The sequence below is a fragment of the Hemitrygon akajei genome, chromosome 8 (assembly GCF_048418815.1).
Source record: "Hemitrygon akajei chromosome 8, sHemAka1.3, whole genome shotgun sequence".
Taxonomy (NCBI): domain Eukaryota; kingdom Metazoa; phylum Chordata; class Chondrichthyes; order Myliobatiformes; family Dasyatidae; genus Hemitrygon; species Hemitrygon akajei.
Genome location: NC_133131.1, coordinates 87,979,364 through 88,051,452, shown reverse-complemented (window position 1 = coordinate 88,051,452; position 72,089 = coordinate 87,979,364).

Here is a 72,089-nt window from a genome sequence, read left to right as displayed (position 1 = left end):
GCCAAGTGAGACAACTTTCCTCCAGACTAAGACGCACAACACAGTACATATAACTCACACACAATACATAAATTAATATTATCACAAGTAAATTACCAAATAATAAAATATATCCCAGAAGACTGACATTTAGCATAAGGTGCATTTATGACACAACTTCAAAAATAAACAATATAACTCCACTGGTACTTTGTAGGTGATGAGACCTGGGAGGTGGCAGGGAGTTCAGTAGTGTCATGGCCTGGGGGGAAGAAGCTGTTTCCCAGCCTAACAGTTCTTGTTCTAATGCTATGGTACCTCCTGCCTGATGGTAGAATATCAATGAGATTGTGGGACAGATGGGAGGGATTGTTGACAATGTTAGGGATCCTGCGTATGTACCGCTCTTAATAAAATTCTCAGATGGGTGGAATAGAGGGCCCAATGAGAATTTCAGCTGTCCTCACAATCCTTTGTAGGGTCATGTGGTCAGATCCCTTGAAGTTCCTGCTTCAGATGGCGATGCAGTTGGTCAGCAATCTCAAGCGTGCTCTTAGCAGGCATTTACTACAACTCAATACTTCATAGGATTTAAACATTTCTTTGCTAGTTGTCTTTCATTACTAACTTATCAACCAGATGACATTATCAAATGTTTATCACTACAACCACTGTGGCATCACTCCATCAGAGATAGTTCCCCATCGCACCCCCTATCATTTCCACCTCTTGATCTTAAAACTAGTTTGTTTTCTCTCTTTCCTAGTTCTAACAAAGGTTCTTGGACCTGAAATATTAACCATGTTTTGTTATCTTCAGATGTTGCCTCACCTGCTGTGCATTTCCTGCATTTTCTGTCTTTACTTCTGATTTTCAGCTTTTGCAGACTTTGTGATTTACATTTGATATTGCTTAGCCTAGAAAATGAACATTTCTCTGAGTTCAATCATCTACAATGATGTTAGATGGGGATTTCCATGATTTTGATTCACTTATAATGAAGGGTTATCATTCTTTCTCAATTGAAATTGTAATATGAAACTCTGGTATTATTACTTTTATCAGGTTGTAAGGTAAACAACCATAATAATTTTAATTATTTATCAATACACGCACAATGCTGGAGGAACTCAGCAGGCCAGGCAGCATCTATAGAAAAGAGTACAGACGACATTTCAGGCCAAGATCCTTCATGCTGCCTGGCCTGCTGTGTTCCTCCGGGGGGGGAGGGGTGTGTGTGTGTGTGTGTGTGTGTGTGTGTGTGTGTGTGTGTGTGTGTGTGTGTGTGTGTGTGTGTGTGTGTGTGTGTGTGTGTGTGTGTGTGTGTGTGTGTGTGTGTGTGTGTGTGTGATCCTTGAACTATTTAGCACTTTGTGAGTTGTTTACCACTCTACTTGGCCAAAAGCCGTGACAAGATGTCCAGAAGCCTTTTCTGTTTCCTTATGCTTACTGGATTTCTCAAGCATTGAGGAAAATAGCAACACAAATGCAATATTTAACTGACGAATGACTACCTTGCAAATTGAAATGGGCATGGCAGATCACTTCCTCTCCTACGTCTACCAGAAGATCAAACATTTCAACAGTATATAACTTATATTTTAATATCCATTTAATAACTTCTTGATACAGTTCTGCCATTGCCCAACTCAAGGGGATGAGTAGTCTACTAATGTCCCAATCAGTTTGCAAGACAAAAATAAATGGAAGCACACTTTAGGAGAAAGAAGGCACGAAGACCTTTCGGAGCAGGTGTGAAACAAAATGTTTTAATTTGAATATATTTTAATTTTTGTATGCTGGCTGAATGTACATACTTCAGATTGTGGACAACCACCTTCAAAACACTTCTGGAATGACAAGTTCAATATGATTTAAATGCAAGACAAACTCCAAAGAGGCTAATGGTCCAGTTAAGTGAAATTCTGAAAAATTAAAATCAATTACAGCCATTTGTGTTGTTGAATAAGCAATTTGGCTTTTGAAAAAAAAATTGTTGATTTCTTCTTGAATTCACTCTGAGACGCAGGAACTAAGAAAGCACTAGAAATGAAAGCCATACGCAGTCTGGGGTTGCTTCCCCTGGTTAATCCTGCAGTTCTGTGGTAAAGTACTTAGCTCATGGTTTTGCATTATTTCTCAAGTCAAGTCAAGTCAAGTCGATTTTATTGTCATTTCAAACATAACTGCTGGTACAGTACACAGTAAAAACAAAACAACATTCCTCCAGGACCATGGTGCTACATGAAACAACACAAAACTAGATTAGACTTCAGACCTACACAGAACTACATAAAGTGCACAAAACAGTGCAAGACAGTACAATAATTAATAAACAAAACAATAGGCACAGTAAAGGGCAAATTATAATATAATAATAAATGATGTAAATATAAATGTAAATGAGCAAAAATTGCAAAGGGAGTGTTCAGGTGTGTGTGTGTGTGTGTGTGTGTGTGTGTGTGTGTGTGTGTGTGTGTGTGTGTGTGTGTGTGTGTGTGTGTGTGTGTGTGTGTGTGTGTGTGTGTGTGTGTGTGTGTGTGTGTCAGACTATTCTCTGGGAATTGAGGAGTCTAATGGCTTGGGGATGGAACTGTTACACAGTCTGGTTGTGAGAGCCCGAATGCTTTGGTACCTTTTGCCAGACGGTAGGAGGGAGTAGAGATTGTACGAGGGGTGCGTGGGGTCCTTCACAATGTTGTTAGCTTTGCAGATGCAGCCCATGGTGTAAATGTCTGTAATGGTGGGAAGAGAGACCCCGATGATCCCTTCAGCTGACCTCACTATCTGCTGCAGGGTCTTTTGATCCGAGATGGTGCAATTTCTGAACCAGGCAGTGATGCAGCTGCTCAGGATACTCTCGAAACATCCTCTGTAGAATGTGGTGAGGATGGGGGGTAGGAGATGGACTTTTCTCAGCCTTCGGAGAAAGTAGAGATGCTGCTGGGCTTTCTTTGATATGGAGCTGGAGATTCTCTGCCAGGTGAACACCAAGAAATTTGGTGCTCTTAACGATCTCTACTAAGGAGCCGTTGATGTTCAGCAGAGAGTGGTCGCTCCGTGCCTTCCTGATGTCAACAACCATCTCTTTTGTTTTCTTCACATTCAGAGATAGGTTTTGGCTCTGCAGAAGTCTGTTAGCCACTGCACCTCTTCTCTGTATGCTGACTCGTCATTCTTGGTGATGAGACCCACCACGGTCATGTCATCAGCAAACTTGATGATGTAATTTGAGCTGTGTATTGCTGCACAGTCGTGGGTGAGCAAAGTGAACAGCACTGGCCTGAGCACACAGCCCTGGGGGCCCCCGTGCTCAGTGTGATGGTGTTGGAGATGCTGCTCCCAATCCGGATTGACTGAGGTCTCCCAGTCAGGAAGTCTAGGATCCAGTTGCAGAGGGAGGTGTTCAGGCCCAGCAGGCTCAGCTTTCCAATCAGGTGCTGAGGGATAATTGTGTTGAATGCTGAACTGAAATCTATGAACAGCATTCAAGCATACGTGTCTTTTTTGTCCAGGTGGGTGAGGGCCAGGTGGAGGGTGATGGCAATGGTTTTGTCTGTTGAGCAGTATTTCTGTATTCAAAGCAAAGTTCTGAAACTTGTCAAGCATAACATCTGAGAAATCAGTTATGCGACAAGAATTTTAGCAGACTTACATTTCCTTATAATTATTACATTTGACATATTTTTCCCTAGATCCTAATGTTAGTATATCAATGGCATGAATCAATGTGAATGTCTAGAACTTATTTTTAAGTTTGCATCAGAGTGCAGCTAGAAAGAACACCAAAAAGGTTAGCTACCTGAGGGTTGTGACACGGAGATGTGGAATTACAAACAAAAACAGGTATGTGCGGAGAATTAGTTACAGAGAGAAATGATTAGCAGAGGCAAAAGGCCTCTTTTCCCTCATCAGGACACAGAGAGGGTATTTGCATTGCTCCTACAAAAGCATTCAAATGTAAATTCCTGCTGAGAAAGGCTGATGAAATCATCCTGGGTTATATGTTAACACATAGTTTTCAAAACATGCTGTCTAGTGTGTTTCACACAAAAGGTAGTTATGATTTACAGAAGACTGTAAATGCTTGGAAAGCTAGATCTCTCCAGGATGATGAGAGGAGAGATATGCAAGGGAATGTTGAAGTACAAATTTGTCTTTATTTAATTGAATGGAAGATGGCCTGAATAGCTCACATCTCTTTTGACATTGCTGGCTTCACTTATCCGTCATTTTCTCCTCACCTGGATCCAATTATTGCTTGTCAGTTCCTTCCTTAACCTTTGCCCTCACCCTATTGTAGTCGCTATCTCCCCTTTACATTCTCAGTCCTGTCATACACAGAGGTACGATTGCTGCTTCATTCTGATTGATCAATTGCCAAATATAAAGGTTATAGACAGTTTCTGTGACATACACATTGACTTGCATTGAATCTACATATAGTGTTGATAAAATTCCTTTTAGTGCTTGTAACAGAAATGTTCTGTAAAATAAAATGTCTGCTGAACTTGAGCTCAGTACTCAACATATAGCAATGTAGCAGTTTTACATTTTAAAAATAGACATATTGGCTGTTTTACATGAATTTTCATTTGATGATAGAAACAAATGGAGAAAATAGATATTTTTTAAATGAATTCTTTGAGAAGACAGAAAGCAGTAACATAATAATAGACACCCAAGTTCAACATGGATCTTTGCTCCTGCAGAACAGGATGTGTCGTGTGTTTAATATTTCAGCAAATGTGAGTAATACTGTAAACATATTGTTTGGTTAAGCATTCTTTATACAAGTGATTCATTATGGGTTATATGTAAAAGTTATGTAGACATTGTAAAGGAAGAAGGGATTAGTTGAGTTAGGTGTTTAAGTGCAACATTAAGGGCTGCAGGGATTTTCCTATGCAGTTCTGTACTGTTCTATGTTCTAAAAGGACTGCAAGCTATGCATGACAATTATAGAAAATAATTCTGAACATTTGAAAAAGGACTTTGAGATGATCTCCTTAATTTCCAAAGCTTTGGAGAGAAACAATTTGTTCAAGTGAGCGAATTGATTCTGCTGTCAAGAGGTAAGTACTCTACCACGCAGGTCAAAAATTGTGGAGCACTAATACACTAAATGTAGATTGCCATTCTTGGATGGCACAGAAATGATTTCAGCCCTGCTGCTAAATGCCTCAACATGGTCAGCTTACCTGAGGCCTGCATCATATTTTGCACTGTGGTCATTCAGCATTAAAGATGTGCAAAATATAGCTCATCAGATGTGTAGGGTTTCTCTGAAAACTGCATCAGTCGAGATGTGACAATGCAGGTGAGGAATAGAATGAATCAATTGTAATAATGGGCCATTCAAATAACTGTATTTTAGTTAATTAAATAATGCTGCTAAATTTACACAATTCTGATAACAATCTTAAGTTGATTAAAGTTGCTCCTGAACCTTAATTTCATATCCAGCTTAACACTGCAAATTTTCAAGTTTTGTTTTTTTTTAAACTTTGAGTCACTTACAACACTTCCTAAAATTAAGCTGATCTGAATTGAGTCTTCAGATTGATTCAGAAAATACTTGAAATTTGGCTCAGATCAAATTCAACGGCACCTGTTCCTTTAAAGTGCAGTGTCACCTCATTGTGAAACGTTGGCTTGGCTCAGCTTTTGGAGCAGACCTTTATGCTATTTGCCAAGAAGAATCTACAGCAAAGCAATCTGATCTTTTTTAATGTGGAATTTATGTTTTTAATTATTAATGACAATATGGTTTCTTTGTAACAGGCATATTAAGTAATTCAGTAATATGGAATCATCATTAGATATACTGTGACTGGGCTCTTATTTGCCATGAGGGGCACTAGAACTTAACTATGCACTTTTAAATTTGTGTTGAAGCTGAAAACTGATTGTGCCACAGCAACAGAAATGGCACCTGTGACCTGAGTGAATAAGCTTGCAGTTATCTCCACAACCATTCACAATGCAGGTTTGAGTACTAAACAGAGCCACAATTGAGGAGGAGGAGAAATTAATGCAGGTGAATTTCACATCTCTTCTGGGACAGAAAGAAAAACAAAGAAAGAGAGAGAAATTTGGAGGCACCCTCTAAGTAGGACTTTATGGAGACACAAGAGACTGCAGATGCTGAAATCTGAAGGTTTCAAGTACTCAACGGGTCGAACAGCATCTGCGGGAGGAAAGTAACTGCCAACATTTTGGGTAAGCAAATATAATTCATTATGGTTAGTAATTTAAATTTATGTCTCACTAATCCTGAAAGACTTAGATTATTTTTAGGCAACGGAGCTCCATGTGTATGAAATTAATATTTTTGTCTCATTGTGGCTATATGGTACCTATAAAATGTATTCACCCCTTAGATGTTTTTATGTTTTATTGTTTTACAACATTGGATCATAGTGGATTTAATTTGGCTTTTTTGACACTGATCAATAGAAAAAGACACTTTCGTGTCAAAATGTGAAAACAGGTCTTTACAAAGTGATCTAAATTAATTACAAATATAAAACACAAAATAATTGTTTACATAAATATTCACCCCCTTCAAGTCAGTATTTAGTAGATGCACCTTGGGCAACAATTACAGCCTTGAGTCTGTGTGGACAGGTTTCTACCAGCTTTGCACACCTGGACTCTAAAATTTTTCCCCATTCTTCTTACAAAACTGCTTAAGCACCGTCAGATTGCATGGGGATCATGAGTGAACAGTCCCTTTTAAATCCAGCCACAAATTCTCAATTGGATTGAGGTCTGAACTCAGACAGTCACTCCAGGATATTAACTCTGTTGTTCTTAAGTCATTTCAGTGCAGCTTTGGCTTTAAGCTTGGGGTCATTGTCTTGCTGGAAAACAAATCTCTTAAATCACAGTCCTCTTGCAGACTGCATCAGGTTTTCTTCCAGGTTTCCCTGTATTTTGCTGCATTTACTTTTACCTTCTACCTTTACAAGCCTTCCAGGTCTGCTGTAGTGAAGCATCTCCACAGCATGTTGCAGCCACCACCATGCTTCACGGTACTGATGGTGTGTTTCTGATGATATGCGGTGTTTGGCTTAGGCCAAACATAGCATTTAGTCTAGTGGCCAAAAAGTTCAATTTTAGTTCCATCAGATCATAGAACCTTCTTCCAGCTTACTTCAGAGTCTCCCAAATGCCTTCTGGCCACTTCTAGTCAATAGTGGCTTTGTTTTTGCCACTCTTCCACAAAGCACCCGGGCAACAGTTATTGCATGTGCAGCCTTTCCCACCTCAGCCACAGAAGCTTCTAGCTCCTGCAGAGTTGTTATAGATCTTTTGGTGGCATTCTTCACTAGTCCCCTTCTTACATGGTCACCCAGTTTTTGAGGACCGCCTGCTCTCGGGAGATTTTCTGCTGTGACATATTCATTCCATTTTTTGATGATTGACTTAACTGTACTCCAAGGAATATTCAGTGACTTGGAGGTTTTCTTGTATTCATCTCCAAACTTGTGCTTTTTAATCATTGTTTCATGGAGTTGTTTGGGGTATTCTTTTGTCCTCATAGTGTAGTTTTAGCCAGGATGCTGACTCACCGGCTGTTGGACCTTTCAGATACAGGGTGTATTTTTACTACAATCAATTAAAACGCCTTGATTGCACACAGGTCTCCAAAAAGAGATCTTCATTTAAACAATTGTGACTTCTAAAAGCAATTGGCGGCACCAGTGCTGGTTTGGTGTGTCATATTAAAGGGGATGACCACATGTGCAATCAATTATTTTGTGCTTTATATTTGAAATATAAATCACTTTGTAGAGATCTGATTTCACTTTGACACAAAAGAGTCCTTTTCTGTTGATCAATGTCAAAAAAGCCAAATTAATTTCACTGTGATTCAATGTTGTCAAACAATAAAACATGAAAAGATTTAAGGGGTAAATACTTTTTATAGGTGCTCTATAAAGACTCAAAAAATTGTAAGTACATTTATTATCAAAGTATGTATGCAGTATATAACGCTGAATTTCATCTTCCCCACAGACAGCCATGAAATAAAGAAAACCACAGAACCTCTTCAAGGAAAAACATCAACCCCCTCATGCACAGAAAAAAATCACTCAAACAGCAAAAGATAAAGAGAAAAGAACACGGAATAAAAACAGTAAATCAAAAAAGTCCATATTTAGTTCAGCTCAGTTTGTTATCTGGCAGGATGCCCCAATCGAAATCACCAAAATAGCAGCAAAAAAAGGAGTGGACAGAAAACAGGAGTACATCTAACATGAATTGCAGAGACAAATCCACAAACCACATTAAGTAAACCTTGCCCTAAATCCAAAACTCTGATTCCATCTTTCCACTGTGTGGAAGGAGAGAGATAGAGGATTCAAACACAAGGATCTTCCTTTGGGAACAGCAAATGAGTAGGAGACCGTCACACACAGACACCTTCCTCCTGTGGCATCGAGTGAGAGGCTGGTAAACGGTGCTGAACACCTGCTTGCCTTCGTCTTGATGATTTTGATCTTCCTCAGCGTTTTAGTCGGAGAGATCAGCGAGAAATGAAATCAATCATCTCCAGGCTTCCTGGATTCAAGGGTCCTCAAATCCTCACGAAGAGAGCAAAGTGCCTGATCACTCAATTGGCCCAAAAACAAACCACCAAAATATATACCACAGGCTCCAACAGTAGCAGAACCACATTTGAAAGAAAAAGAAGACATTAAAAGACAATCAAATGAAGTTGATGGAAGTATATTCGTTTATCAGAAACAATAACTACCAAAACTAAACCCCCTGGGAAAATGTGCTTGGCATTTGTCTTCAGATACTTACTCTCTATATTCACTATTTTCTTCAACAGGGCTGTCCCATCTTGGTATCCACTGCAAGGAACTCAATTTCACATGTTCAGCTGTATAAAACTTTGGTCAGGACTCACTTGGACCCTTGTTTGCAGTCCTAGTCACAGCATTACAAGAAGGATGTGAAATAGACAATAGACAATAGACAATAGGTGCAGAAGTAGACCATTCGGCCCTTCAAGCCTGCACCGCCATCTTGAGATCATGGCTGATCAATTCCTTATCAATACCCGGTTCCTGCCTTGTCCCCATATCCCTTGATTCCCCTATCCATAAGATACCTATCTAGCTCCTTCTTGAAAGCATCCAGAGAATTGGCCTCCACTACCTTCCGAGGCAGTGCATTCCAGACCCCCACAACTCTCTGGGAGAAGTTTTTCCTTAACTCTGTCCTAAATGACCTCAGAATGCCCTTATTCTCAAACCATGCCCTCTGGTACTGGACTCTCTCAGCATCTGGAACATATTTCCTGCCTCTATCTTGTCCAATCCCTTAATAATCTTATATGTTGCCATCAGATCCCCTCTCAATCTCCTTAATTCCAGCGTGTACAAGCCCAGTCTCTCTAACCGCTCTGCGTAAGACAGTCCAGACATCCCAGGAATTAACCTTGTGAATCTACGCTGCACTTCCTCTACAGCCAGGATGTCCTTCCTTAACCCTGGAGACCAAAACTGTACACAATACTCCAGGTGTGGTCTCACCAGGGCTCTGTACAAATGCAAGAAGATTTCCTTGCTCTTATACTCAATTCCCTTTGTAATAAAGGCCAACATTCCATTAGCCTTCTTCACTGCCTGCTGCACTTGCTCATTCACCTTCAGTGACTGATGAGCAAGGACTCCTAGATCTCTTTGTATTACTCCCTTACCCAACTCTATACCATTCAGATAATAATCTGCCTTCCTGTTCTTACTCCCAAAGTGGATAACCTCACACTTATTCACATTAAACACCATCTGCCAAGTATCTGCCCACTCACCCAGCCTATCCAAGTCACCCTGAATTCTCCTAACATTCTCATTCCATGTCACACTGCCACCCAGCTTAGTATCATCAGCAAATTTGCTGATGTTATTTTCTATGCCTTCATCCAAATCGTTAACGTAAATGGTAAACAGCTGTGGTCCCAATACCGAGCCCTGTGGCACCCCACTAGTCACCACCTGCCATTCCGAGAAACACCCATTCACCGCTACCCTTTGCTTTCTATCTGCCAACCAGTTTTCTATCCATGTCAATGCCTTCCCCCCGATGCCCTGAGCTTTGATCTTACCCACCAATCTTCTATGTGGGACCTTATCAAATGCCTTCTGAAAATCGAGGTACACAACATCCACTGGATCTCCCCCATCTAACTTCCTGGTTACATCCTCGAAAAACACCAACAGATTAATCAAGCATGATTTACCCTTGGTAAATCCATGCTGGCTCGGCCCAATCCTATCACTGCTATCTAGATATGCCACTATTTCATCCTTAATAATGGACTCTAGCATCTTTCCCACCACCGATGTCAGGCTGACAGGTCGATAGTTCTCTGTTTTCTCCCTCCCTCCTTTCTTAAAAAGTGGGATAACATTAGCCATTCTCCAATCCTCAGGAACTGATCCTGAATCTAAGGAACATTGGAAAATGATTACCAATGCATCCGCAATTTCCAGAGCCACCTCCTTTAGTACCCTAGGGTGCAGACCATCTGGACCTGGGGATTTGTCAGCCTTCAGTCCCAACAGTCTTCTCATCACCGTTTCCTTCTGAATGTCAATCTGTTTCATTTCCTCTGTTACCCTATGTCCTTGGCCCATCCATACATCTGGGAGATTGCTTGTGTCTTCCTTAGTGAAAACAGATCTAAAGTACTCATTAAATTCTTCTGCCATTTCTCTGTTTCCCATAACAATTTCACCCAATTCATTCTTCAAGGGCCCAACATTGTTCTTAACTATCTTCTTTCTCTTCACATACCTAAAAAAACTTTTGCTATCTTCCTTTATATTCCTGGCTAGCTTGCGTTCGTACCTCATTTTTTCTCCCCTTATTGTCTTTTTAGTTAACTTCTGTTGTTCCTTAAAAACTTCCCAATCATCTGTCCTCCCACTCACCTTAGCTCTGTCATATTTCCTTTTTTTTAATGCTATACAGTCTATGACTTCCTTTGTCAACCACTGAGGCCCCTTTCCCCCCTTTGAATTCTTCCTTCTCTGGGGGATGAACTGATTTTGCACCTTGTGCATTATTCCCAAGAATACCTGCCATTGCTGTTCCACTGTCTTTTCTGCTAGGCTATCCGTCCAGTCAACTTTGGCCAGCTCCTCCCTCATGGCTCCATAGTCTCCCCTGTTCATCTGCCACACTGACACCTCCGAGCTGCCCTTATCCTTCTCAAATTGCAGATAAAAGCTTATCGTATTGTGATCACTACCTCCTAATGGCTCCTTTACTGTGAGATCGCTTATCAAATCCTGTTCATTACATAACACTAAATCCAGAATAGTCTTGTCCCTGATCGGCTCTCGTACAAGCTGTTCCAAGAATGCATCCCGTAGGCACTCTACAAACTCCCTATCCTGTGGTCCAGCACCAACCTGATTCTCCCAGTTCACCTGCATGTTGAAATCCCCCATAACTACTGAGACATTACCTTTGCCACATGCCAGTGTTAACTCCCTATTCAACTTGCACCCAATATCCATGCTACTGTTTGGTGGCCTGTAGACAACACCTATTTGGGTCCTTTTGCCCTTACTGTTCCTCAATTCTATCCACATAGACTCTACTTCTCCTGACCCTATGTCCCCCCTGGCAAAGGACTGAATCTCATTCCTCACCAACAGGGCCACCCCACCCCCTCTGCCCACATTTCTGTCCCTACGATAGCATGTATACCCTTGTACATTCATTTCCCAGGTCTGATCTCCCTGCAGCCATGTCTCCGTTATCCCAACAACATCATAGTTACCCATTCTCACCTGGGCTTCAAGCTCATCCGCCTTATTCCTGACACTTCGTGCATTCAGATATAGAATTTTTAACCCATTTCTCCTCTCTCTGTTTGAATCGCTGCCTATTGTGCTTAACCCAGCTCCCCGAACTCCCATCGGGCTATACGCCCCTAGAATTTTGTTGTCCTTCCTACATTTACTTATTCTTGCAACACATTTAACTCCATGTTCCGTCAGACCATCCCTCTGTACATGAGTCCTCCTTATCACTTGTTCCGCCCCACCTTCCTCTACTACACACTTAATATTCCGGAACCGTGTAGTCCCCACCTGTCCTTTATTCATCCTCTCGCTATCCTCTCTCACATTCTGGATCCCCGCCCCCTGCAAATTTAGTTTAAACCCCCCCAAGAAGCTCTAGCAAACTTCCCTGCAAGAATGTTAGTACCGCTCCAGTTCAGGTATAAACCGTCCCTTCGGAACTGATCCCACCTTCCCTGGAACAAGGCCCAATTATCCACAAACCTGAAGCCCTCCCTCCTGCACCATCCTCTCAGCCATGTATTAATCTTTATAATCCTCCTGTTCCTTGCCTCACTCGCACGTGGCACAGGTAGCAATCCTGAGATTGTTACCCTGGAGGTCCTGCTCTTCAGCTTCGCACCTAACTCCCTGAACTCCCTACGCAGGACCCCCTCACTCATCCTACCCACGTCATTGGTCCCTACATGGACCACAACATCTGGATTCTTGCCCTCCCTCTCGAGAATAACCTGCACCCGATCTGAGACGTCTCGTACCCCGGCACCAGGGAAGCAACATACCATCCGAGACTCCCAATCTTCCCCACAAAATCTCCTATCCGCCCCCCTGACTATAGAATCCCCTATCACTACCGCTCTCTTCTCTTCCCTCCTCCCCTTCCTAGTCACGGGTCCAACCTCAGTGCCAGAGACAGGACCACTGCAGCTTGTTCCTGGTAGGTCATCCCCACCAACAGTATCCAAAACGGTATACTTATTTTTGATGGGAACGGCCACAGGGGTGCTCTGCTCTCTCTGTCTGCTCCCCCTGCCTCTCTTGACTGTCACCCATTTGCCTACCTCCTGTCTTTTCGGTGTGACTGCCTCCCGATAACTCTTATCAATCTCTGCCTCTGCCTCCCGAATGATCCGTAGTTCATCCAGCTCCTGCTCCAATTCCCTAACTCAGTCTGATAGGAGCTGCAGCTGGTTGCACCTATTGCAGGTGTGGTCATCAGGGACAACTGTGTTGACCCTGACCTCCCACATACTGCATACGGAGCACACCACTGCTCTAACCGTCTCCCCCATTACCTGATCCCAGATTAGTCAGAATAAATGAAAAGCAGGCTTCTTGCCGAAGTCCTCTTGCGCCGAAGCCCGCTGAGCCAAAGCCCAGCACTCTGCTCCTGCACACTCCGCTGCCCGCTCCTGAAAGTGGGTCGCTTTTTAAAGCCCGCGCTCGCCGCTGACGTCACCCGCGCTTGTGCAGCTTTACCTTCCTCCTCAGGTATTGTCCAGGTAGGTCCGAGGGTCTCGGCCTACCTACAACGGCTGATCCTCCGATCTGCAGTCGTATGTCGATCACGAGCACTCCTTACTCCCGCTCCGCTGCTCACACCGAAATCTCTGGAGAGTGTCCAAACATATAATTTATGGAACCAGAAGAGTCACCACAATTCTGATTGGAGGTGGAATTGGATGCAAGGCAGCTCTGGCAGGTTTTCCAGGCCAATACTTCCTACAAGGCAAAATCCAACCTCATGAATGTCTGTGACGCTTCACTCCCAGGTGAGCTCAATGTCTTTTATGCATACTTTGAAAGGGAGAATAAAACTACACCTACGTGAATCCCTGCAGCAACTGTTGACCCTGTCATCTCTATCTCAAGGGCCGATGTCAGAACATCTTTCAAAAGGGTGGAACCCTCGCAAGGTTGCAAGCCCTGATGGTAGGGCTCTGAAAACCTGTGCCAACCAACTGGTGGGAGTGTTCAAGGATATCTTCAATCTCTCACTGCTGCAGTCAGAGGTCCCCACTTAATTCAAAAGGGTGACAATCACCCAAGAAGAGCAGGGTGAGCTGCCTTAACATCTATTGCCAAGTTGCACTCACATCTACAGTGATGAAGTGTTCTGAGAAGTTGGTCATGGCCAGAATATACTCCTGCCTAAGCAAGGACTTGGATCCACTGCTATTTGCCTATCACCACAACAAGTCTACAGTGGATGCACTCTCACTCAGTTTTGGATCACTTTGACAATAGAACATCAGAAGCAGGAGCAGGAGTTAGCCCATTGAGACTGCTCCACCATTCAATAAGATCATGTCTGATCTGACCACAGATTCATCTCCACCTACTTGCCTTTTCCCCATAACCCTTAATTCCTCTATTATGCAAAACTCTATCCAACCTTGTCTTAAATATATTTACTGAGGTAGCCTCCACTGCTTCATTGGGCAGAGAATTCCACAGGTTCACCATTCTTTGGGAAAATTAGTTTCTCCTCATCTCCACCCTAAATTTACTCCCCTAAGTTTTGAGGCTACATCCCCTAGTTCGAGTCTCACCTACCAGTGGAAACAACTTTCCTGCCGCTACCTTATCTATCTCTTCCATAATTTTATAAGTTTCTCTAAGATCTCCTTTCATCCTTCTGAATTCCAGTGAGTACAGTCCCAGGCAATTCAATATCTCCTCATAATCTAACCCCTTATCTCTAGAATAAACCTGGTGAACCTCCTCTGCATCGCCTCCAAAGCGATTATATCCTTTCTCAAGTAAGGAGATCAGAACTGCACGCTGTACTCTAGATGTTTGATTCACTATCTAAATAATAATTTTATCTTTCGTTTTTTCCCCCCAAAGTGGATGACTTCTCTTTTACCAACATTGTATTCCATCTGACAGACCAATGCCCAATCATTTAACCTATGTATATCTCTCTGCAGACACTCTGTATCATCTACACAAGTTGCTTTTCCACCAACTCAGTGTCATCAGTAAACTTGGATACATTATACTCTGTCCCCTCTTCCAGATCGTTAATGTATATCGTGAATAGTTGCGGACCATTCACCAACGCCTGTGGCACCGACCACTCATCACTAATTGCCAACCAGAGTAACACCCGTGTATCCCAATTCTCTGCTTTCTGTTGGCTAACCAATTCTCTATTCAGGCTAATATATCACCCCAACTCTATGCATCATTATCTTATGGATAATCTTTTACGTGGTACCTTATCAAACACCTTCTGGAAATCCAAGTAAATAACATCCATCTGTTTCCTTCTATCCATTGCGCTTGTTATATCTTGAAAGAACCTACAACAGCATGCTGCTTATTGGTTGCAACTCTGCGTTCAATATAATCATACCCTCCATTCTAGTCAACAAGCTCCAAAACCCGAGTTTCTGTACCTATGCAACTGGATACTTGATTTCCTTATTGGAAGACCACAGTCAGTGAGGATCGGTAATAACATCTCCTCCTCCCTCCTCACTGACAATCAACACTGGTGCACCTCAAAGATTTATGCTTAGCCCACTGCTCTACTCTGTCTAGGTGCATGACTGCATGGCTAGGCACAGCTCAAATGATGTATATAAATTTACTGATGCCACAACTATTGTTGGAAGAATTTCAGATGGTGACGAGAAGGGGTACAGGAGTGAGACAGATCAGCAGGTTGAGTTGTGTCACAACAACAACCATGCACTCTACATCAGTAAGACCAAGGAATTGATTGTGGATTTCGGGAAGGGGAAGTTGAGGGAATGCACACCAGCCCTCATCAAGAGATCAGTAATAGAAAGGGTGAGCAGGTTCAAACTCCAGAGTGTCAACATTTCTGAGGATCTATCCTGGCCCAACATATCAATGCAATTGCAAAGAGGGCACAACAGCGGCTATATTTCATTAGGAGTTTGACTAGACTTCGCATGTCACAAAAGACAGCCATAAATTTCTAACTGGAAAGCATTCTAACCTATTACATCACGATCTGGTATGAAAGGGCCACTGCACATGATTGGTAACAGCTACAGAAAGTTGTAAACTCAGCCAGCTCCATCATGGGTAATATGCTCCCCAGCATCAAGGACACTTTCAAAAGGCAATGCTTCAAAAAGCACTAAGAACATCAATCACCCTGAACATGCCCTCTTCTCATTGCAACCATCAATAAGGAGTAGGGGATCCTGAAGGGACACACACATTGATTCAAGAATAGCTTCTTCCTCTCTGCCATCAGATTTCTGAATGGACAATGAATTCATCTATTCTCCTTCTTGTTTTACACTTCTTATATTTTATTGTTATTATTTTTAATATTATGTATTGCAAAGTACTGCTGCTGCAAAACAACTCATTTCATGGCATATGCCAATGATATTTAACATGATTTTGATTCTGATTCTGATTCATAAAACGATTATTCAGTTGGATAGCCGTGGCCTTAATTGGCATGACTGAGTCTTGCATGAGGACATACACTATGCTGTTCTGATGCAGTTATTGTCAGTCTTATGAGTTTAGTCCCCTTACTTTTTTAGAATGTCCAAAACTCTGATCTTCTTTACCCTAATGTCCGCCAATATTTAATCACCCATCACCTCAACACTTGCTGAGCCATATTGGCTCCCTAATAAGCACTGTCAAATACTTCCATTTCTCTCTATCCTTACAGTTGCTTTCAACTCCATAAGTTTCTGAGGATTTGAGCTCCTCTAATTCTGGCCTTTTGTTCTTCTCTGCATTTATTTATTCCACCAGGAAAAATTGTGCCTTGCAGTTTCTCCCTTCTTCCCTTCTCTTCTTCTTCAAGACACTCTTATAAACCTCCCCCTGCCTAAGCTTTTTCTCACCTGCCCTAACATCCTATAGTGATTAATTGTTTGATTGCTCTCTTAACGAATAACTTGGGATACTTTTGCTATATTAAAAGTGCTACATCAATGCACACTTGATTGTTTCCGTTCCACCATAACAATGAGCATACTTTATTGCAGACTACAATCATTAATGATATTTGTTCAACCAAGGTAAAACAGATTGCAATTCCTGACATTGAATTCTGTCTGCCACATTTTAGACTCACTGTACAATTTGTCAGTACCTCTCTGGACTTTTCTGAGGCTTCTAGGCAATTAAAATTCTCCTGGATACCTAAATTTCCATACAAAGTTTCTGAATGTTATCAAATTAAAAGTCACCAGACCCATTCAAATACTTAGTCTGGTGCAACACTCTTTTGACATGGGTGCAGTTTGAATGGTGAAGTATTCATGTTTGGAGGATACAGGTTATGCCCAATTACGTCAATGAAATAATAAAACTCCCTTGGCATTTCTTGGGAACAATGTGGGCCATGGACACTGAAGTAAGTATTCAGTGCTAAATAAAGAGCTCAACGCTATCTGGCACAGTTCTATGAGATCAAGTTGTTTTCAAGGTTGTTTCCCCTTTCTCATTCTTGCCTACTCTGTCCCACACTGACAGATGCCAATCTCAAAGCTCCTTAATCCTGACATCTTTTCTGCAGATTTCCCCAGTCCCTAATCACAATTACTTCCTAGTTTGCCCCTTCTCAGTCATTGTTAAAGCCCAAATTTCCCTGATCATGTCTTCTGGCCTCATTGAACATCTCCTTGATGCTCCTTGATGCTCAGACAGGGTTATCCCCAATCCCCTCCAATCATTTCTTGGGCTCTGCCATTTTTCGACCTCACCCCAGTTCCTGTGCCAGTGATCCCTTCTCTAACTCTCTAGTGTTCTCCAAACTCCTTTGTCACTCTTAATCCTTGTTCCATTGTCCATATACAGGCTTCCTCCCACTGAACTCCTCTCCAACACCTCCTCCTTGTCTCGCTGACTGATTACTTCTACCTCTAATCTGCTTCCAGCCTTCTTCGTCAACCATCACCATTCACCCTAATCGCAGGAGACCCCAGGATGTCGCCTGAAGTTATACTTGCATATGTTATGTCCTGTTCTCGAAAGAGATGACCATACTATTTTATGGAACTACAATGCCCCATGAAGCACCAATAAAATATTTGTTCTCCCTTGTTGAAGAATTACCAGCCCATATATTTCTTATTATGTTGTGATCTGCAAACATCAGCACCACTCCTTTCTGGATATTATCATTGTGTCACGCATACTTTCAGTTTTTGTCACCAGCATCAATTTTACTCATTCTCAGGCTAATTACAACACAGTTCAATGAAAATCATTGTGCTCCAACAATATGTCTCAGTTCCAACTCAGTAAAGGACCTCTCACTACCCTAGAATGTCATTTTCAATTTTCCAGTCTAATCATATGTGTTTTTGAGTGAAACTGGCAATTTAGCAGCAATTAGTGAAAATTATGTGCACTTCAGCGGGTCATTGACTAGAACAGGAATGAATCTGCCTGAACTCATTTTGCATCTAACGATTACATTCAGTATACTGAACTGTCTTTCATCTGACAGTCTAGTCTGGATTTAAACCAAAGCCTTAAAGATCAAAGGTCACTGATAAGGAACAGTGTTATTTTAGAATAATATATCTGCAGCACCAAATATCTACAATAACACCTTTTGATGGGAAAGTAAATCTCCAGTAAATAGCAAAGTCTTACAGTGCAGAGCATCACTAAAGCCAGGTAACAGTATACACAGGGAGAATGGCAAATAAGTTCACTTTGTTTAGTTCAAAGTAAAGTGAGAACTTTGTTCAAGTTCAAATTCAAATTTGTGTTATTTAGAGATACAGCTTGGAACAGGCCATTCTGGCTCACTGAGCCACACCATCCAGCAACCCACTGATTTAACCTAGCCTAAACACAGGAAAATGTACAATGACCAATTAACCTACTAACTGGTACATATTTGGAGGAAAGCAGAGCATCCAGAGGAAACCCACGTGCACATGGGAAGAGTGTACAGACTTTCTTTCGGAGGACACCGGCATTGAACTTTGACCTTTGATGCCCTGAGCTGTGATAGCGCCGGGCTAACTGCTATGCTATCAGTTTGTTGTTATTCAACCGTCTACATTTATACCGCTTAATGAAACAATGTTCATCTGGACCAAGTATACAATACAGTACACCTAACTCACACACAGCAGATATATTAATATTACCACAAATAAAGTACGTTTGTAAATAATCAAATATATTCCAGAGGACTGCCATTTAGCCTAATGTACATTTTAAAAGTAAACAGTATAATGCTACTAGCACATCATGAGTGATGAGACATGGGTGGTGGCAGGGAGTTCCGTAGTCTCACAGCCCGGGGAATTATCTATTTCCCATCCTAACAGTCCTTCCTTAATGCTAGGTATCTTCTGCCTGATGGGAGGGCGTCAAAGAGATTGTGGGATGGATGAGAATAATCTCTTACAGTGAAAAGGGCCCCGTGTATTCAGTGTTCCTGATAAATATCTTGAATGGGTGGAAGAGAAACATAGTTGATCGTCTCAGCAATCCATGCAATCCATTGTAGGGTCTTTCAGTCAGATGCTTTATAATTTCTGTACTATGTGGTGATACAAGTTGTCAAGACACTCTCATTTGTGCTCCTGTAAAAATTGGTTAGAATTGGGGTGGGGGCATCTGCCTCAATCTCCTCAGGAAGTGGAGACGCTCCTGTGCTTTCTTGAACTGACTGTCCATCAAAGAAAACAATAAAACAACATAATTTGATTCTTACTATCCTTCCCTCTTTGAACACTGTTCCCCAGGCAGATGGAAGTTTGAGTGAATTGAAGAAAGGAATGAAAAAGCCTCTTTATGAGTCTGGATACAAGTAAAAAGCAGCAACAAGTATGCACAAATAAATAATAAAAAATTCAAAGGAATGCTGAGAAGGGGGAATACTGATGTACTTGAAAGTAAAGTTGTGAATAGAGAAATTGGTGAATAGTGGGAAAAGTGGGCTCCAAATACAAAGTGTACGTTTGTAATTAATGCTTTTTCTTATATCTTGTGAGGAGTGAGGAAACCATTATGAATACCTTTGCACATGGAAGAACAGTAATCAAGATTCTAATAAGAATATAAGAAACTGAAACGAAGGTAGGCCGTTCAGCCCCTCATACTTGCTCTGCCATTCAACAAGATCATGGCTGAATTGTCACCTCAGCAACATTTTTTCTGTTTATCCTTTAATTCTCTTCCTACCTAAAAATCTGCCTACCTATGAACTTAAGTTCCAGGAAAAAAAAAGTCACAAGGATTGGATAGAGTCACTGTTAAAATTTGCGTTTGGTTCAGTGAGACTGACACAGTCTGTTATCAGAAAGATTAAGCTCTTCCAAAAAAGTCAGCTAAAACCGTTTGTTCTCCTTGAGGTTATATTTTGCAGTACGGAGACAGTTTAAAATGTGCTCAGAAAACGGGCATGATTTTATCATTTTACAGACATCTCAAAGATGCTTGGCACATTGGACCATTGGACACAGAACATGGCACATCACTTTGACCCCATGTTTATAACTTATATCCATCTTACAACGATTCTGATGGACTCAACTTTGAATACCAGAGTGCATAACAATTTCAGTTGGTATAATTAGCTAAGTATGATTTTAAATGACTGAACTTATGCAGCTCTTTTGATACACGCCAAATAATTTCTATTTTTCTTATCCCTATGGTACCTGCCTGCAGAAGAAGTATAAAATATTTGTGGACAATACTAGATTGAAGAAGTTTGTTGGTTGCACATTGTTTCAGGTACAAGGATTTAATTTAGAATTTCAAAAATATCACTGTGAAGCTTGTTCAATGATTACACTGCCAAATAAATATAAATCCAGCCAAAATAAATTAAATTACAACAATTCAACCAAATAATTTGGCACACGTAATGATATTAAGCATATTAATGCAGCCATCCAGATGGTATTACTGTTACACAAAACAAATTGAAAAAAAAATGAAAATCAAAAATAAAACTGCAAGTCCAAAAACAACGCAGAACATTCTGGAAACAATTGCCAAGTCAGGCAACATGTGTGGAATCACAAACAAAGTTACCATTTTGGGTCAATGACCCTTCATGAGAAGTTGAAAAATATAATAATATCCAGTGAGATATTTCACAATTAAAATATTGTTTTAAATAGGGAGCAATTAAATTATTATTGTGTGAAAACATGTGCAACTCTCAGAATATTAAGAAAATTTGAAGATGCTTACATTATTCTACCTGGAATGGAGACATCTGAAGAATGATCTTACTGAGGTATGTTGAATTGCTATGGGTGTAGGAAAAATCACCTGGATTATGAACATCTCAAAGATGTTTGGCATATTGGCCTATTCAACACAACGCATGCTACATCATTTGACTACATGCTCATAATTTATGAAGATTCTTATGGTTCAACTTTGAATGCCAGAGGGCATAATAATCTCATTTAGTATAATAAATTGAGTTTGATTTCAGATTACTGGGCTTCATCAACTCTCTTGATATACACCAAATAATTTCTAACTGTTTTTCTTATCCCTGTGATTCTTGCACAGTACAATTATGAAATGGTTTTGCAGTTAAGTATGGGTGAGGACTGGCATCCGCACATACTTGCCACAAATATTAATGTCCACTAAAATAAGTCTCCAGAAATACTGTAGATCTAGAGGCCAAACCTTGGATTCATTTAAGAACCTATTGGATATTATGATCGGAGAATTCAGGATATTTGTTGTGATCAAAATTGTGAGAATGAACTGCTACTGCGGTCCTGAAGAAATGCCTGCAAAAATCCATTGGCAAAATTCAACATGTTAATCTGAAATTCCTTATTAGTCAATATTACTTGTTAAATAGTGAAATGTTTCCATAACTTATTTTTTGTATCATTCAATATTTACCAATATTGATGGGTGGATTACCATAATGTCAGTTAATACTAGTTGTCAGAATCAACACTGAATACCTTACATACACAGTTGAGAATTGCATGATAATTAAAAACTGCATACAAAATTTGTGGAAAAAGCTGAAACTAACTAAATTTGGAGGCTGAACTTAGGACAGAAAATATTAAATACGTACCATCAGTTTTTTTAAATGGTCTACTTATAAATGTAAGTGTGAAAAGCTATGGAAGGAAGATATAGAATAAATATCTGAGGAACCAATTAAAGGGCTAGATTTTCATTAGACTTTTAACACCATGACTACAATGCTATTGAAAAAAAAATCAGAGAAAAGAGCTTCCCTTTAGAAGTTACCACTACTGCTAAAGAACCCACACCGCCACCAGATAAGTGAGGCATTAGGATTGTGTGACATTTGTTTGCTGTAAGGATGGCAAAGGTCATGAACACATCCCTGCCAATCCAGCTGGGTCCTTGCTGTTGCCAGGACAGACTGCTACTGCTCAATTTGAGAAAAGACATTTCAAACTCCTGAGCTGCCAAAGGACATTTCCCAAATTTATTTATTTATTTAGAGACACAGCACGGAGCAGGCCTTTCCGGCCCAATGAGACGCACCACCCAGCCAACCACCTATCTAACCCTAGTCCAATCACAGCACAATCTGCAATGACCAATTGGCCTACTAACTGATACATCTTTGGAATGTGGGAGGAATCTCGGGCCTTCCCACTGAAAATTGGCAGCCTTTCACCATATGCAGCATCATGGGTGGCACTATGCAGATATACAAGGAAGGGGAAAGACACAGAGTGGACTGGAACTAATCATGCAAAGTCGTGAATAGCTGATGCTTCTGTGCATTATATTGAAAGAAGATCTCCCCTAACCTTTGACCCTTCTATGCTGTACGAAGAGACAATTACTCACCAAGATTGTAACTGAGATGTCATAAAATTGATGATAGAATAAACACTAGAGAAGCAAAGTAGTGTGCACTTTTCCATTAATGCATTGAAATCACCATTCTACTGATTGGATATTTACTGAGGTGATGGTTACACGTTCATTTATTACTGACAGGGATGATAACTAAGATGGTCACATGTAAGCAAAATAAAGTGCTCATACACTGTCATCTTGTAGGATCGCACTGAATGTTTAGAGTATATCTCTTTACTTAAGAATACCAGTGCACTAAGCTTCACTGAAGAAAAGATTCCAGAACTGACATGCGCTGTGAAGTCCATTGTAATAAATGCTACATGCGCCTCCTTTCTTCCACCTTGAACTAATCAAATTCTTCCATATAATATATCCGCACTGGACAAACATTACAGTAGATATGAGGTGAAAAGGGCTTCTACAAAGTTTCAGGTGTAGGAGATTCACCCACCTGTTTGACCAAGATGGAAAGTAAGTAAAAAGCAAAATACTGCAGATGCCAGAAAACCCACATAAAAATGGAAAATGCTGGAGGAGTGCTCAGTAGGGACCTGAATAGTTGTGAATAACAGTGAGTTTGACTGAAATATTAACTCTATTTTCCACCTAGAGAAGTAAATGCAAGTATTTGTACATCAGATTTCATCAAAGCATCATTAGAAGGCATTTCTCAGCCACTAAAAGACATTTAAAATCTGTCTTGATCAGTTGTTTCTGCAATTGCTGCTCCTCTCAGAATGAAATGAACTTACTGTACTATGACTAGCCCTCAGAATGAAGCGTATAAAGGAAATATTAATAACATGGCAGGCAGACTAAGCTTATAAATGTATGTATTAGCTCTGCACCAGGACTATGATTGCTAGTCACATTAGGGAATGTTGCAGTTCTGTTAGAGTTCACTCCATCACCTTTTGAAATTCTGAGAGAAAATCAGAGAAACCATTGAAAAGCTTTGATTGTTTTTCCTCAGTCCCTTCAGGTTTTGTTCTTAGTGTGAAATCTTGAAGGACAATAGAAGTTCAGGAGTAAGAAATACAGATCAGACAACTGAATATGACGTTGGCATATTCTGCTGGTCATCCATTCCAGCTCTACCACAGAACTTATGGATAATCATTATTAAACATGACTTAGGCAGTGCTACATCATTGGATATTCGCTTTCAGATTAGATATTAGGTGATAAAAATGCAAAAGGCTGCATGATTCATGAGATGAGTTCATCCATGCTCAAGCTAATATCCTTCTTTCTTCCAAAAGCTAACTAGTTATTTATTAATTTGTTGATTGGTGAGCTGGTCGTATTCCCAATTGTTTACCATTTGTTAACATAATAATAATGTATTGTAATGTAATAATGTATTAAATAATGTATTAAATAATGTATTAATAATTTATTAAATAGGCAGCATTTTTGAAATGTCCTGAGGATGTGATAAGGCACCGAGAAATAAAAATATGTTTTGTTTTACCATCGAATCGGATCGTGTCACCTTGTGGATACAGTTCCACATCTCACTTCAGGTAAATTGGTGTGTGCGGCTTTATTAACTGAGCAATTATCTGAAAAGGCAGCTTTCATAAAAGTAAATGGTTTTCACAGGTTGTAGGTAAAGGGCTAAGTACTACTTCAATTCACAATGGCAAGATTTTCAGTGTTACATTTGTGTTTGAAAGAAACAACAGCTGTGAATAAATGATCTCTTCATTTCATTTTTATACACAAAAAAACAAAACACTAGAGACTGTCAAATGTTAAGGTTCTGCTGCAGGGAATGACAGTGACTTCTTAGTTCTTTATGAATTACACAATTAGCCTTTAAAATGCTGTACTTTAAAACTCTCATTATGATCTGTAGATTTAGGCAAAAATCAAAACATGATTAGCAGCGATTCATTATCACATCAAAGAACATTATTTTTGCAAATGAGATGCATTATTTTCTCATGATAGGCTCTTTTTTATTTTTAATTGGAATCTGCACAAACTTCTACATAAACAACATTTAGGACACTGTGAGAAGCAGTAAAACATTCTTTTAAGCTGCTTTCCATTTAGAGCCACACTTACCAAATGGGATGGGAATAGAGAAAGCTGCAGAAGCCTTAAACAGACAATGAAATCCAAGCAGACAGGACATTGCTTGTCAACTGTGAGTCACTGGGTACTAACTTAATCTGAGAAAGAAGTTCATGAGTTTGTCTTCCTCCTGAGCCCAACAAATGGAGCTGACACCTCCAGGAATTACTAAGGGAGTGAGGAGGCACTGTTGGTGGTCCTTTTTTTTTCAGGATTAACCCATGTCCTAAATAGATAGATAGATAGATAGATACTTTATTCATCCCCATGGGGAAATTCAACATTTTTTCCAATGTCCCATACACTTGTTGTAGCAAAAACTCATTACATACAATACTTAACTCAGTAATAATATGATATGCATCTAAATCACTAACTCAAAAAGCATTAATAATAGCTTTTAAAAAAAGTTCTTAAGTCCTGGCAGTTGAATTGTAAAGCCTAATGGCATTGGGGAGTATTGACCTCTTCATCCTGTCTGAGGAGCATTGCATCGACAGTAACCTGTCGCTGAAACTGCTTCTCTGTCTCTGGATGGTGCTATGTAGAGGATGTTCAGGGTTTTCCATAATTGACCGTAGCCTACTCAGCGCCCTTCGCTCAGCTACCGATGTTAAACTCTCCAGTACTTTGCCCACGACAGAGCCCGCCTTCTTTATCAGCTTATTAAGACGTGAGGCGTCCTTCTTCTTAATGCTTCCTCCCCAACACGCCACCACAAAGAAGAGGGCGCTCTCAACAACTGACCTATAGAACATCTCCAGCATCTCACTGCAGACATTGAATGACGCCAACCTTCTAAGGAAGTACAGTCGACTCTGTGCCTTCCTGCACAAGGCATCTGTGTTGGCAGTCCAGTCTAGCTTCTCGTCCAACTGTACTCCCAGATACTTGTAGGTCTTAACCTGCTCCACACATTCTCCATTAATGATGTCGGACGTATGGAAATAATGACACCATTTCTGATGCTCTGGCTAATATTTCCTGATTAATACCCTATTCCTTCATTACTACTCTGGTTTATCTCCTGATTAATAATCTGTTCATTATTACACTGTTGTTTGTTAAGAACTTGCAGCATACGTGTTGCTCACCAATCTTCCTATTTGGCATCTTGTTTCAAAAAGTACTTCATCGGCTGTAAAACACTTCAGTATCTCCAAAGGTTGCGTAAATTGTTCCATGAGTACAGCTTTTCTTTATGAGAAAGAAAGTGGGCTGAATCATTGTGAGAAAATATACTAGGATGCAAAGATGCACAAAAAGGACTAAGTGTTTTAAGATGTTTTACTTCTCAGAGATGTAAAATCAGTTGAGGTAGTAGTCACGAATAAATAGAATGCCAAGTAATCGTGAGTTCAAATGATAGAGTTGGCAATGCTTTCACATGAGAAGAGGACATAATATGGGATGCATTGTGACATACCTTGTAATTTTAAATAGTGATGAATAGGTTGATAAAAGATAATATCTGTGTTAAGGCTTTGTTTTTCTCCTATAGGTTTGAAAATTAACTGATTTAAAATAACTAGTAATGTGTCTTGGTGTGGGGAATAAAAAAGATACTAGGATCTCTTGCAGTGGAATGTAATGGGTGACAGATGACATATTGTTAATAACAGAAACTATTCTACATAACACCGTCTAAGAGATGATGTCTTTCGTAATGATGTCAATGTAAGATGACCGCTTTTGGTTTGTTTGTAATGAAAGGGCTGTGGCTTTTATTAAGCACATAATATGACCTTTGCATGTTTTATTCATAAAATCCTACATTGATGACTCCAATATTCTCAGATGATTCCAGAATTACTTAACAACATCTCGAACAACACAATTGCTTTGAGGCTGCTGCAGTTTTGGGAGCAGGATGCTACTATGTGGTTTGCATAGGCAGAAGCCCTGTTCATGCTGTGAGAAATTTTACTATGCCCTAGCATCGCTAAGTAGTTCCACTTCAGCCAGAGTGGTGAGTCTGCTGGAAGACCTGCCTGTACATGATAAATATGTCACACTGAAAGTTCACCCATTAGGATTGTCTGAGTCTGAGCACGCCAGACAGTTACTATCCTTGCCCAGCCTGGTGACACTAGGCCTTCGGAACTGACTGACCACATGCTGTCTCTCCTGGGCAACACCATCCTTGTTTTATTTTTAAAGAACTCTGTATGCAACAAATGACTAACCAAGTTTGCACAGCCCTTGCTAATACACCCATGAAGACTATACAGCTTGTGAAAATAGCCGATAGTCTGCACTCAGCCAGGCTGTGAGGTGCATTGTTCCTCCTCCTTTCTCTGTTTCAATAAGCCCTGTCAGTGAAGCCTTGGGCACACGGCTCAGACAGTGCTGTGTCTATGTTTCTCCCAGGCACACATCGACACGAATGCAAAGTGCTGACTGCCATGCAGCTTCGATGGTGTCAGCACACCGTGAGTTCCATCTGCCAGGGTAGTCCATTGTTCATTATAGACACCCTTTCATGGCGACGCTTCCTGTGCGACACAAGGTCTCAAGTGAGTGTGCTGCCAACATTGCCCATTGATTATAAGGGCGATGGACCCTCGCTGGAGGCCGCCAATCACAACAGGATCCAGACTTATAGGACACAATGCATGATGCTCTGCTTCACTGGATGATGCTACACATGGGACTTAGTCTTGGCTAAAGTTTCTAGAGCTCTGCTAGGCACAGATATTCTGTGCATCAATGGGCTGTTAGTAGATGTTAAGAAGGATGCAAAGGATGCAAGTACCTGCAATAAGTTCCCCACAACAACCCCCCGCCCTCCAAAAGGAAGTACAGCACAGTTGACTGCAAGTTCTTGCTCCCTATCTAGCCTGCTGCTAGTTTTATTTTCTACTGGAGGGTCGGCATTTCACAGCATTCTTTGACTACAAATCCCTTATGCATGTGATGGCCAAAGCGTAAAACCCTTGGTATGCATGGCAGCAACATCACCAGGCCTACATTTTGGAGTTCACAACTGACATACAGTGCATCGGAGGGAAAAACAATGCTGTGGCTGATTACCCCTCACAGCCCGCCATTAATGCTATACATATTGGGGTTGATTATGCCAGCTGACTAAGCTACCAACCCAGAGGTCCATGCTTACAGCATAACAGTCATGGGCCTGCAGTTGGCTGATGTCAAGTTCAGGGATATAGGCGGTTCTCTCCTGTGCAATGTCTCAACTGGTCACCCTTACCCCATAGTGCCGGCAAACTGATGGCATATTATGTTTAACTTCATTCATGGCCTCTTGCATCTGAGCAGGAAGATTTCACAGAAATGGTTGCTTCAAAGCTTGTGTGGCACGGCCTTAGGAAGAATGTGTGAGACTGGGGTGCAGCCTGTGTTGTGTGTCAGTGGACGAAAATTAACTGTCACGTTGGGGCACCAACAGCACCTTTCGAGGTCGCTGAGTGACAGTTTGACCATTTCTATGTGGACTTGTGGACCAACCCCCCACCCCTACGGTTTTACACATCTCCCTATCATGGTGGACAATACCAACAGGTTGTTCCTCTAGTATCAACGACAGTTGTGGATGTGGCTTGGGCATTCATCAACACCTGGGTCACATGGTTCAACACCCCATCTGACCCTTCTCCTGACCTCCATCTCCAACTCTCTACAGACCTCTGGGCCACAATGGCTCAGAACCTCAACATTAAGTTGCATCGCACCACAGCGTATCACCCACAATCCAATGGCCTGTGCAAGCAGTTTCACCGTTCCTTAAAGGCTGCTCTGAGGATCTCCCTGACAGATGAGTGTTGGCACATTCGTCACCTGTGGGTCCTGCTGGGGCTCAGAACAGCTCCAAAACAGGACCTGTAGTCCTCTGCTGTTGAGTTGGTGTACGGCAGCCTCTGTGGGTTCTGGGTGATTTTATTTCTGATGCCATGATCGCCTGGTCAGTGTCTCAGCAGCATTCTGTCCTCTTTAGTAAACTCAGTTCTCTTTCACCTATTCCTAGCTCCCATGACAGCACTCTTGGGTTCTATTGACCTACGTTCTACCCCACTCATTTTTGTCCGCCATGATGCACATCAACATCCTCTTAAGCCCCTTTGCAATGGCCTGTTCCACATTTTGTCATGGGGCAAAAAGACTTTTGCTGAGGACAGGACAGGTAAAACTGAATGTATTTATGTAGATGGGCTTAAACCAGTCTACCAAGAATGGACGGTACCACTACTATACCCTCTGCCTTAAGAGATGACCAAGAGTGTGTCAGCACTCCTGAGGATGAGCCAGATGCATCTGCTGTTACTCCTATCAAGGCACATAGGATCCAAGTCATGCAGGCTCACAGTGTCAGTTTGGGTGAATTCTGGTGGGGTGGGGGTGGTGCTGCGTAAGGGAAAGTAATGGGTGACAGATGATAGAATTGTTCACAATAGAAACTGTTCTACACAGTCCACAAACACTGTCCTTGAGTTGTTCACTTTAAAGAGATAATGTCTGGCGTAATGATGTCAGTGTAAGGTGTTGCTTTTGGTTTGTTCACAATGGAAGTAAAGAGCTGTGGCTTTTGCTAAGCGCAGAAAATGACTCAAGCATGTTTTATTCTCAAAATCCTACAGTCTAATAGTGATCTGACCAATTCCTCATAAAGCCTCAGCATGACACCCTTGCTTTTATATTCTAATCCTCTTAAAATGAGCACTGACATTATATTTGCCTTCCTTACTGCATGTTAACCTTTAGGGAATCCTACACAAGCACTCCCAAGTCTCTTTGCACCTCCAATTTCTGAATTTGCTCAGAATGTAGAAAAGTCTTCACCTTTATTTCATCTACCAAATTGCTCAACAATACACTTCCCTACACTAAATTCCATCTGCCATTTCTTTGCCCATTTTCCTAATTTATCCATGTCCTTAAGCAGACTCCCTGTTTCCTCAACATTACCTGTCCCTTTGCCCATTATTGTATCAGTGTATGCAGAATATGATTTGTATCATGGTAGGTTTAGAGTTCTCCCCCCACCCCCACCACCACTCTCCTCCATCTGGAGGAACTGATCCTCAGACTCAATAATTTCTCCTTCAGCTTCTCCCACTTCCTTCAAACCAATGGTGTAGCCATGGGCACTCACAAGAGTCCCAGCTATGCCTGCCTTTTTGTTGGCTATGAGAAACAGTCGATGTTCCAAGCCTACACTGGTATCACTCCCAAACTCTCCCTACACTACATCGATGATTGCATAAGTGCTGCTTCCTGCACCTATGGTGAGCTCATCGACTTCATCAACTCTGCCTCCAACTTCCACCCTGCCCTCAAATTTATATGGACAATTTCCCAACACCTCCCTCCCCTTTCTTGATCTCTTTGTCTCCATCTCTGGAGACAGTGTATCTACTGCTATCTTTTATAAAACCGCTGATTCTCACAGCTACCTGGACTACAGATCTCCCCACTTCGTTACTTGTAAAAAAGCCATCCCCTTCTCTTAGTTCCTCCATCTCCACCACATCTGCTGTCAGGATGAAGCTTCTCATTCCAGAATAACTGAGATCTCATCTTTCTTCAAAGAATGGGGCTTCCCTTCCTCCACCATCAATGCTGCCCTCAACCACATCTCTTCCATTTTGTACATATCTGTCCTCATTCCTCCTTCCCACCGCTAAAACAGGGTTAGGGTTCCTCTTGTCCTCACCTACCACCCCACTAGCCTCCCTGTCCAATACATAATTCCCATAACCTCTGTCATCTCCAATGGGATCCCACCACCAAGCACATCTTTCCCTCCCCCTCACGTTCTGCTTTCCATAGGGTTCGCTCCTCCCCACTGATCTCCCTTCTGGCACTTATTCTTGCAGGTGGAAGAAGTGCCACATCAGCCCCCACACACCCTCCTTCATGACCATTCAGGGCCCCAAACAGTCCTTCCAGGTGAGGTGATAATTCACCTGCTAGTCTATTCGGGTTCTTCTACTGTATCCGGTGCTTCCATGTCGCCTCCTGTATATCAACGAGACCCGACATAGATCGGGAGACCGCTTTGTTGAACACCTATCGTCCATCCGCCAAAAGAAGTGGGTTCTCCCGGTGGCCACCCATTTCAACTCTACTTCCCATTTCCATCGCAACGTGTCAGTCCATGGCCTCGTCTATTGTAACAATGAGGCTACTCTCAGGTTAGAGGAGCATCATCTTATATTCCATCTGGATAGCCTTCAATCTGATGGCATGGACATCAACTGTTCAGACTTTCAGCACTTGTACCCCTCCCCCCTTCACCATTCCCCACTCCCTTTTCCCCTTCTCATCTTACTTGCTTACCTGCTCATCACCTCCCTCTGGTGTTCCTCCTCCTTCCCTTTCTTCCATCGTCCTCTATACTCTCCCATTAGATTCCCTGTTCTGCAGCCCTTTATCTCTTTCACCAATCAACTTCCCAGCTCTTTACCCCTCCCCCAGTTTCACCTATCACCTACTACCTTGTACCTCTTCCTCCCCTCCCCCACCGTCTTACTGTGACTTCTCCTATTCCAGTCTTAAGAAGGGTCGACTCTTTTCTCTTTTCCACAGATGCTGCCTGGCCTGCTGAATTCCTCCAGCATCTTGTGTGTGTTGCTTTAGATTTCCAGCGATTGCAGATTTTCTCGTGTTCGTGTTTAAAATCCGATTAGGTCGGCAAAATGGACCCATGAAATATCATCGGCAAGGAAGATTAAGTAAAATCTCAGGGCTATTTTTAAGAATTAAGAAAAAGAAGTTAACCAAGGAAAAAATGGGTCCATTAGCCAGAGGATGTGGGTAAATGAATACTTTCATGTGAATTCACTACGGGGAAAGATATAGTTGAAGCTTCCATTTGAGTAGGTGTAATTTGAAAGCACATTAAGACTAAAGAGAGGGATGTAGAGATTACAGGAGAGTAGATCTCCAGACCTGATGAGATGAATGTCAGACCTTTATGGGAGGCAAGAGAGGAGTTTACTGAGGCCATTGTGTAGATATTTAAATCTTCACTGGCCACTGGGGATGTGCTAGGTAACTGGAAGACAGCAAAGGTTTCACTTTTTTTCAAGAAGGGCAGCAGGGATAATGCCATGATACGGCAATTATTGACAAAATTCTTATAAGTTGACATTTGAAAGGCAGGGATTGGTCAGAGATAGTGTGCATGTGTTTGATGGTGAGTGATCTTTAAATTGAGTGCTTTAAAGAGGTAACTAATATATTTGGGTGGCAGCGTGGAGGTATGTCTCCACCAAAAGAGGTATAGGGTGCTCAATCCCTCCACTGGCTTCCAGGTTAACTTTGGACAAGGTGTAGTGCCTGCTTACCCCCCCAATCAGGGTCATGTGAAGCCACGGGAACAGGTGATGAATGATCTTTTGAGTAACTGGTGCAAATCATAAATCCTGGTTTTGTGAGCAATGACGCCAGGCAGGTAATTCCTGGAGAGTATTGAGTATGCACCCATCCTGAAGAGACACTGCCCTGAAGAAGGCAATGGCAAACCACTTCTTTAGAAAAATTTGCCAAGAACATGGATAGCAAAGGCAGATCGTGATCACCCACGCCGTATGACACGGCACTTGATAATGATGATGATGAACTAATATATTGATAAGTTTAGTACAGCTAATGTGGTTTATAAGGACTTTAGTAAGGCCATATGTATCACTATGCCACACTGCTTAAGTCAGGCAGCCCCTGTAAACTCAGTCACCGGAGAAGGTGATACATGCATTTAAGGTGAGAGAGCGTAAGTTCAAAAGGCATATGCAGGACAAATATTTTGTACAGAATTATGGGTGCTAGAATTCACTGCCGGGGTAGTAGTGGAGACAAATATAATCAAAACATCTAAGAGTCTCTTAGATAGGCATTTGAACATGCAAAGTTTAGAAAAATATGGGCATAGCATAGGTGGAAGGAATTAGTTTAGTTAGGTACTTAGTTACTAGTTTAATTAGTCTAGCATAATGTTGTGAGCCAAAGGTCTGTTTCTGTGCTCTGCTGTTCTATGTTATATGTTCTGTGTTCTATTACTTAATTATTTCAAGATTATCAGAAACTGTTAAAGAAGTTAAAAAGGCTTGGTGATAATGACACACAAGAGAAAATCTGCAGATGCTGGAGTTCTGAACAACATACACAAAATGCTGGAGGAACTCAGCAAGCCAGGCAGCATCTATGGAAAAAGTACAGTCGACGTTTCGGGCTGAAACTGTTTGGCAGGGTCCATAGATGCTGCCTGGCTTGCTGAGTTCCTCCAGCATTTTGTGTGTGTTGCTTGGTGATAATGAGCTGCTCAAATGGCATTGTAGGGCTCCTGTACTGTGGGCTTTAGGATCTGCAGTCTGACACCTAGTCACTCCTCTATCTCAGGAATGATACACTTTTGAGGCCTGGAACTTGATTGTGGGATCATAAACGGTAATTACTGAAGTGGCAATAGATTAGGAAGTAAGTGTGAAGAACACAGTCTGGTCACAGTGAATTTTCTGGACCCAGAAAATATACTTTTGAATGAGAGGTTGTGCAATCTTCATTTGTTGATAGAAGCTTACTTAACTGCAGAAATGTTTGAATAATGCTCCTTCAATACTTTCTGTAGCTTTCATCACCATTAACTACGGACAATGCTAAATAAACCTGTAAGAAAATCCAACTTTCTTGAGAGTGTGTTCAAATTTTTGAAAGCAATTGGTCCACCATATATTTTGCAGTGATGAGGTTGCCAAATGAAGATTCCTCAGTACAATCCAACACCACAATAATGTCTCCTCAATATAGTCATATTTCCAAAGACATTTCTATGAAACTTTCATTTCTGCTTTAAAATGATTTTTGCCACAATTTTGTAAAAAAAAGAGATTGGGCTATTAGCCAATAATTGTGCTTGTTCAGTAAATGAATTCATATTGTTTTATTAAGAGTTCCTGACACATGTTAACAGTTATGGTGAAAGTTCATGCACTGTGTTTCATTACAATTACAAACCAATATTGAAAGAGTGTAGTTGAAGTAAGGTAAGCAAACATGATGCAGAATGTCTGAAGACTGACATAAGAAGTTTATTGCAGTTCTATTTTATTGCTTGAACATTTTCTTCTTCTAGCTGGATTGGGAATCTCTATGAATTCCAAACTATTATGTAATTAATTTGCTGTTGCAAACATATGTATGAATTGCATGACCTCAAATTTTTCATTGGTTCTTAATCTTATTTGCATTTCACTTATTCTGTGAAAAATCAAACAAGGGGAATACCAGTTGTCTGTGATGACATAAACACCCCTGGGATATGCTAAGATTGATATTCTGCCCTAAACCAACATTTAGGTTTTGTAACTTCAAAACAATAAACTAATTCAAAGGCTGAAACAGGAAGTCCAAAATGATGCGGATCTGACCAGGTGTAAGCGAGGTGCACGTGTATCACGTGGTAGCATGATGACATATGCAAATCTTGTATTTTTACATATAACCCATAATAAATTATTTAAATGAACAGGAATGCTTAATCAAACTATATATATAAAATTACTCAATTATTATTGAAATATTAAATACACAACACCAATCCTATTTTAATGCCCTCAAAAGAAATATGTAAAATCTATTTGAAACAATGTTTGATTATAGTTTGCACAACTTAAGAATCTGATTTTAATCATACATCCTGACTCATCTGGGCACAAATGTATTCATGAAAAAACTTGGTCTGAAAAGGTGAGTAGCAGCGTATGTAAATGAACAGATTTGCACATGTTGCATGAGGTCAGTTGTGAATCTATGTTACAAACAGGAACCTCAGACTTTGGATTTGAATTTTACAACATATCATGTTCTTTCTTAGGCTCATGTTCCTATTCACTCGGGAATAATGGTCTGAAAATTCAAACTCTTTGACAACTCAATACGGTTCTAAGAAACAGAAATACAAGAAATATCTCAGGTTATTTGTAGCAGTATCATTACATAATTCAGAAAACTGTTAAAGAAACTTAGCATGAAGTATGGACTGAAAGTGCAAAACTGGTGCTATAGATCATGTTTCAATAAATTGAAAGCTGGGTCATATTGTACCAGAAATTTAAAGTAATCCTTATTGTACATCTATTCTGAATTCTATCTGACTTCAGAGCAATTGTCTCTAAATTTGTAAGGTTTGACTGTCATGGGTAACTTGATGAATGTAGATAATTTTACTGATAAATAAATCTGAAAAATAATGGCTCTCTATTAACAGTAGTCATGCACAGAGCTAACACATTCTGAATTAATTATTTTTGATATTACCACATAACAGTATATTTTTCTTTTCCTTCTGTAAGTGGAGTCGTCTTTTTCCAGCTTGAAAGGATTTTAAATATATCAAATTATTGTTGTTTTACCTGAATCATATTTGGCATCAAAAAATAAGATTTCTGTCTATAAAGGGGCTTCAGTTTATGAATGCAGAGGATGGTTTAGAAGAGGTATTATCTTCCTTATCTTTCTTTTCAGTCATTGAGATCGAAATCTAGTATCTGAAAATGGAAAGACATACTTCAATTTATAAGTGTTTTCCTTTCAACTGATTAGCTAATTTTGCTTGTTACTGATATTTTTTCTAGTGAACAACAAATACAAGTGATATATTATTATCCCTTTAAGTGGTTATCTTGTTACAATGAAAAATAATGAGGCAGGTATAGCAATAGTATTGCATTTCTGCTTAGTCCTAGGTGGTCTCACTTGTCTAATTCTGGTAGGTGCTAAATGATACCAGCTGCCACATTTAACAAAGAAATATTAAAATTATCATTTATGATTTACAGTCCATTTATATGCCACATAATATGTTTCTTTTGGCAGTACAACAGTGTTTCTCAAACTGGCTAGCTCCAATCTTTCATTCCTTGTGAGGTATCAGCAGTTGAAGCAAGGCTGAAAACTGCCAAGAAGCTTTGCAACAACCAACATCTAATTGCGCAATGTGGAAATTTGAAATTTACAAATTGGATGATATTCAATCACAAGAAACTCTGTCCTAAATGTATAAGACTTAAGGGAGAACTTATATTCCACTTTATTATATAGATGAATGTGTAAAGATCAGTAGCAGGCAGCAAGCTTTGTTGCACTGATGTTAAGACATCTTCTTACTGCTGGATTTATGCAAATCTTTATTGACTTCTGCCCACTGGTTGAACACCTAGCTGGTGGATGGGAGTAGAAATTAGTGTTGGAGTAGATTATAGCTAACAGTGAAAAGCAGTGAGTGGTTGGGGGCCTTTTGGAAACAGTGGACGCCAGAGTGGTGAAGCCTGATAGATTCTGGAGGGGACTGGGAGAGTTCCCCTGCTTCTGTTGGAGCAGGTCTTCAATATTTACCAAACATCCAGTTATATTGCATTACACTTGAGATTAAGATATAAAGATATAAGAAGGTTAGATTGCAATGTTCTAAGATAAACTAAATCACACCTGCATTTTGTGGAAATCTTATTTTTTGTCCGGTTGAAGGATAGTGAAAATTTAAATGGTGAAGAAGGTGACGGGTTTAAGCTTGGGAGAGAAATTTAAAGTATTAACCTTGCTCGTGCATTATTTCCTCTCTTCCTGCATATTTTAATAAGTGCCCAATTAAGACAATAAAGTCAATCTGATTCAATAAGATAAGGAGAGTTTAGATATTTCCATTATTTCCTTCAGTTACAAGGACAGCAACCAACAAATTATGATTATGCGTTCCCAAAGATAAAATATGAAAAAAAATCCTAATGATGATCAACCAGAGAAAATAATAGTTTGAGGGTTGCACATTAAATATTTAATTCCTGTTTGACTTTTATGAAATTGTAGAATCAACATTAAATCAGAACTTGATGGCATGAAATATGCACTCCACTGTAGCCTAAAATTGATATGCAGTTTAAAAAGTATATGCCATTTTTGATAGTTTTTAAATGCACAATTATATCATAGTAATCCAGTAGCAGCAAATAAAAAGCTATTTTTTCCACCAGCTCATGACGAAGACAATTGCTTCTCAAAACTATATTCTGAAATGTTATGCTGCAGATCTGTCACTGTTTAGTTTTTCCCATCACTGACATGGGATATTCCTGCCTAGAAACTCAGAATAGTAAGGACACATGTGAAATGGTTAGGAGGAAGAAGGACAGTTGACAATTGTGCAAAATAGATGATAAAGACTTTCTAAAAGCCTCTCAATATTTTTGCTTTCATTGAGAGGAGAGTCAATTTCCCCTGTGTTACAGTCAATCAAAACTGACATAATTAAACAATGCTTTTGGTAGAAAGGTAATTTTATTCTCAATACGTGGTTTAATCAATTTCTTAATGGTATTGCCCCCAATCGTTTCTCTACAACAAGATACTGTAGGTGAATTTAAGCTTAAAAGAAAGAGGGTGAACAGTTTAGATTTTACTATTTTGCACAATGGGCAGTGAACAAAAGGAAAAGGTTGTAGACAGGTAGGCAGTGACAGCAGTTAGTCACAACAAAATCCAATAATAAATAATTGTCAAAAAGAAAGAATGTGAAGAAAATCAGTTATTGCAGCAGAATTAGCATGTCCTATTGAGAACTATCTCAATATTCACATGTCCCCAAATATATCTGTTGTCATATTGAACTATTGTCAGTGATATTCCAGATCACAGGCATTGTATAGCTGATCTTGTGAGTGTCCACTAGCTGCACTGATTTTTTTTTTCTGCTGTGAAGTGCTTTTGCCTTGTGTTTTCTTTTCTTGGCTTCCAGTGAAGACTCACAGGCCGTGCAGTGTTCCAGCAGGTGCCAGCGTGTGTGACTCTCCTGGTACATTTGCACAGATCCAGTGGCTGAATTTGCAACTTCACCAGTACCCAGCAGCACCATCATTACAGACAGAAAATCAGAATTAAAGAGGCACCACCTGGATACACAGGAAACTCTTCCAGCAAAAATGCCTTTCTGATTCAGTCAAGGAAAAGTAACAAGATAGCCATGTGCTCTTTATGTCATTAACATACAAGAGAAAAGATAATATATTCAATGTAATGTATGTTGTTTGGTTGTTTATTGTCAGTGATGAAAAAGCTAGATTTTTTTTCTCTCAATAAGGAAATGTATTGAGAAATGTAGGATGAATTCAATTTATCCAGCAATTGGTTAAATGATCAAAAGTTAATAGCTTGTTTTTGGGGGGGTTCATCTACAGTATTGGACGAATGATCTCACTCTGCGAATGATCCTGTTAATGATCGAGGCACAGATTGGAGTCAAAGTTGCCACCATTACTCCAAAGTCTCTTTCCCTCAGAATATAAGTGTTGTGGATTTTCTAGCGATCCAGAGCATCAGAAGTTCTGAATGTATTACCCATCCTGTGTGAGATACAAGAGGAACTTGGTGTAAAATGATCAGTGCCAATAGGTACAATAAATGATATGGTGCTGGGGACAAGAGCGAGGTTCAACCAGAGGGCAGAGTGCTTAGTTTCGCACTCCTGAGCAGCAATAATATTTGAATTGTTTTAAACTTGGATGTGTCGGAACCACAGGCTGTTTAAAAAAAAATCCTGCCAGATGGTGTGCATTATCTTTTTCTGGCAAAGCAGCATTAATTGCAGAGAAGCCTAAGGCTGCACTCTGCTCATCAGTGTGATAACACTACATGACCCTGATTATCTGTCAATCTGCTCAATTAAAAGAATCATTTAGATATTCACCCAATCATTTGCCCATCCAGCCACCTGGGCCTCAACCAGGCTCCCTTTTTAATGCTGGCCTCTTGCTTTGCGTGGATTTTACATGTTTAGAAAAGATGTAATTGAACTAAAAAAGTGTTTTGAGGGCAGCTGTAACATCTGCTGTTTGTGGTATGTCAAGCCTTCAGCTTTAAAAACAGTTACATATGCTCCAAATTAGCAGGTCACAGAGATGAAGCAGTTGATGATAGTGTTTTTGCTTGCATGATAAGCAGCTTGCAGCTGTGTGCAATTTACAATTAAAGGTTGCTCAGAGCTCAGTTGCAATGCTGAATAAAGTGGCAAGAGGTCAGTCAGTGAATTAGACCAATTAGAGATGAATTATCTATTCGCTTACACGCTGATAAGCAGCTCTGTCATTGGTTTTAGATCTCTTTCTGTTTTAATATGGTGACACTTAACATTACAGTACATAATTCACTTTCCTCAAGGATTGCTTCAGCATTCAGTCTGGGTGTTATGCTGACAGATACTAAAAAAGATATGATTATCTAAATATTTATTTTAACCCTACACTTCACAAATATGTTCAGGTTTGACATTATCAAAAACTTACATTTTACAAATTCCTGCCCCTTTTTAACTGATCAGTTTTGGATTGATTACAGCTGCGATGTTGGTTAAACTGAACAATGGTTACAATTTTTCTCTTCTAGCAATTAGGATTTTCTAGAGATCATCTTGCAATATGCAAAATGATGGGCTGACTTCTATTGACTGGGTATTGGGAGTAAACTGATGGGAATATTAGCAAAGGCATACCTGCAGTTCCCTGTTGCTTGACAATAGTTCAAGTGCAAAATGATATTTAGGGACAAAAATGTCAAATACATTTAAAGAAAATATTTGGAGAAGGTATGTTACCAACAGTCAGTATTATAATTGTGTACAATGCAAATTTGGATGCATTATAAATGCAATTGGAACTGCAAAAGTTCTGCACAATTTTAGTTTGTCTAATTTTAACAGTCTGTTCTACAGCCTTCTGTAGCCTTGATATGCTCTGGAGCAGTGCAAGTTCATTGTCTTCACATGAATTCCCAGTCATTGCCACATTGCTATGGGTAAGCTCTGAGTGAAGACCAGGTGCTTCCCAGTGGGGAGAGGATGGGAATCAGAAGAAATTGTACTCCAGCTGTTCTTGGGTACCTCCAGACTGTTCGTTTGCGAGATGCTTTCCTGGGATGTCAGTTGGTGATAGCTTATGATATAAGGAGAGCCAAGAAAGGCACTGATGGGTGGAGTGGAGTGGGGTGGGGTGAGGATTTTCTCAAGAACATGCAAAGTGAAATTCTATTCTTTACTGGAAATGCCCTTTCTGTGTTTGTGTGAATTTACTAACCTCAAAAATTACTTAACTTTGCTAAATCACTCTATGGTTATGTGCAAGCTGGGCCCTGAGGGAGCTCGTGTATGCTCCCTTATAATTTAAATACTCATTTTGTAATGTATGCTATTTCCTTTGGGGAAAAACAGGCTTATGTAAATGGTTACATTATAACTGGTTTTATTTACTATATTCAATCATAAACAAGAGAAAATCTGCAGATGCTGGAAATCCAAGCAACACACCCAAAATGCAGCAGGAACTCAGCAGGCCAGGTAGCATCTATGGAAAAGAGTATAGCTGGTATTTCTGCAGTCCTGCTGGAGGGTCTCGGCCCGAAACATTGACTGTATCCTTTTTCATAGATGCTGCCTGGCCTGCTGAATTCCTCCAGCATTTTGTGTGTCCTGCTTATTTACTATATTGACTAGTTATGTAAAATGAAGTGCATAATTAATCTCAGTATGATTTGGAACTATAAGGGTTTAAAAATCAGATAAAATGGCTGCAATGAATAGAACAGATAAATATCTCAATGGTTAGGAACAGTTTGTAATCATATCACAGCAACATGATAATAAGGGAACCAAACTAAAATTGTAAGTCTCAGCCCAGTTCAAAAATGAAATGTGTTCTGAGGCAAAAAAATTACAAATATCCTAGGGAATGACAAGTGATTTATTATTTCAGAAGCTCAGCTCTTCTATGTGGCCGACCCACCATTTAATAGGCTATCACTAAAAAAAGTTAGCAGCAGCTGATGCTGGTCGCTGTTCAAAATCAAGTTCAAGTTCAGTTTATTGCCATTCAACGGTAGACATACCGTGAAAAGCTGACATTAATCAGGCACTCGAGATATTGAATGCTCCCATCACCAAACAAAAAACAGCCCACCCTGACACATTTAAATCATCGTCAGAGACTTCAACCAGACTTGTTTGAAGTAATTTCTAACCAGTTTTCAATAGCATATAACCTGCAGCACCAGGGCTCCCAACACACTCAGCCACTGCTATACAACAATTACGAATGCCTACCATTCCATGCCTAGTTTGCATTTTGGGAAATCTGATCAATTGAATGGCCTTCTCCTTCCTGTATTGGAATCACTGAAGGATGCTCAATAGCTGTGGCAGGACTTCAATGCTATTACCTCTTACAAAGCAAAACCTAGTGACATAGGTTACAGCACGGCTTCAGTCCTAGATGAGCTCAATGTCTTTTACACTCACTTAGGTCATCAAAGCATGGAGGAGCTTTCAGGATCTCTCATACCCTCCAATGATCATGAGATTTCAATCTGTAAGGCCAACATGACAGAATACTTCAGGAAGGTGACTCCACAGAAAGCATCTGGCTCAGATGAGGTCGCTGGTTGAGTACTAAAGGCCTGTGCTGATCAACTGCCTGGATTGTTCACTAATGTCTTTAATCTCTTGCGTTGGCAGTCTGAGGTACCCTAAGCTTCAGGCAGGTTTCAATTATACCGGTGCCTAGGAAGAACATGTTAACCTGCATCAGTGAGTATTGTCCAGTAGCACTTACATCCACTGTGATGAAGTGCTTTGAGAGATTGGTGAAGAAACATATTAACTCCTGCCTGAGAAATAACTTGGAATTGCTCCAGTTTGCCTACCATTGCCACAGGTCCACAGCAGATGCCATCTCATTGGCTCCACACTCAACCCGGGAACATCTGGAAAGCAAAGGTACATACATCAGGATGTTCTTTGTTGAATACAGCTCAGCATTCAATACTATCATCCCCTCAAAACTAATCAATAAGCTTCAAGACCTTGGCCTCAATACCCCCTTGTGCAATTGGATCCCTAATTTCCTTACTTGAAGACCCCAGTCAGTTCAGATTGGCAAAAATATCTCTATCAGCACACGTCTTTGTGCTTAACCCCCTGCTCTACTTGCTTTATACTTCTGACTGTAAGGCTAAGCACAGCTCCAATGCTATATTTAAGTTTGCTGACTGAATCAAAGTTGATGGCAAATCAGCAGATAGGAGGGAGATTGAAAATCTAGGTGAGTGGTGCCACAACAACAGCCTCTTACTCAAAGTCAGCAAGAACAAGGAGCTGATTATCGACCAGGAGGAGGAAACCAGAGGTGCATGAGCCAGTCCTCCTCGGGGGATCAGAGGTGGATCGGATCAGCAACTTTAAAATTCCTTGGTGTTATCGTTTCAGAGGATCTTTTCTGGGCACAGCTGGTAAGAGCCTTTATGAAAAAAGCATAGCAGTGCCTCTACTTCCTTAAAACTTTGTAAAGGTTTGACAAGAAATCAAAACTTTGACAAACTTCTATAGATGTGTGATGGAGAGTATACTGACTGGGTGCATTCCGGCCTGATGTGGAAACACCAATGGCCTCAAATGGAAAACCATATAAAAAGTAATGAATTTGGCCCAGTCCATCACAGATAAAGCCCTCCCTGTCACGGAGCAGATCTACACAGTGTGCTGCCTGAGGAAACCAGTATCCATCATTAAGACTCCTAGCACCAAGGCCATGCTTTCTTCTCACTGTCGCCATCAAGAAGAAGGTACAGGAGCTTCAGGATCCACAACATCAAGTTCAAGAACATCTATTACCCCTCAACCATTAGGCCCTTGAACCAGAGGGAGTGGGAGTTCACTCACCCCATCATTGAAATGTGCCCACAATCTATGGGCTCACTTTCAAGGACCCTTCAACTCACGCTCTCAATGTTTATTGCTTATTTATTTACTTGTTTATTCATTTACTTTTTTATATTGTGCTTGCACAGCTTGTTGTCTTTTACACATTGGTTATTAGTCCTGGTGAGTATCGTCTTTCAATGATTTCATTGTGTTTCTTGGATTTAATGTGCATGCCCAGAAGTAAACAAATCTCAGCACTGTATATGGTGACATATATGCGCCATTTTGGGATGGCACAGTGGTGTAGTGGTTAGCACAACATTTTATTGTACAGAAGACCCGAGTTCAATCCTTGCCGCTGTCTGTACGGAGTTTGTATGTTCTCCTCGTGACTGCGTATCTTTCCTCCAGGTGCTCCTGTATCCTCCCACAGTCCAAAGACTTACGGGATGGCATGTTAATTGGCCACTGTAAATTGTCGGAATAATTGCTGAGTGGTGTGACTTACGTAACCCCCTGGGTCGCCTCAGGCTCGCTCAGCTCGTTCTCGTCCAGGGGGAGCAGCCTTCGGCCCCGCCAAACTGGGTAATCAGCTGGTGTGGATGCTGTGTGATGTCCCCGGCTCGCCAAAGAACAGACAGGACACCATATGCGATTAAATGAGTGCAATTTATAAAGGTTACTATAACTAAGTGATTAATAACGATACAGTGTATATGAAGGAAAAAAAATAAAGAAAAGGCGCCAAACTTATCAAAGTCCAAACCACTTCGTGCACAACCGTTGGAGCTCAATTACTGAAGTCTTCTGGCCACCATTCGAACCCCTCTGAACTCTTCGACCCGCCGCCTGGGACCAACCACGGTGGTCGACCAGATGCTCCACACGAATCTGTCTTCGTCTCCTCTCCTCACCGAAAACCTTGGGCCTCGGACCCCCGCTCGGGGTCCGTTCCATCGCCCAGCTTCCAGCATCGCGTCCTCTCTCTCTCACCCCCTCGCGCCGACTCCCCAAAATGCCCGCCAACAATCAGTTTACAGACCCACAAGAAAGAATAACATTAATCCCAATTGGTTAACAAACAAATACAATTCACGATATCAGTAATTTTAACCCAAACAAACTTCCAGCACTTATCATAACAAAGAAGCATTCCTACTTTTAACAAAACAAAGACGCCATTTTGATTACATACACAGTAACAAAGAAAAAGAAGAAACCCCCTTTACACTTATAAGGTCAGAAAGGCCTATTCCACACTGTATCTCAATTAAATAAAATCAAATAAAGATATACTGTATGTACTTTTATAATAAATTTACTTTGAACTTAAACTTTGAAATTTGACTTGTATACTGCCAAACAAAACAACGTTCCTCTAGACCACGGTGCACAATACAGTACATATAACTCACACACTTATCACAGAAAGTAATATTACCACAAGTAAATTAATAAATTGCTGACTGGAGGTATAGTGGCATCCTCACCAGAATTTGAGGCGAGTTCAAATCCAGCCAGTTCCTTGCCCGCTTTCCATCCATACTGGGTTCAGTGTCAACTTGGCCTCATAGAAAAAAACAGACAAATCGTAGAGAAGTGGCAAGGTTGCCACAAGCACAGAAATGAACAAAAAAAATCAATAAGTAATAAGTAGCATTTGCACCACAAGTCAAAAAGTAAACAGTAAAACACTATTGGCACTTCATACATGATTAGAACTGCATAGTGACAGGTAGTTCAGAAGCTTTCAGCCTGATGGAAGAAACTATTTCCAATTCTAACAGTTCTTGTCTGAATGCTATGGTACCTCCTGCCTGATGGCAGGGGATCAAAGACATTGTTGGATGCATTGACAGATCCCTGAGGCACACCACTGGTCACCAACCTCCATGCAGAATATGACCCGTCTACAACCACTCTTTGCCTTCTGTGGGCAAGCCCATTCTGGATCCACAAAGCAAGGTCCCGTTGGATCCCATGCCTCCTTACTTTCTCAATAAGCCTCGCATGGGGTACCTTATCAAATGCTTTGCTGAAATCCATATATGCTACATCTACTGCTCTATCTTCATCGATGTGTTTAGTCACATCCTCAAAAACTTCATTCAGGCTCGTAAGGCACGACCTGCCTTTCACAAAGCCATGCTAACTATTCCCAATCATATTATGCCTCTCCAAATTTTCATAAATCCCGTCTCTCAGGATCTTCTCCATCAACTTTACCAACCACTGAAGTAAGACTCACTGGTCTATAATTTCCTGGGCTATCTCTACTCCCTTTCTTGGATAAGGGAACAACATCTGCAACCCTCCAATCCTCCGGAACCTCTCCCGTCCCCATTGCTGATGCAAAGATCGTTGCCAGAGGCTCAGCAATCTCCATCCTCGCCTCCCACAGTAGCCTGGGGTATACCTCGCCTGGTCCTGGTGACTTCTCCAACTTGATGCTTTCCAAAAGCTCCAGCACATCCTATTTCTTAATGTCTATATGCTCAAGCTTTTCAGTCCACTGTAAGTTATCCCTACAATCGCCAAATTCCTTTTCGTAGAGAATACTGAAGCAAAGTATTCATTGGAATTCCCATGCCAGATGGTGATGCAGCTGGTCAGGATACACTCAGTGGTGTTCCTCTGTAACCATTGGTTGGAATGGGAGAATGTTGGGGGAGGGGCATCTCACTGGCCTCAAACTCCTCAGGAAGAGGAGAAGCTGCTGTGCTCTCTTGACCAAAGAGTTGAGGGACCAGGTGAGATCGTCCATTATGTGCACTCCCAGAAATTTGGTGCTCCTAACTCTCCTCATGTGCCATGATGAGTGGTTAGATTGTACCTTCCTAAAATCCAAAATCATCCCTTTGGTCTTGTCCACGTTGAGTCTTAAGTTATTGTGTTCATGCCATTCTATCAGCTGCTTTACCTCCTCTCTCTATGCTGCCTCGTCATCGTTGTGGATGAGGCCACCCACCGTTGTGTCATCAGTGATCTTGATGATTTGATTTGAACTGGATCTAGCAGGGCAGTTATGCATCAGCAGCGCGAACAGCGGCACGCTGAGCAGGCAGCACTGGGGAGCGCCGGCACTCAGCGTGATGGAGCTAGAGATTGTTCTAGCAACACGGACTGACTGTAGCCTTTCTGTCAAGAAATCCAAGATCCAATTACAGAGAGTGGTGTTGCAACATCACAAAGACAGTTTACCCAACAGCTACTGAAAGATAATTGTATTAAGTGCCGAGCTGAAGTTGACATCCTGCGTATGAGGCACATTTTCTGGGTAGTGTAAGATGGAGTGGAGAGCAGAGGCTATCAGATGGACCAATTTGAACATTAAGAGATCTGGAAAGGGTCCAATGTAGCAGGAAGATGGCACAGAATGCAAATCATAGCCAGTCATTCAAAACATTTCATGTGGTTGAGGTCAGTGCCACTGGATGGTAGTCATTGAGGCAGGTTACTGTTGTCTTCTTGGGCACCAGAATGATGGTGGCCACCTTGAAGCCTGAGTGCATAGTTGACCGGTCCAGAGAGATGTTGAACATGTCTGTTAGAACCTCTGTTAACTAGATTGCACAGTCCCGACCAGGTATATTATTAGAGTCTGCAGCTTTGTATGCTGTGACCCTGGCTAGGGTCTTCCTAATATCAGCTGCAGCCAGACAAATTACCTGCTCATCAGGAGAAAGAGGGAGCCTTCCTCTGCGGTACATCGTTCTGTGCATTGAACCAAGTGTAAAGGACATTTTACCTATCAGGGAGAGAAGTGTCACTGTCGTTGACACACAGAATGTACACGTAATCCGTTTTGGTCTGAAAGGCCTGTCACATGTGCCTCATGTCTCTGAAATGGCTGGATATTCCCTGTGAAAAATTCCAATTTGCCTTCCTGATGAAAGCACAGCTCCTGCTGAGCTGAGTGCTGTCTTATCCCAGGACCTGAAGGTAGAATCCCAATCTCTCAGCCATGCATGGACCTTTGCTGACAACCAGAGTTTCTGACTTGCCTTCATAGATGCATTTACTAACAATGGTGTCTTGAATGCACTTCTCTATATAGCCAGTCACAGATCTTGCATATTCATCAATTTTAATGTGATGGTCATGGGCAGCCAATTCCCTGAACTTGTTCCAGTCTGTGTTTTCAAAACAGCCCTGCAAATGCTGAGGTTGTTCCTTCTAACCAGGTCTTCATCTCCCTTTGAACTAGTTTAACTCTAACATTATCTGGTTTATGTAGGAATTAGCACAACAGATAAGTAGTCAGAGAATCCAAGGTAAGGACATGGAGCAGCTTCCTATGTTGGTATGAACCAGGTCTAATGTGTAGCAAAGTCAACGTACCGATAGAATTAGGCAGCACTGTTTTTAAGTTAGCATGGTTAAAGTCACCAGCAACAGTAAAGAAACATTGGGGTGTGGTTTGAAAATCATGGATGGTGCCATAGGGCTCACGCAGCACTTCCCAAACAGTAGCACTGGGGGGGTGTGATGTACACAGCAATATCAGCGACCTCCCTCAGTAAAGATAAAGGCCATGCTGCACAGCTTCACCTTGAGAACTCTACCATAGGCAAACAGTGGGTTATCGCTACAGAAGCGTTCACACACTCGTTCTTATTAGCGTAGATACCTACGCCGCTGCCGTGGGTCTTTCCAGAGGCCGTGGGAATTCTGTTGGCCTGAAAAAGGGTGAAACCTTCTGGGTGAATGGCTGCTTGAGGGGTGGTATCCTGGAGCCATGGTTCTGTCAGGATGAGTGTGCAGCTGTCCTTCACCAACGCTAATTCAGTCTCAAATGCGGGTCATCTAGTTTATCGTCTAACCATCGAACGCTTGAAAGCAAAATTGACGCGAGATCTGGTCTTCAGGGCTCACCTTTAAAATCGCACAAATACCAGGGCACTTTTCTCACTTCAGCTTTCTTGCACACCTCTTCTGATGGCGTCTCTGCTGCCAACAACACGGAATGCAATAAGCCCGTGCGGCAGAGCTCATCCACAATCCAGCATGCACTCTGATGCTTATGAGGAAATCCTCAAACTTAGTAATCACCTTTAATAAAAAATAACTATCTGTTAACATAAAACTGTAAGCCACTTCCTCTGACACGTGTAAGAGGTTCAGAATGGTAACTCTCATAGTGGTGGATCTGAACGAAGTCGGCTGATAGTGGCAGACTTCATGAACTGATTGTGTTGATTAGTAATTATATTATCATGCCTGTCTGTCAAGAGAGAATATATTGTACAAGTTGTTTCAACAGCATATTTCTTCTCAGCTGTTTACTTTCCAAAAAATTCCTTCTATTCCAGTCATTTTCAAGTTCACAGGAATTTTTCTGAGGCATGATGTCAGTTTCAGTTCAAGCACGCAATTAAAATATACAGAGAGAGCACTTCTGCATGTGCAACCACATATACTGTTCAGACAAATTCATGGGCTCTGGAAGAGGCATCATTTGTTCTATTTCTTCAGAGGTCACTTCTTCACATCTTCTACAAGTCCTTTGTTGTCCTCCCAAAAAGAAGTAATAGCTGGTCCATGTACACACTTGCATTACACACCTGCCCAGCTGTATCTGACGGAGATGTGGAGAGCCTATCTTTCTGACTTCCCACACCCTCAACTCAAGCATAAGGTCAGATATCAGTAAGGTCTGTACTGAGGTTTCCCCACAAGGACGTGTCACGATGCTGTGTTACTTTTACTCCTCGTTGGTGTCTTTCCTTTTTAAGAACACTGGATATTTTGACTTTAAAACCATGAACAAGCCTGTAACCTTGGGTGTGGCAATAAAGAAAACAGCTGTTGTTTATGCTATGGAGCCAGAAGGGGGCTGCAGGCATTGGAATCTGAAGCAACAAACAAACTGCTGGAGGAACTCAACATGTCAGGTGGAAAATGGAAAGTCAATTTCCCGGTCACCTGATCAGTCTTGTTTATACCATGCTCAACAATGACCATGCTCAATTAATCATAAATACAAAGCACCAAGCACTTCCACGGGGATAATTACAGTCAGTTTGAACTTTTAAGTGTTTGAGTCCCAACATAACTGAACGTCGGGTATCAATTTTTAAAATTCATTATGTGCAATTTCTTGTAGTACCAATATCATTGTCATACTTTAAAACTGATTCAGTCTGCCATTTGAACCTTCAGCTTCCAAGACAACAGTAGACTTTTGCACCTAGTTGAATTAAACCAAATATTTGCAACTCCAGCAATGTTGAAAATAATACCATACTTTTGATAAGCAGTAATGCAAGGTACATTAAGTCCACCCATGTTGTTAAGCTTACAAGAAACTTAGCAACAGCCACGCAAAACCTCCACACAGCATGTATTCCAAGTCATCCCAGCTGTTTCCCACTAGGAAAGTGTTATTGGCAACTTCAAAGGGCAATGACCAGACTTTGAATCACTACAACAATGAAAAACTCAATATGATAATATTAAAATGGGGAAAAAAGATTTCCTCTAACTTCTAATGAAATACAGTTGCTGACGTGCTTTCTTCATAATTGCCAGGCACAGGATAGACCTTCAGAGATATTGACACCCTGGAATTTGAAATTGCTCACTCTCTCCACTTCTGATTCCTCTACGAGGACTGGTGTGTGCTCCCTTGTCTTACTCTTTCTGAAGACCACAATCAGTTCCTTGGTCTTATTAATATTGAGTGCAAGGTTGTTGTTGCCCCATTCAACCAGGTGATCTACCTCACTCCCGTACGCCTTCTCGTCACCATCCAATATTCTGCCATCAACAGTTGTGTCATCAGTGAATTCATAGGCAGTGTTTGAGCTGTGCCTAGCTACACAGTCATGTGTGCAGAGTGAATATAGCAGTGCACAAAGCACGCATCCTTGAGTTGCATTTGTGTTGATTGTCAATGAGACAGAGATGTTATATCTAATCTGCACTGACTGTGGTCTCTTGATGAGGACATCAAGGATCCGGTTGCCGAGGGAGGTACAGAGGCCCAGGTTTTGAAGCTTGTTGATTAGTACCTGTAAGACCAAAGAATTTATCATGGACTTTAATAAGGGGAAATCAGGAGAACACACAGCAGTTCTCATCAAGGGGGTCAGTAATGGAAAGGATAAGCAGCTTCAAGTTCCTGCTGCCAGCATCTTTTAAGATCTACCATATACTGGGCACAACATATTGATGCAATTGTGAAGAAGGCATGCCCAGAATTATATCTAATTCAGTGATTAAGAAGATTTGCTCTGTCACCAAAGACCCTATGTATCAGATGTACCATGGAAAGTATTCCAACTGACTGCATCACTGCCTAATGTCAAGTCAATGCACAGGACTGGAAAAAGCTGCAGGAGCTGTAACCACAATAAGCTTCATTGTGTGCACATCGAGGACACAATGAAGGGCTCTCTCCATCGAGCACATCTACGCGTCCCATTACTATTATCAAAGAGAAAGTACATGAGTCTGAAGACACGCATTCAATATTTTAGAAACAGCTTCCACCCCTCGCCTCTCCATTTCTGAACAGTCCATGAAACCATGAATACTACCTCAATATTTTGCTGTCTTTTTGCACAATTTATTGTTCTATATATGCTTATTTTAATCTATAGTAATCTTTATGTATTACATTGTACTGTTGCCACAAAACAATAAATTTCATGACACACCTGATGGTCATCACATCAGTGATGACAAACCTGATTCTGATGGTGAATAATTCTCGAATGCTTATGAAACATTATAGCTACAATCAATAACAACATAGAATCAAACATTACAGTGACTGCATATTTTATTCCACAGCAGAATGCGGCACATTATAATCTTGTGTTCCAAGGCACAAGATCAAGAAGCAAAAGAGTGTGATAGTTAATATTGCATACATCAGAAACAGCTCACCACAAAATGTGCTTTTTCTGATTTTGAGTGAAAGCTGTAAACGCAGATCATTAAAGGATACATGTCAATGTAATGTTGGTGGAAAACCCTTGAAAAGGACTGAAACTGTCTTGCATGTGATAGCTAGTTCATTGCAACATTCACAACACAGCACAGTTTATCTGGAAAGATTGAAACATATTTTGCTAGAAACGACTTTTTTTCCCTAGAAACATCAATAGAAAACAATCACCAGCAAAGGGAAGATAAGTAGAACTTCACACTGTACTATTATTGTGATGGAAGCTGCTCACATAAAAGGTGAAACCTCCTGTTTAGCAAATATAAAGTAAGTCATGTGGAAAACCCAACCATTCTGTAAAAGCTCGTCATTCCATAAAGCCAGTGTGATGAGTGTCAAACTTAATTGTTGTAATGGCCATGCTTGGAGCACCATGTATCATTTTGGTCGCCTTCTTACAGGAAAGATGTGATTAAACTGGAAATTGTGCAAAAAAGATTTACGAGTATGTTACAAGGACTAGAGGGCTTGAGTTATAGAGAGTGGTTAGCCAGGCTAAGTCTTTACTCCTTGGAATAGGTGAATAGGAGTGACTTTATAGTGGTTTATAAGATCATAAGAGGCATCATAGCACAGGCATAGTTGTGAAGTTTTTTTATTTTGCAGCAGCAGTACAGTGCATTACATAATAATAAAAAAAACAACTGCAATTTACAATAAGAATACACTATGTATGTATGTATATATGTGTGTATATATATATATATATATATATATATATATATATATATATATATATATATATATATATGTATATATGTGTGTATATATATATATATATATATATAGGATGAGAAAAAGCTGTTAATAATCGTTCTGGTAAGATAGTGCCATTAAGTGGTGAATTTGTGCAGCTCCAACGTGAAATAACAAAAATTTCCCATTTTGGATTATTACAGCTGAAATCCAGTCACAGCCATGGGTCCTCCAGTTGGCAGCAATGTATTAAGACATTTTAAAGATCCATCGATACCCAAAATCAATAAACCAGGATGGTAGGCTCAGCTCACAAATGCAGTTGTATTTTAAGAAAAAGGAAGCAGGGACATTGTATTAGTCTACAGGTACCACTGAAATGCAAAGGCCTTAGACTTCACTCCTGACTATCCTGCTGACAAAGACAGTCTCTGGAAAATAAAATTGAAGACCTCAGCACCAATTTGCTGTAACAGAGGGACATCGGGGACTGCTGGGTGTGTTGCTTCATGGAAACATGGTTATTGCCTGCCATTTCGGATGTAGCACTACAACTCAATGGCTTTGCCATTCTCCACAAGGACAGAGCAGCTTAATATTTTAAAGGCAAAAGTTAGAGACAGAATTGGAGGCACATTAACTCTGGCAGGGTTTGCAGGCCATTGCTTCATATAAAACAAAACCTAACATCACGTAAGTATGCAATGCTTCACTCCCAGATGAGCTCATTGTCTGTTATGCACACTTTGAAGTGGAGAATAAAATTACATCTGTGTGAATCCCTGCAACATGTGGTGACCCTCCAGTCTCTGTGTTGGACACCAAAGTAAGAACATCTTTCAAGAGTGAATCCTTGCAAAGTGTCAGGCCCTGATGGTGTACATGGAAGAACTCTGAAAAGCTATGCTAGCTAACTGATGGAAAGTTCAAGAACATCTTCAATTTCTCACTACTCCAGGTGGAGGATTCCACCAGCTTCAAAAGGGCAGCAATCACACCAGAGTCCAAGAAGAGCAGGGTGAGCTGTCTCAACAACTGTTGCCAAGTGGCATTCTCATCTACTGTGATGAAGTACTTTGAGAGGTTGGTCATGGCTAGAATCAGCTCTTGCCTAAGCAAGGTCCTAGACCTGCTGCAACTTGCCTATCATCATATTAGTCCTACAATGGATGTAATCTCACTGGCTGTGCACTTGGCCTTGGATCACCTGGACAATAGTAATACCCACATCAGGCTCATGGACTACAGCTCAGCGTTCAAAACAATCATACTCTCATTTCTAATCAACAAGCTCCTAAATCTGGACCTCTGTAACTCCCTCTTGACTTCCTCATGGGAAGACTACATTCTGTGCAGATCAGAAATAATATCTCCTCCTAACCAACAATCAGCATTGGTGCATCTCAGAGATGCTTGCTTAGCCCTCTGCTCTATATCTTTACACCCACGGTTTTATGGCTAGCCATAACTCAAATGCTATTTATAAATTTGCTGATGACACAACTACATCTCAAGGACTATAGCTGCAGCATGCTGCTACCCACAGTGGATCTGCTACAATTCGCCTACCAACACGATCGATCGACAGACAACACAATAGCCACAGCTCTTCACACTGTCCTTACACACCTGGAGAAGAGGGATGCTTATGTGAGAATGCTGTTCTTCGACTACAGTTCAGCACCATGACACTATAATTCCCTCTAGGCTCAACAAGAATCTCAGAGACCCCAGGCTTTACCCTGCCTTGTGTAGCTGGATCCTGGACTTCCTGTCAGATCACCGGCAGGTGATAAGATTGGGCTCCCTCACCTCTGCTCCTCAGACCTTCAACACAGGAACCCCTCAGGGCTGTGTCCTAAGCCCCCTCCTTTACTCTCTGTATACCTATGGCGGTGTTGCCACCCACAGCTCGAATCTGCTAATTAAATTTGCTGATTACACTGCACTGATTGGCCTAACCTCAAATAATAACAAGGCAGCCTACAGAGAAGAAATCATCACCCTGACACAGTGGTGTTAAGAAAACAACCTTTCCTTCAATGTCACAAAAACAAAGGAGCTGGTTGTGGACTACAGGAGGAATGGAGACAGGCTAACCCCTATTGACATTAATGGATCTGGGGTTGAGGGGGTGAACAGCTTTAAGTTCCTCAACATACACATCACCAAGGATCTCATGTGATCGCTACAGTCTGGCTGTGTGGTGAAAAAGGCACAATAGCACCTCTTTCACCTCCGACAGTTGAAGAAGTTTGGTATGCGCCCCCAGATCCTAAGAACTTTCTACAAGGGCACATTTGAGAGCATCCTGACTGGCTGCATCACTGCCTGGTATGGGGACTGTACTTCACTGAATCACAGGACCCTGCAGAGTGTGGTGTTGTCAGCCCAGCACATCTGTAAATGTGAACTTCCCACTATTCAGGACATTTACAAAGTCAGGTGTGTAAAAAGGGCCTAAAGGATCATTGGGGACCTGAGTCACCCCAACCACAAACTGTTCCAGCTGCAATATCTGGGAAATTGTACCATATAAAAGCCAGGACCAACAGGCTCCGGGGACAGCTTCTTCCACCAGACCGTCAGACTGATTAATTCACGCTGATACAATTGTATTTCTATGTTATATTGACTGTCCTGCTGTACATACTATTTATTATAAATTGTACATTGCACATTTGGACGGAGACATAACGTAAAGATTTTTACTCCTCATGTATATGAAGAATGTAAGAAATAAAGTCAATTCAATTCAATATTCTTGGCAGCATTACATATGGTGACATATGGTCCACAGCAGAGTAAATTTTAAATTCTCCCTTTCAGGCCTAAGGATTTAATCACTGTTGAGGATTCAGTAGTCTTGTGTGATAAAGTCTTTTCTGATAAGTGGGCTCAGGTTGTTTGGCAGATGAGGCATGTGGCTATGAAATAATCTCAAGTTCCAAGACTTCCTCAGTGGTAGTTGCAGGAGTTGACTCTGGGACTGCAGGAGATGCTTCTGACAGCTCTGGCCACCTTTCTTCACTAACAATTGACTCTTCTCTCATCAACTGATTGATGTGTCATCTCCAGAAGACATCAGATGAAGTCTTCAATGTGTAGGAGAGTGGTACAGTTCTGTCCTTAATCTTTCCAAGTACTCACTTTTGATCATCTCTGTAGTCCCTCGCCAGGACTGCTTCTCCAGGAGTGCAACATTGTGGCTCCTTAACAGTGGCATCCTCAATTTGCCTCGGTGTTTGTCCTTCTGAGATTGGATTTGTGGAGATCCAAGCGTGAACACATGGCATGACCCAGGAATACTGTAGCTGTTGAGTTATTGGTTGTGGAGTATGCTGCCTTGCAATATGCAAGGAAGAAATTGGTGAGCTTCTGATTCAGTGTTTGTGTAGAGTGTTCTGCTGACATTGCTTGTAGTGTGTTCCATAGACTCTTGGACAAACCTTTCCACCGAGCTATTTGTAGCTGGGTGGTACGGTGCAGATGTAAGATATCTTATTCCATTTTTTTTCAGGAATAACTGAAACTACTTTGCAACAAATTATGGCCCATTGTCAATGGCTAAGTATTTTGGAACATCAGTCCTTGAGAAGAGGCTTCTCAACAGATCAACAGTGTGTGATGCTGTGGTGGAGGCTATTGGGAACATTTCTGGCCACTTTGCAGCTGTATCCACTACCATCAAGAAATCTGTGCCTAGGAATGATCTGGCAAAGTTGGCATGACTCCTCTGCCACAGCAATACAGGCCATTCCCAGGGATGGAGAGGTATTGCTCTTGGCACCTTCTCGATGTGTTAACATTCTGAACAGTGTGTGGTAAGCTGCTCAATCTACTGATCTATCCCAGACCACCAGACATTTTGGGCAACCATGTGGACCTGAGACAGTGTGTGGTCTTTTCTGGTTTTTCCTTGGATCCTCTCTGCCAAAATAGAGAGACTTCTGGTTTGTATTAGGAGGAATATGTCAAGAGGAGTGTCCTCTCTTGTAAATTTTTCAGCAATTTCCTTTCCAAGGATAAACGGGAAAATCCATCAGCATTTCCATGATTACTTGTCCTCTTGAATTCAATTTTATAATTGTGTCCTTCAGGAAATAGAGTATATCTCTGCATTTATGTTGTTGGTGGATCACTTTTTTCTGGATTAAAAATGGACACTAATGGTTGATGATCAGTAATGCATGTAAACTCTCTCCCATTCTGGTCTTCAACTCAATCTTTGACAAGTTGAAATGTTTTACACACCAAACTAAATTTAAGGCCTCTCTGTCAATCTCTGCGCAATTTTTCTCTCACAGTAAAGGAACGTGATGCAAAGGCTATGGGGCATTCAATTGCATCAGTCATAACATGTGACCTGGCTGACCTATAACATAAGGCAAGGCATCACAGGCAAGCTTCACTGAAAAATGTGCATCATAATGTGTGAGTACAGTGTCTGACACCACCATTTCCTTTATCATTTAGAAAACCATCTCACTCTGCTTTGTCCATTGCCATTTCTTCCTGATTGTAGTAATGTGTTCAAGAGGTGGAGCACAGTAGCTCGGTTTAGCAGGGACCTGTTATAGTAGTTGACAAATTCTAAAAATGACCATGACTCTGGCACATCCTTTATCCTTGGGGCATCCATCACTGCTTGAATTTTCTCAGCATTCTTGTATAAATTCTGTGTATCAATGGTGTGACCACGGCAAGTGATGCTTGGTTTAAAGAATTCACATTTGCGGAATCATTTTCTGAGCCCATAATCATCTAATTCTTTTGACATTATCTTGAGATTTTGAAGATGTTCCCTGTCATCCTCACCCAGATAATAAATGTCTACCAGATAGCACTGAAGCCTGGGCAGCCTTGCAGCACCTGGTCCATAGATCCACACCAGAGTGCAGGTGCAGATGCTACTCCAAAAATAAGTCTATTATAAGGATAAAGTCCTCTGTTCATATTTATAGTGAAAAACACTTTGGACTCTTTTTCCATCTCCATCTTTAGGTAGCTCTCAGCTAAGTCCACTTTGCTGGAGTGTTTCATTTAGAAAGGTTTGCAAAGATGTCCTCTATCCTGGGCAGAGGGTGTTGCTCTAATTTCAGTACTGGGTTGATGGTGACCTTAAAATTAACACAGATCCTGACAGACCCATCCTTCTTGGCTGCTGCAACCACTGGTGTTGGTCATGTGCTCCAGCTATCCTTGAAAAGAATTCCTTCTGACTCTTTGCCTCTAGCTCACTGGCTAATTTTCATGGGTGTTACAAGGAACCAGATGGGCTTTGTAAAGCTTGGATGGTGTCATTTTCACTTAATACTATTTTACCCCCTGATACGTTTGAGTTCCCCAATTTCAACTTTAAATACTGCTGTGACATCATCCAGTACTTTTCTTAATTCTTTTTCACTTGGCTCTATTGCAAGGAATGTGGCATACAAATGATGGATGGATCTCAATCAAATTGTAGTTGTGTCAGCCAATAACATCACAAAATGCTGGCCTTCCTATTTTTACCACATACAAACCCAACATGGCTTTTTGGTTGTTGTATTTCACTGTTACGAATGTCATTCCCACAGAGGTTATCTTTTCTCCAGTATAAGTTCCTAAATGGAGATTTGCAGGCTTCAGTTTAGTATCTTTGAAATGCTATTCAAACTCTTTTTGTGGAATCACTAAAATAGCCAAGTCAGCGTCCTATTCCATTTGTATTAATTTGCTGTTCATTTCTGGTGAAAGCCATTTTGTTTGTTGCTTGTTAGTTTTCATATTGTAAGTGTCAAGCCTATCCAGTCTTGTGTGGCTCTCATCAATTCAATTCTCATCATTCAATGTCTGTAGTGAGATGCTGAAGATGTTCTATAGGTCAGTTGTGGAGAGCGCCCTCTTCTTTGTGGTGGCGTGTTGGGGAGGAAGCATTAAGAAGAGGGACGCCTCACGTCTTAATAAGCTGGTAAGGAAGGCGGGCTCTGTCGTGGGCAAAGTACTGGAGAGTTTAACATTGGTAGCTGAGCGAAGGGCGCTGAGTAGGCTACGGTCAATTATGGATAACTCTGAACATCCTCTACATAGCACCATCCAGAGACAGAGAAGCAGTTTCAGCGACAGGTTACTATCGATGCAATGCTCCTCAGACAGGATGAAGAGGTCAATACTCCCCAATGCCATTAGGCTTTACAATTCTACCGCCAGGACTTAAGAACTTTTTAAAAGCTATTATTAATGCTTTTTGAGATAGTGATTTAGATGCATATCATATTTTTTACTGAGTTAAGTATTGTATGTAATTAGTTTTGCTACAACAAGTGTATGGGACATTGGAAAAAAGTTGAATTTCCCCATGGGGATGAATAAAGTATCTATCTATCTATCTATCTATCATGATCAGTATTTTCATTAACAGCATGGAAATTAGTTCACTTTCTGAAACTACAACTTGACTTTTTATTATTTTCTCTTCCCTGTGTAGTCCATTTATTTTTGCCTGCTGACAAGCTCTTCATATGTGTTCTTCTTTGATGTACTTTATGCAAGTTTTGCCTTTATACTTGCATTGCTGTATGTGTATCCCTGCCATATGGTAACACAATTTATCTGGCCACGCTGGTTTTTATTTTGACAATTCAGTTTTGCTCATGCTCACTATTATTCCTGAAGGAACTTAAATATGTCTCTTGCTTTTGATTCTATTGATACAGTGATTTCAACTGTTTTTTTAAATGTCAGTTGTGATTCAGTTAGTAGCCCTACTTGAATGTTTGCATGTAAGATTACACAAATTAAATGGTATCTCCATGCATCATTAAGCCCACTACTGAACTGGCAATGTTCCTACAATTTCTTCATTTCAGCCACATATGCTGAAATAGACTCCCCTGCCTTTTGCTTTTGCTTATGAAACCAAAACATTCTGCAATCAACAATGGTTTTAGTTCAAAATGTTCCTGCATTACATTCACAATATCAGCAAAGCTCATTTTGGCTGGTTTGTTTGGAGCAGTCAAATCTCTAAGCAAACTGTTTACTCTTCCACCAATTGCACTCAACTAAAGTAGCACTTGTTTCTTATTAGTTATTCCACTTCCTTTAAAATACTTTTCAATTTGTTCTGTATACATCATCCAGTTATCTGTTGTGCAATCAAAACTTTTCTATGTAGGCAGCCATATCTGCTTTTTTAAATCTATTATTATTACCACTGAATAATCAGTTTATGAATCTGCGAATTTCATCCTTTTTCTGTCTTTTTTATAAACTCAATTGTCTCTCTCCCCTTCTGAAGAAACACATGCTGTGCTTTTTTTAAAAAGTTGAATGTCTCTCTCCTCTTGCAAAAAAAAATTCTGCACTTCAACTGTAGGTAGTCATCTCAGGTTCATTTTAAAGGTTCCTCATGGCTACAGCTATGTTTTGTAACTCTAGAAACTGAGTGAATGAATGACACAGGAGTTCAGATGCAAGTAGTTAGTTTATTTTTCTTTCAGTGAGGCATTCACATATAATGTAATGGTGTAATGATAGATGCCATTCACGTACATTTACGTATAACCACAATGAATTATATAAACAACAAAGAATGTTTAATAAACAATATATTTAAACTATTACTGATATATTATATATACTACAGAAAGGATGAGGAGTTTCAAGTTCATGGGTGTCAACAGCTCTGAGGATGTATTCTGTGCCTAACATATTGATGCAATTACAGAGAAAGCACAACAACAGCTATATTTTATTAGGAGTTTCAGGAGACTTAGTATGTGCCAAAGACACTTGCAGATTTCTACAGATACACCATAGAGAGCATTCCAACTAGTTGTATTACCAGTCTGTTATAGAGGGGCTATTGTATTAGATCAGAAAAAGCTACAGAAAGTTGTAAACTCAACCGGCTCTATTGAGGGCACTGACCTCCCTGGCATTTGGGACACCTTCAAAAGACAAAGCCTCAAAGAGGCAGCATTCATGATTAAGAATCCCCATCACTCAGGACATGTCCTCTTCTCATTCCTACCATGAAGGTGGAGGTACAGGAGCCTGAAGGCACACTCTCAACATTTCAGGATCAGCTTCTTCCCTCCGCCACCAGATTTCATTTTCTCTTTCTATATATTCTTCTTATTGTAATTAATGTTGCTATAGCTTGGGTTGGTAATGGGGACAAGCTCATTCTACCTATTAAATGCTCCCAATGGCATATGCCTCAAATAACCTCTGACAATCAAATCCAGCTCTTGGTTTGCATGTCTTGTTTAGCTATTTAGCTACTAAGCCTGGCAGAACAGTTTCTACCAACAGGAGAAGGGGCAAAAGTGGATTACTGGTACCTTATACCCAGTCTCTTCGGACAGATGGGGCTTATCAACTGTGGTTGGCAGCTCATTTAGGAGAAGGAAAACTCTGATCTCAAACCTCCGCTGCCCAGCGGCTATGCTGACTCATGAGGAAGACTTGGAAAGTAAACCTCGAGGGAAAAATCCGGAGCTGGAGTCCCTAAAGCAGTCCTACATTGAGTTCAATGCTGACTGGCAACTCCTGCAATACGGCTGGTACTTAACTGTATCGGTCTCTGCTGTTCCTTTGGATTCATCAGATGCATAGAGAGGGGGAGCTTGCTACATGGGCAGCAGCTTACTCTCCATATCATAATGCTCAGGCTTGTGTATCTGGACAGCTAGGACACAATTTCCATGGTCAACTCTGACCAACAGAGGCCCTCATCTCATTCTAATTTATAGTTTTTATTATTATGAATTGTAATGTGTTGTTGCCGTAAAACAACATATTTCATGAAATGTGCCTTTGATATTAAACCTGATTCTGATTCTGAGTGTGTGTCTTCAAGCTCCTGTATCTCCTTGTTACAACTACGGATTCAGCAGCGCAGCAGATACTGCAATTGCGCTCGTGAATATGCACATGTCAGCTAATTATTATTTCATTGTGATGGTACTTAACTTCATTCTTTTTGTTGTAGCGCTTGTTGAGACGAGCAAAGTACAGCAACATTTTGCTGCCTGCTTGAATTTGTCCTTGCCTGAGAAATTGGACTCTCGAGTCAACTGACTCTGAAGAGTAGCGATATCCATTTTATATTTAGTTATTTCTTTGAGTCGCAGTATTTGCTTTGTTTTCCATTTGAGAGTTATAGTTAACAGTCCTGTTTGGCCTAGCTTTTATTATTTACTTTTCCCTCTAAATCTGTTTGCATTAAAGTCTGTGAACTATCAACCTGCTTCAGTATCTCTTGCTCCACACTTGGGCCATATGAAACGCAGTGACACTCCTCCTTGAGAGACATTATCTGCTAACATTTCGATGGGTAGAGTGTCAGCACGGAAAATGGTGCCTAATGAACCTTTTAGAGTTTTTGAAGAAAGGTCGATGAGGCTAGCACAGTGAATGTAATCTATTTGGACTTTAGCAAACCTTTTAGAGTCCTCTATGATAGGCTGGTCTAGAAGGTTAGGCCCCATGGAATCCCAGGATCGCTAGTGTGGTGGATTCAAAATTGACTTGGAGGTAGAAAGCTAGGGTGGAGGTGCAAGATTGGACACTGGTGACTAGAGGTGTGCTGCAGGGGTGCCTTGTTTTTCATTATATATATAAATGATTTGATTGCAAATGTGCAATGCTTGATCAGTGGCTTGTGGATGACACAAAATTAGTAGGCGTTGTTGATAGTTATTGAGGATTACAAGGAATACAGCACAGGACAAGCTCTTCATGTCCAACGAGCCCCACAACCCAGCCACCCACCTATTTAACAGTATAATCAAAAGACAATTTACAATAACCAATGAGCGTACTAATCTGTATGTCTTTGGGCTGTGGGAGGAAATCCACATACTCTTAGGGATGACATACAAACTCCTTATAGGTGGTGCCAAAATTGAAATCCGAACTCCAAACATGTAATAGCTGTAACAGTGCCATGCTAACCGCCATGCTACTGAGATGCCCATTAACCTTGATCAGTTAGTTAGGGAAGTGGACCAAGGAGTGGCATGTGGACTTCAATTCAGATGAGTGTGAAATGATGCTTTTGGAAAGCCAAACCAGCATAGGATTTGTACTGTAATAGGAGGGCACTAGGGTGAGTAATAGAACAGAGGGACCAGGAGTACAACTGGATAGTTAATTGCGAGCGGCATCATGGGTGGATGGGTGGTGAAAAAGATATTGGGTACTCGGACCTTCATCTGTCAGCATGCTGAGTGAAGGATTTAGAGAATATTCTGAACTCAGGGTGGATAGCAAAACATTAACATCAGCAATTAACTTCAGCCACCAATCTTCAGATCTAAGTATGGACTTTAGATTAAGTTTAAAATGCAGCTCTGGACAATGGGTTCCTAAGAGCCGTGAACCACATTTAATTGAAAGACCAGACAACGATGATTTAAAATTCATTTGGATGTCTGCAGTGTGGGTGTGCAGAAGGAGATGTGAAAGTTATACGTAATTCAAAGGAAAACATTGTAGATACATTGTAAATATAGAATTGTCCTTTGATCTTTAGCATATAAAATGTCATATAATGTTGGGTCAAACAGGCCTGTTCCTTTGAAAGGGCCTCAATATGATGCCTGGTACCAGCTCCTTCTCTCCGGTGACTTTGATCACACAACATCATAGGAGATGTGGAATTATGTTGCAGTTATGTGAGTCATTGGTGAAGCCATACTTTGAACACTGTGCATAGTTTTAGTCAGCTTGTTATAGGATAGAAATGATTAATATGGAAATAGTGCAGAAAAAGATTTACAAGTATGTTACAAATACTAGAGAGCTTGAGTTATAGGGAGTGGTTGGTCAGGCTAGGTCTTTATTCTTTGGAACATAGGTGAATGGGCGGCAACCTTCTAGAGGTTTCTAAAATCATAAGAGGCATAATATTGGTAGTAGTATAGGGGGAATCCAAAACCAGGAAGCATGGCTTTAGAGTGAGGGAGGAAAGATTAAAAAGGATCTGAGGGGCAATGTTTGACCAGTTGTTTGGATGATTTAAACGCTGGACCAGATAGATTGAAAAGGCTGGGTGTCGGGACCAGAGGCAAGGTTCAGGCTGGCTCTGCTTGCTCCTCTGTGATGTTTACTCCGTGCTGTGTTGCATTGAGGCTGAGGCTGTGCCCAACTCCAGCAGCTCTGGGCTTCGTGTCTGAGGGCTCGGTGATGTTCACTCCACTCTACACTGAACTGAGGTTGAGGCTGTGGTCAGCTCAAGGCTTTGTGTCTATGTGCTCTATCAATGGGTGTTTGACTGTCTTCTTTTTTATATGGCTTCTTTTGGGTTTCCTTGTTTTGTGGCTGCCTGTAAGGAGATGAATCTCAAAGCTGTATTACGAGGGCTGATTGATAAGTTTGTGGCCTAAGGAGAAGGAGTCAATTTTAGAAAACTTAGCACATATATTTTTCAACATAGTCCCCTCCTACACTTACACATTTAGTCCCGTGGTCTTGAAGCATACGGATCCCTTCTTTGTAGAAGTCAGCATCTTAGACCTCCAGAAATGCTCCACAGCAGGGGTGATTGATAAGTTTGTACCCTAAGGTAGAAGGAGATGAGTTATACAGCTCTCGTTACATGCATATGCAGTTCAACTCTTTGGGTGATTATGCAGAAAGTTTGAAGTTAATAACTCATCTAAAACTTATAACATGAACTTATCACATACTTTGATAACAAATATACTTTGAATTTAAAACTTTTGAACTTTGTTTTCATACAAAGGCTGATGAGTATATGAAATGAGCTGCCAGAGGAAGAGGCTGAGACAGGTACAATAGTATCATTTACGAAGCCCTTGGATAGATTCATGCAAGGGCAGAATATTCATACTAGTTGGATGGGCACCATGACCAGTATGGACACAATGGACCAAAGGACATGTATCCATGCTGTTTTGTTCTATGCCTCTATGTTGTGCAGAAGTACACAGAGACTGGACATTACTTTAGATATGTTTTGCTTTCATTATTGAAGGCGGTGTCTATCATATTTTTTATTGGTTGAGAATTCCCTTAATATTGTTTTAATACTTGCATTAAGTGGCCAACTATTTCCTATATGCCGCTATAATGTTTAAACATAGAGGCTTCCAACATTCTCTGGTGTTAGTCACTATAAAGAAAACTGCTGATTTACACAGTGTAACTTCATTTCTAAATTAAATATGTGTTTCTTAATTTAATTTAGCACTCAGCTTAAAGCATGTGTGAGAAAGATTATTGAGACAGATAATATGGCATAACATTTTTATATGTAACTTCAGAGAAAGATGCCTCTAAATTAGGGAGAGAACCTATACGTAAGGAGGAGGAATTTGTCTTTTTGCCCTTTAACTGCAGATGAAGTCCCACAAATCTTGGGAAGACATACTATTGTTTGATAACCTGGAGGTGGACTGCAACTTACCATAAGACATAGGAGAAGAATTAGGCCATTCAGACCATCGAGTCTGCTCCACCATTCCGTCAGGTCTGATCCAGGATCGGACTCAACCCCTTACACCTGCCTTTTCACCATATCTCTTGATGCTCTGACTGATCAGGAAATGATCAACTTCCACCTTAAAAATACGTACGGACTTGGCCTCCACAACAGTCTGTGGCAGAACATTCCACAGATTTACTACTCTCTGGCTATAACAATTCCTCCTTACCTCTGTTCCAAAGGGCCGCCCCTCAAATTTGAGGCTGCAACTTCTAGTTCTGGATATACCCATCATAGGAAAAATCCTCTCCACATCCACCCTATCTAGCCCTTTCAAATTTGGTATGTTTCAATGAGATCTCCCCCCGCCCCACCTGAATTCTTCTAAATTCTGGTGAGTACAGATGCATGTGAGTTATTGCAGTATGAATTGAATCATATTATGATCACTGTCTCCTAAGGGTTCCTTTACATTAAGCTCCCTAATGAGATCAGGGTTATTACACAACTCCCAATCCAAGTTAGCCTTTCCCTGAGTAGGTTCAAGCACCATCCACTTTAAAAAGCCATCTCGTAGGCATTCAAAAAATTCCGTCTCTTGCGATCTGACACCATCCTGATTTTTTCCAATCCCCTTGCATATTGAAGTCCCCCATTACATGCCTTTTCCAGTTCCCTTTGCAATCTTAACCCCACATCTTGACTACTATTTGGAGGCCTATATGATTCCCATAATGTTTTTTATACCCTTGCAATTTCTTAACTCCACCCACAAAGATTCGGCATTCTCTGACCCTATGTCACCTCTTTCTAAAAATAAAAACTTCTCTTTGACATTCAAATAATTGATGATAAAGTGGGCTGTTTGAAAGTAAAAGTAATGTTACGATTGCCTGGAAAGCAAACATTGGTTTGCACAACCAGTGCCGAAGGTTGTAAATGAGTTGAATATTTCATTCTGTGGAATCCTTTCCAGTTCATGCGGGCAGTGGTTGTGCAAAAGAACAGTGATCCACACGAAAGCTATCTATAATGCCAGTATCCTCATGAATCCTGCCAGAAGGTGGAATTGCACAGGCTCCTTCTGCTGCTGTCAGTTTCAGATGAGAAAAGAAATCAAATCGTCTCCTCTAAACAACATAAAGGATCTTAGCATATGATTAAAACATTGATACAGAAGAAAAGCCTTTGTTGCTGATATAACCAGTGTTATTCTACAACTTAAATATTAAGGCAGTTTGACCTTGATGGCTATTATCTGGGACATGTCTGTGTTTTCGTTGCAGGTCCGTGTGTGTGATAGCTCTGGCACTTATTCAAAGCTATATTCTTCTTTGTTCAGAAATACTGTTTGGAAAACCTAAAATTGTACCTTCAGAAAAAGAGGGGAGAAAAGTGAGGGACATCATAGAGTTCGTATTAATGCAGTACATTGAAAAAAGTAACACCAACAGGCGAAGCAACCCCAACCCACACGAGCCTGTTTCTAAACTCAGTTGGAATGTAAATGATCTGAAAATTAAACCCTCCTTTGGCACTTAACTTATGAACCCTTGAATATCTCTAAACTATGTTAATTGACCCAGCGTATATGGACTTCTGGGAAAGGAAGCTACAGCTTTCCTATCACCTTAGTGTGAAAGAGAGATGCCTGATTTTACCCGAGAATAACTTCGCTCCAGTTTTAAGGTGTTGATTCTCATGGTCAAGATTCGCTCCGCATAAGAAGTCTTTTCAGGTGAAAGAAGATTTAGTAAATACAAAGTGTAAAGATGATGGTTCCCCTTCTATTCTAATAATGTCTATGTCACATTATCTTCACTTGAGTTAAGAATTAACAGACTATAATGCTCATTTTCCACGGCCAGATAGCAAAGGCTTATCCAGAGGAAGTATCAGTAAAGGGACATTAACATCATAAAGGATCCTGTCCACCCTGCTCATGGACTGCTTGTCACACTTCCATTAGGGATGAAACTACGTGGCCTCCACACCAGGAACACCGGACTCAAAATCAGTTACTTTGTCCAAGCAGTGATGCTGATCAACATCTCCACATCTCACATAACCACTACTTTTAGCACGTCATAGCAAAACACACAAAATGCTAGAGGAACTCAGCAGGTCAAGCAGCATCTATAAAAATGAATAAACAGTTGATGTTTCAGCCTGAGATTGAATGCGAAGGGTGAAGATGCCGGAATAAAAATGTGGGGGGAGGGGAGGGGGAGGGGAGGGGAAGGGAAAGCAGGATAGCTAGAAGGTGATGGGTGAAGCCAGGTTGCTGGGAAAGATAAAGGGCTGGAGCGGAAGGAATTTGATAGGAGAGGAGAGTGGACCATAGGAGAAAGGGACTCAGGATAACTGATAGGCAGTTGAGAAGAGGTAAGAGGCCACAATGGTGAATAGAAGAAGGGGGGGAGGGAAACTTTTTTACCAAAAGAAGAAATTGATATTCATGTCATCAGGTTGGAGGATAAGCAGACAGAATATAAGGTGTTGCTCCTCCACCCAGAGCGTGGCCTCATCTTGTCACAAGAGGAGGCGATGGACTGACATGTCAGAATGAGAATAGGAATCAGAATTAAAATGTTTGGCCACCAGCAAATTCTGCTTTTGGTGGAAGGAGCAAAGGTGCTCGACGAAGCAGACCCCAATTTATGACGGGTTTCACCAATGTAGAGAAGGCCACATCAGGAGCCCCAGACACAATAGATGACCCCAACTGCCTCACCTGCAAAGACTGTTCAGGGTCCTGAATGGAGCTGAATAGGCAGGTGTAGGACTTGGGCATCCTGCCAGGTGGGAGATTAGTGGGGAGAGGCAAATGGACAGGTGAATCACGGGAGAGTATGGAAAATACTCATGTGGAAAATAGAGAGGGGGGGTGGGTAAAGAAATGTTTCATGGTAGGATCCCTTTGGAGATGGGGGAAGTTAAGGAGGATGATGTGTTGGATGCAGAGTCTCAGTAGGTGGTAGGTAAGGACAAGAGGAATGCTATCACTGTTAAGATGGCAGAAAGATGGGATGAGTGTGGATGTCTGGGAAATGGAGGACATGTGGATGAGGGCAGCATCAACGGTGGAGGAAGGGAAACCCCATTCTTTGAAGAAGCAGGACATCTTTGAGGAAGTAGGCTCACACCAACAATGGACTTCAGAATGGTGATGGTGTGCATTGATCTGTTCAGTAAGGTATCTCAACATAGCTCGCATCTGAAGTGAAAACAAGTCACCAATAATTTAGTACTATGGGACTGAAGGAGAAGAAGGAAACTAAGGAGAAAGAGAGTAAAGAGGACAATTACTGTGTGTGCTACTACTGACAGAGTGGCAAAAATAAACGTAAAAACATAACAAGGCGATTGAATTAAAAAGCTGCTGATGGTCACACTGAATATATTTCTGGGATTCCGATGCAGTGTTAGATAACTCTATATTCAGATCAACTCCCAATTAATATTACAGCCAATATGTTGTTGGGATGACTAATCTGTGTGCGTGTGAATCCTAAGGGCATAAGGTTCATATAAGGACAGAAAATCTTCGGTGCTGTAGCTTCTAATCTGTTAGGGCAACAAAAATTCAGGGAAACTGTTGCAAGCAGTGATGGCTATTAAAACACAGTGCAGACACATCACTCTTCAAAGGTTCATTTATTATTATCAAAGTATATAATTCTGTTCCTCTTCTCCAGATAATCACAAAACCAAGAGAAAAAAAGAATGGCAACACAATCAGCAACCCATAAACGTCCTCCCCCTGCTCACAATGCCATGAGAACATCAATTCCCAAATCTTCCTCCTCTGCACAATAATAAGCAAGAAGGGATGGGCAAAAACACAGAATACAAAAAAAAATAAGAATGTTAAAAAAGTCCATAGTCCATAGTCCAAATCTGTATCTATATTCAAAATGTAGAAGACTTCAGTAATACCCTTCGGGCACAGCAGCAGGCCAAACAGGCTTTCCTCTCCGGCAGCAGAGTGATTGCACCAGGGATCAGAGCGCAAGCAGCTGGTACTCACCTTCCACGTTTGCCTCTATGTTTCAATCTCCCTCATTACTTTACTCAGCGAACAAACAGTGAGACGGACACCCCCCCCCCCCACCCCAACAGTGTCCTCGCCTCACAGCTCACACTCACTGCCTCCCGGAGACAAGAAAGTGCTGGATCACCCAGACGATCTCCAAACAGCAAATCACAGGCTCCAACAGTTCCAGAAACACAATCAAGATGAAAAACAGAAGTAAAAGATATAAAAAAAAAGGTGAAATAAATAGTTTTGTGGTTTATCCAGAAGATGTCAGCCTTGGGAGGGTTGTACGCAGGCACCATCTTTACCAGAAACTAGAATGCCACTTGTGTGAGATTCCAGTATTCAGAACTGAAGAGGGCCTTATTGTTAGTACTGGCAGCAACAAATGAGAAAATATAAAAATCAGTGACATTGTTAAAACTACTGAAGTTATATAAAGATAATTATTGTGGAAATAACAACATTAAAGTTTAACAAGTAATGGGCAATGACAGGTTTTTACTAGCAAAGTATCATAGCTTGCAGTTTATATTTTATTTATTTATTAAGCTCAGAGTAGGCTCTTCCAGCTCCTCGAACTGTGCCGGCCAGCAACTTGACAACCCTAATGTAATCATGGGACAACGTACAATGACTAATTAACCTACCCGGCTGAGAGGAAACTGGAGCACCCTGGGAAAATCCAGGCGTTCCTCAGGGGTAAGGACTCCTTACACACGGCATCAGAATTGAACTCTAAACTCTGACGCCTTGAGCTGTTATAGTGTGGCACTAAGTGTCTCTCTCTGAATGAGAGTGACTAGTTTAAAGCTGTACTAACAAAAAATCAAAATTAAAACGCAAAAACCCCTTTCGGAAATCCAAGAGCTCATCAATGCAATTGAACTGATCATACTGGAATATTGGCCTATTGTCACAAGTCTTACATGTTTTGTGTCCGTTTCATTGAATTAATTAATATTAACCAATAAAGCAATCACCGGGAGGCAGGGTTTGATGGTCGGCACAACATTGTGGGCCAAAGGGCCTGTAATGTACTGTACAATTCTATGTTCTATGTTCTGATTACTACAAAATAAGTAACAATATATAAAATAATGAGATTGGAAGGAACACAGCAGATTTAAGGGGGTATTTTTTCCAGAATTCTACACTACTTTCTGATTTCAACAAAAAAAGTTACAGAATGATCCATAGTTCAATACATAAACCCAGGTACTGCAGAGGCTGAAGGTGCCAGATGCATAAATATCAATCTATGGGTAGTGGTGGTAGGCATGGAACTGACTGCTAAGTTCTGTCCTTCACAAAAAATAAAAGAAATTGAAGGGTCCCATCACCCTCACCACAACTACGTATCAAGTGGACATTTATCCAGAATAGTTTCCAGGCAGGAAGGAAGAACTCTGCCCAACTTAGGCCCAATCTAACATTGATGAAAAAAATTAGAAAGGAGAATTAGCTCATACAATGTCTTTGAGTCCTTAAGGATGTCAAAACATGGTTGACATCAAATGGAGAACTTTAGAGGTGTGGTCACTATTGCAATTCAGGACATGCAGCAATGAAACAGTACACAGCAAAGTCCCAAAACATCAATAAAAATTACAGAATAATCTGCTTCTTAGGCAGTTGCCTGGGATCGGAGATGATTTATTTCCTCTCTAGTTTTGAGGATTCTGAGATGGCCATTGAAACCAACATAGGAACCAAAGGCATGTGGTGTATACTGTTTCTGGCTGATGGGTAGATGAGTGGGTAGTTTACAAGATGGTTTCTCCTTCTGCGATTTACACACAGCCTTTGTGTGCCCCTGAGGCATAGCCTCGAGGTTTTCAACACTATTCCATCTGCTCTTTCTCTACATTGAGTAGTCATCGGCCAAAATTTCCTAAGAGTCAGTGGGGATGCTGAATTTCTTGAGGAGATTTTGAACACTTACTTGTATCTTCTCCTTTATCTGGCTGATAAACTCTTCATAATGGCAGAAGATAGAATAGAGTGACAACCTCATGTCTGTTTAATGCCAAGGGCAGTACAAAGCCTCAGTACTAGAGGCACTGGCCTAACAGAGGACACCAACATTTGTTCCATTGTTCTTATGTAGATCCATACTGCTCAGAAGAAAAACAATAAACTGAGGATATTCAAAATCTGATATAAAAATGGAAATCACTGGAAATATTCAGTAATTCAGGCGGGGAGGGCACTATTAATGTATTAGATCACAGACCTTTCATCGGAACTGTGGAAAGTTAGAAATCAAACACGTTTTGCCTTTCAGAGAAGTGGGAGGATCATAAGATGATAAGATATAGGAGCAGAAGTAGGCCATTTGGCCCATTGAGTCCGCTCCACCATTCAATCATGGGCTGATCCAATTCTTCCAGTCATCCCCACTCCCCTGCCTTCTCCCAATACCCCTTGACGCCCTGGCCAATCAAGAACCTATCTATCTCTGCCTTAATTACACCCTACGACTTGGCCTCCACAGCCGCTCGTAGCAACAAATTCCACAGGTTTACCACCCTTTGACTAAAGTAATTTATCTGCATCTCAGTTCTAAATGGACGTCCTTCAATCCTGAAGTCGCGCCCTCTTGTCCTAGAATCTCCTACCATGGGAAATAACTTTGCCATATCTAATCTGTTCAGGCCTTTTAATATTTGGAATGTTTCTATGAGATCTTCCCTCTTTCTCCTGAACTCCAGGGAATACAGCCCAAGAGCTGCCAGATGTTCCTCATATGGTAACGCTTTCATTCCTGGAATCATTCTCATGAATCTTCTCTGAACCCTTTCCAATGTCAATATATTCCTTCTAAAATACGGAACCCAAAACTGCACACAATACTCCAAGTGTGGTCTCATGAGTTCCTTATAGCGCCTCAACATCACATCCTTGTCTTATATTCTATACATCTAGAAATGAATGCCAACATTGCATTTGCCTTCTTCACAACCGACTCTACCCGAAGGTTAACCTTTAGGACTCCCAAGCCCCTTTGTACCTCTGCATTTTGAATTCTCTCCCCATCTAAATAATAGTCTGCCCATTTATTTCTTCCACCAAAGCAGATGACCATGCACTTTCCAACTTTGTATTTCATTTGCCACTTCTTTGCCCATTCCCCTAAATGATCTAAGTCTCTCTGCAGGCTCTTTGTTTCCTCAACACAACCCGCTCCTCCGCCTATCTTTGTATCATCAGCAAATTTAGCCACAAATCCATTAATACCGTAGTCCAAATCATTGACATACATTGTAAAAAGCAGCAGTCCCAACACCAACCCCTGTGGAACTCCACTGATAACTGGCAGACAACCAGAATAGGATCCCTTTTTTCCCACTCTGTTTTCTGCCAACCAGCCAATGCTCCACCCATGCTAGTAACTTCCCTATATTCCATGGGTTCATATCTTGCTAAGCAGCCTCATGTGCAACACCTTGTCTAAGGCCTTCTGAATATCCAAGTACACCACGTCTACTGCATCTCCTTTGTCTACCCTGCTTGTAATTTCCTCAAATAATTGCAGTAGGTTTGTCAGGCAGGATTTTCCTTTCAGAAAATCATACTGGATTTGGCCTATCTTGTCATGTGCCTCCAGGTACTCCATAATCTCATCCTTAACAATCAATGCCAACAAATTCCCAACCACTAATGTCAAGCTATAGTTTCCTTTCTGCTGCCTCCCACCCTTCTTAAATAGCGGAGTAACATTTGCAATTTTCCAGTCATCCATTAAAATGCCAGAATCTATCAATTCTTGAAAGATCATTGTTAATGCTTCCGCACTCTCTCCAGCTACTTCCTTCAGAACTCGAGTGTGCATTCCATCAGGTCCAGGAGATTTATCCACTCTCAGACCATAAAGCTTCCTGAGCACCTTCTTAGTCATAACTTTCATTGCACAAACCTCACTTCCCTGACACTCTTGAATATCCAGTATACTGGAGACATCTTCCACTGTGAAGACTGATGCAAAATACTCATTCAGTTCCTCTGCCATCTCTGCAGCTCTCATTACAATATCTCCAGCATCATTTTGTATTGGTCCTATATCTACCAACTCTCTTTTACCCTTTATATACTTAAAAATGCTTTTAGTATCTTCTTTGATATTGGTCCCCGGCTTCCTCACATAATTTATCTTTTCCTTCCAAGTGACCTTCTTAGTTTCCTTCTGCAAGTTTTTAAAAGTTCCCTAATCCTCTATCTTCCCTCTAGCTCAGGCTTCCTTGTATGCCCTCTCATTTGCTTTTACTTTGGCTCTGACTTCACGTGTCAGCCACAGTAGTGTCCCTCTCCCTTTTCAGTCCTTTCCAGTCAACTTCGGTCAGTTCCCCTCTCATGCCTTTGTAATTTCCTTTATTCCACCGAAATACCGACACATTGGAATTTACTTTCTCCTTCTCAAATTTCAAAGTGAACTTGATTATATTGTGATTACTGTTCCCTAAGGGTTCCTTAACTTTAAGCTCTCTTATCACCTCTGGATCATTGCACAACACCCAATCCAGCAGTGCTGATCCCCTAGTGGGCTCTACAACACG